Below are 72,089 nucleotides of genomic sequence, written 5' to 3'. Positions count from 1 at the left end.
CACTAGAGTATCAGCTGCTGTAGCTCTGCCAGTCTGCCTGTCCTTCCGCTTCTCCTCCACTGACCTGTCTGTTTGTGTAATGAAAACAGATTTAAAAAAACTTTAATCTACAGTTTTCCGGACGATTTGTACATTTGCATTACATACTGAATATGAATATCATCTTAGCTTAATAAATAAATGAAAAATGGTTACTTTTGAGTGATTGCCTTTAACAGTCTTTCTGAATTCACTGATAAAGACGAAAGGCGCAAGTATACTCAGAACTTGTCGGATGGTCAGATAGCTTTGGAAACACCAAAGGGGGGCTGTGTCTGACAGTTTCTGTAAGTTTGCGAATGTGACGATCCAACCTTCACACCCACTTCGCACCGGGATTGGCCAGTTGTGTGGGGTAAGCAAGGTGCCAGGATTTGTCTCTTTTCATGTGAACATCCTGCATCTCGCCCCTCTCTGTGATGGCTGGCTTTTCACCCTGCCTTCGAGTGTGGACGTATAAACACTTTGATTTCCTAAGTGGTCAGACAACACCGTGTTCAAACCAGTATTTTCAGAGCACAACCTAGGTGTCTGCAGCCATGGCAGACACTCTGTGAGGCTGTACTTGGTGCTACTTGAAAAGGTAAGGGATCATCGAAGTCAGTAGGACTCATCCTCAGGGATCCATGAATGTCTGTACCAAATTCTTTGCCAATCCATTGAGTATATGTTGAGATATTCCACTTTGACCTGGTGGATGCACTGGCAGAAAAGTCAGGTGATCACCAAAGCCAATAAGATTCGTCCTCTGGGGACAACGAGTGTCTGTACAGAATTTCATTGTAATACATCCAATAGCCGTTGAGATATTTCAGTGTGGACCGCAGTGGTGGGCTGACCATCTGACCAACTTTGCCATCCACTGCTACAATGATTTAAATCTGTGTATATCTATACGTTATTTTTTGCTAATGAAACTAAATGAAATTAAATATCGTCGATAATTTTGTGGATTTAGCAGGAAAAAAATACAAAATAAAAGCACCAAAAAACTGAATAAGCAGTAAAAATAACAAAACAGTTAAACCATGCTGAATATAGAGTGTACAGAAGGATTATAAAAATATATGTTGTTTAAAGATTTAAGGGATGTTGAAATATATATAGATTACAAATAAAAATGTTTGTACAAAGGTGGTGAAGGATGCATGGGCATTTATCTACGTGTCTCTGTGCTGGCATGTACTCTTGTTTCTCTGCCTGTTCTGTCAAACCACCAAGCCAGAACAAGCCAGGTGAACTGCAGAAAGAATTATTTATAGTCTTGTTATTCGTATCTCACTGCTGAGTTGCTCAATATTAATAGCCAATGTTTCCCTTCGCGGCTGCCTGTGAGAGAGAAGCAGGGACGGAATTATTACGTCTCAGTCAAATGTAAAATACAAATCAATAAAAATCCCCCCCAGGATCTTATCTGTGAACGACACAGATACGAAATAACAGAGAGGTGAGATGGATAAGAGTGAGTGGAGAGAGAAGAGCCTGCAGACTGTCCGGTTAAAGAAAGGAGGGGGAAATGCAGCTATGTAAGCAATGCTTTTCAAGATTGGTTGATTTCTGGAGTAAGTGTAAAAGCAGATCTGAGACTTCCTTTCTGTATTGGAGTCTGGCTTCACACAAGTGACAGAATGCGCTTTTTGTTTTTAGGTCAGCACTATCATTAGGGAAGGTGTCCTCAAACCAGTACAGAAACCCTGAAGTGCTTTTCACTCATGGCCTTTATCTATCTCGCCCTCTGTATAATGTCAGCTTTTCTCCTCTCATGCCTGTTCTCGTGGCAGCAGACGAGAGGAGACGCCTCTGTAAATGTTTACTGTATGAGAGTTTGTTAAAGATGTGACTGGAGAGTGATAAACATAAAACATCTGGACACAGACCCAACATCTGCTGCCTGGAGGGAGGTGGATGGATCGAGCAAGGCCATGAGAGAAACACTGAGGGGAACGAACAGAAAAGAAAACGAAAACAAAGTGGGAAAAGGAGGGAAAAGTTAGAACAGAGGACTGGAGCGCTGCAAAAATCAACTGATGCTATTCCCCTGACAATGTGACAAAAAACTTTACTGAAAATGGCAGCGTGAACATTTCTGTCTCTCCTTCACTCCGTCTATGTCTTCCTCTCTTTTTCGTAGACAAACAGCAGAAGAACTTGGGAGTCCAGCAACGAGTGCAAGGGTGGGCCATGTAGAGGAGGGAAAACAAAGCCAATGAGGAGCAGATGTTCAAAAACACACACACATAGACACACACTCACTCAATCACACACATTTGGAGCATAGTTGCTGAGACTATGACCACACCCCTTCCACACACACACACACACACACACACACACACACACACACACACACACACACACAAACTTAAGCTGATGTAAAAAAGAGAAGTTAGGGAACACATGAGACACAGGGAAGCATCCTCCCAGCAAGAAAAGGAAACAGCAACTTTGCAGAAACTTTACTACTCTTTCAGTAGCTTTTACATTTTCTTGCGGCCTTCCCAAAATCCCCAACATGTGTGCATATATGTGTCTCTGTGTGTGTGTGTGTGTGTGTGTGTGTGTGTGTGTGTGTGTGTGTGTGTGTGTGTGTGTGTGTGTGTGTGTGTGTGTGTGTGTGTGTGTGTGTGTGTGTGTGTTTCAATCTGATCCATAATCATCAGAGGAAACAGCTGCATGGGCCTGTGTGGGTTGAAAGGGGTGGGGTTTGCAGATAACCTCTGACTTCTCAGACAGGAAGCTTGGAGAGAACCTCAGGAAGTTGCTCTTAGGACTGATGTGCAAAACAGAGCTTGCATGTACTGCAGTGGGGAAAATAAACACAGCTTTCAGGTGCAAAAGCACAATGACGCGAGTGTCTGCTTCAGGGCCTTTCCTTACATGGCACGGTGCATGCGAAAAAAGTGCATTCGACATGTTTGTGGATTGGGAATATGGCAAAACGGCCGCATAATAACGTGGTGTGTTTTTAATATGTGCTAATGTAAGACCTGAACAGCTTTTGCAACACCTTGGCATACAAAGTCATCAATCAATCAGTCAACACCCCATCAAACTATTTGCTATGTATGTTCCCAAACTCTTGAGTGTTTCTCTATAAAAACCCCACCTCAGGCTAGAGGAGGTGGCACTATGCCTGCTTTTCAGAGCCTCTGCACAGAAAGGAAGCAGCCTGAGTAGTTTCATTGTAAGTCTTTCCTGCTGCTCTTGAAAGGCAGAACCCATATTCCACTGTGGCCTGTCCTTGTGTCAGGGATTTCTTTACATCAGTCACCTACAGCACATGTCCAACATGGCACAGTCACAGCTGGAAAATAGGAGTATGTTGGCAGAATGGCGCCCAAAACTGCCATACAGCTGTGAAATGCCACTATGATGATTTATTGTCCAAACAGGTTAACCTCCTGGGTAGCAGTGCATTCCTCGCATGCTTTATGTTCTTCATGTGCAACATCTAAATGTCACTGTCAATATATAATCCACAAACTTTAATCCAGGATGGTTGTAATTTCTGCTACGGGCGTGAGAGTGTAACTGTTGCCACAAAAATAAAGTGCCCTCTTCAACAGAAACAGCAGGCCCGTGAAGCAGATCTATGTGACATGGTGCTCCTTTGATCTGTGAATTTCGTGTTCTGGTTGATAGAGAGAGGATCGCACCATCTCTGAGGCTACACTGGTTTCATTTCTGTGCTCTGCAAAACCACACACATAAAAATTTTATCCCTTTGCGCAACCACATCGACACACAAATGCACACACACGTGGCTGAGGGCGGACGCACGTCAAAAGCAAACAGTGGAATCCAACTCCTCTATAACGTCACACGCCCACTGCTACCCATCATGGCACCCAGACAGATTAAGACACCGCGGCGTTTGTGATGAGCTGAATGAAAGTGTGTGAGTGTCTGAGTTGCTCCTACATCAACTGACAGTGACGTCTGTCCATTCTCTCCACCTCCTCTGTCTCTCAATTTTCTCCATCCCACACACTACACAGACAGAAAGAGCACAATGGGCAGGACATAAGCAGATGTACAGCTGAAATTTAAAACAAATATATAAAATAAATGGGAGAAGAAATAATAAAAAGGGAGTCATTCAGTTCCACTTTAATGACTCCCAGACCCAGAGGAATAAGGCACAGCTGTGTTATCATTGGTGTCTGTACCCAGCTTGTCAAAGACTCACATGCTCTGACACATACATGCACAATGGGTAATTACTGCCAGTTAGCCCACTCATTTATTGCCATTACGCCAAAATGACTTCCTTCACTGTCCGTTTGAATGCACATCAGTCTGGAAATACCATTTAGATATGTGGACTTGACACACTAGACACAATTTAGCAATTAAAGTAAATTTATCAATCGGTTGCATTGTACTTACCACTCGATTTAATTTGTTCACAAATAACAGCAGAGAGGTCCTGACACACGGGAATATGACCTTTATTACCCAAAACCTGCAAACTCTGACACGCAACAGCTCATTATAGTCTGTCCACAGCTGAACAGAAAAAGGTTTGGCATATACTGTGCAGATTTTGAGAACGTGTAAAAAAGTGTATTTAGTGTGCACAAAAGGTTTAAGAGAACTGATTACTGACAGCCTTTCATTGCAGGTCTTAGTTTAGCGGGATTAGTTTTCAATTTTCTTTTAATTTAAAGGAATAGTTTTACATTTTGGAAAATACGATTTTTCACTTTCTGGCGGAGAGTTAGAGGAGAACATCAATACCATTGTCATATCTGTTACCTCAAAAGCTCAGTAATTAAGACATCATATCTCGTTTGTTTAATCCAGCAAGTTAAAACAGCAAGTTTTATGGGGGATTATGTGCAGGACTATTTCTTGGCTGGGACCAGTATCTATAAATAGTCAGGCAGATGATGCTGCATTCACATCATATTGTTCAAACCATAATTACGAGCAACTCCAACTTGTAATTCACAGATGGAGATATCGGGAATTTCCGACACTGACAATATCTCCCACTTGGTGAAAAGAACTACAGACATGTCGACAAACTGTTGTTAGCATAACACAGTCCATGTTGACTGTGGCATTATTAGCATGCCTGAATTTTAAGTAAAGAATTTAGAATATCTTCAGAAATAAATGCAAATTAATTGTATAATCAGAATATCTAATAAAATTTCCAAAGTTACTGAATGACAACAACAACAAAAAAAATGCCTTCATATAGTGAAATTAAAAATACAGGCATAAAACTTACGCTTGACACAATTACTGTCATCCTTTTGATGAATTTGAAATCAGTTCCTCAAACAAAATACAAACCCAATAAGACTCACATGCTTAATTTTCAGTGTTTACATGACCTGAATTAAACAATGAATGATAGTTTTACTGCATAAAAAGGGGCTGATTGTTTCCAGTTTCTTTTTCACAATGGCGAAGACAAGAGCGCTTTCTGAGAGCATCAGAAAGGCTATTATCAAAAAACAACAATTCCAAAGGCTACAAGGCAGTTGCCAAAGAGCCTGAAATCCCTGTTTCAACAGTTTGTATTGTAATCAAGAAGTTTCACAGTCATAAAACTGTTAAGACGCTCCCAGGATGTGGTGCTAAGAAGGAACTCTGAGAGAAATTTGCGAGGGTGGATCCAGATTGTGGAAAAAACAACATGCAAGACATCTAAAGAGCTTCAGGCTGACCTGGAGCAATCTGGAGTGGTGGTTTCAGCTCGTACCATACGCCGCACACTAAACCAAGTAGGGCTCCATGGGCGAAGGCCATGGAGGACATCGCTATTGAAAGAAAAGCAGAAAAAGGCAAGACTGATGTTTGCAAAAACTTTCATAGATAAGCCACAGCCTTTCTGGGATAAGGTTCTAAGGACAGATGGAACCAAATTAGAGCTCTTTGGGAATGCAGTGCATCAGTTTGTTTATAGGCGACAAAATGAATCCAATAAGGAAAAGAACACCCTGCCTACAATAAAACATGGTGGAGGTTTTTATCATGCTGTGGGACTGCTTTGTTGCCTCTGGTACTGGTAAGGTAACACATTTTAGAGCGAAATGTGTTACCCTGTGTAAGAAAACTAGGTTCTGAGGCAAAGGTCTTTGGTCTTTCAGCAGGACAACGACCCAAAGCACACATCCAGCAGCACAAAAGAATGGTTGAAAAATATGGACTGTTTTAACCTGGCCAGAAATTAATCGTGACCTAAATCCCATTGAAAACCTTTGTAGAGAGCTGCCATTGCAAAAAGGACTCTCGCAAACTTAAAAAAGTTTGAATGGATAGTAATGGAAGAGTGGCAGAAAATACCAGCAGACAGGTGCAAGAAACTTCTAGATGGCTACAAGAAACATCTAGAGGCTGTCATCGTTGCCAAAGGTTCTGCAACCAAATATTAGTAAAGGGTATCAATAATTGTGTCTGGGGTACATTTTGTGTTTGTAGTATTTCACTATTATGCATGTATTGTTTTTTTAATTTTCTTTTGTTCAGTAAACGTGGACATTTTATTAAAATATTGTGATTATACAAAATTGGTTAATTTGCATTTATTACTGAAGATATTCTATATCACAATAAAATCGAATATGGACACTAAGCTCATTTGACACTGTATATATCTGGTTTCTTTTAGTATTGGACTGCTACGAATGCATAACACAGTAAAATTATATAATTCAGGCTGGTTATCTGGTGTGACTATAAGGTTAGCACTAGGGCTAACCACCTTAGAATAATGCATAAACATTCCCAAATCAGAATTATGGGAGTTTTTCATGTTCCTGCCATTCTGCGAATATTGCGGGAATGCAGCATAACTCCCTGTAAAACCACCACTTCTTTTTTTATGAAATAAACAATTGTTTGTATCCTTGAGGTCTAACCAACATGTTGCATACATTTCCTTTCTCATAAAACATTCACAAAGCAAATTTTGAAACCTGCCTTGTTCATATCTATTTTTACTTGCTAGCAGTCTGCTTCTTCTCTGCTTTTGCTGGTGCATTGCTGTGCGACTGCCATCCCCTAGATCAGTGGAATACTGTGAAACCAATGGTAGGAATGTGTACAGCATCACGCACATGCATGTGCATCTCCAATGTGCGCACACAAGATAAACAAAATAGTGACCTACTCGTAAAAAAACTGCTCCATAGTGCTACTAGTGGTCAAAAAACTCCATAGGGGACCTTTAAATAGGGGGCTTTAGAAGTGCTAGTAGGCAGAATGCATTACCTCTGGACTAGCTGTTTCCCCTGTTCCCAGTCTTTATGCTAAGCTAACTGGATGCTGGATCACATTTATTTTGCAGGCAGGAAAGTGGTGTTTATCTTCTCATCTAACTGTCAGCAAGAAAACAAACGAGGATATTTCCCAAAATGCCAAACTATTGCTTTAATGGTTTAAAGTGGCAGATGGAAACATCCCCTTAGACCATCAGGACACCAAAAAAAGTGAAAAATTTTATTTAAAAAGATTCACAGGGCAAAGATCTCCAAATGCTCATATACAGTTGAGGATGTCAGCACAATTACCTTTGCGTGCAGAAACCAGGGAGAAGACAGGGTTGTGCAGAACCACTAAAGGCATCTGTTACCCAAGATTTACATGGTTGTTGACCTAGATTCAAAGACAGAGAAACAAAAAGAGAGACACAGAGACTTCTGGACATTCATTATTAAAACAGCTTGCTAAAACACATGACAACACCTTCAAGAAAGACAGAAAAGAGTAGAAGAAATGGTACTGAAGAACAAAAGGAACAGTGAGAGGAGAAGTCAGATAGACTGGCTGCATGTTGTCCTCAGGTAACCTGAGCATGTAGGAGCTGCAGAATGTTTCCCACGACAACTTTCTAATGTCTGCCAACCACAGATACTGTATCTCTTAGTCTTGAGTGGAAACAGAGCTTTCATTATCTGGTATCTCAAAATGACTTGAGAGCTTTTTTTTTAATTAATAGTATTAGTATTAGTAATAGTATTGTAAGTAAATAGTAAGTTGGTTTTAGTAGTAGTAGCAGTATTGTTGTGTATTGGGCTTTCATTGGTTTCAAAAAGTTTACATTTTCATCTTTACATGACAATAGATGTCATTATAAATCAAACTTTGTCAATCAAAAGAACACACCTAGTAGCGTATTAACAAAATAATTTGTCATCACTCCCTTGTCATTGAATCAAACATGTTTGTACTTTAGTACAGTGACTTTATGTAAACCATTTGTCCATTTATTATGTAAAAGTGATGGTCCAATTATTTCACTGCTCAACAGCAGACATGGCTGCCAAAGGTAACAATGGTAGGTAGTAATAGCTGCCAGGTCATTGAGAAAAGCAGGATAGGCTTCCGGCCATGTGGGATGGATTCATATTTTAATGGATATCACCAGACTTTCTACAGCTGCTTTTAATCTCCTTGAAACAGGTAAGTGATCAAAGTGTTGCTCAAGGATACTTTGTGTAAAGGTGTAAAAGGTATAAAACCTGTGGCCTTCCAGGGTGGCCCAACTCTTCAACATTTCACCCTTCAGCAGCACAAAGACATACAAAACGGTCTTGGGAAGTGTCTTGAGAATCCCACAAACCCAATGGGAACCAATGAAGTGCACATCAACGTCCCACAGAGGTGATTCATCTGGCCTGCATACCTAATTCAGACACACAAATATATCTGGGCCTTCTGGCCAGACCACCTGACCTTCGACGCCATCATAATGGTCTGCCTGACAGAGCCAAAACACACAGCCTCAGCAGTCCCATGGGCCAGTCTGTGTTTTCTCAAATATGAACACACACACACACACACGTGCACAGGGTTATACAAACACACGCATACATGCACGCTAATGCATGTGCACACACACAGTCCCAGTATGTGATAAGAGTCGAGGCCCTTAACCTTCTGAGATAGAGGCAGGACTTTAAGTGCAGACGGGATTCCAACTGCTCACTCAATCTCTCGTGTGTGTGTGTGTGTGTGTGTGTGTGTGTGTGTGTGTGTGTGTGTGTGTGTGTGTGTGTGTGTTTGTATGTATGTGAAAAAAGACAGCATGTGCCTATAGGTGCATACACTGGAGTCAGTTTCGGCTGAGACATTTTTTCTCTATTCCTCTCTGACAAACCAGTCTGACTGCACACATATCCACTAAAAACACACAAAACCACAGACACACATGCAAGCATGCTGAAGTAGAGAGGTGATTTGGGAGAGATTTCTCACGGCCAGAGTGCCCCAAGCTACACTGAGTAAATACAGATTAATGATTGGCTTAAAAGCTGGAAGTGCATTCCGCAGAGTTAGCCACTGATCGCGGCCACCTCAAATTCAAATGATGTACATACACACAAATACACACCCTTACTACATGCTGTAAGATCACTATCTCTTCTGAGAACTTTGTAAGAAAATAATAGTTAGAGATTAAGTACTCTCACTGCATACTTACTGGTCTAGGCTGTACATGCTGATTGCTCAGAGACACACAGTCTATTGACTCCTACTGATTTAAGTGCATATAAAGGTCACCAAAATTACCGTGTACATAACATAAAACACGGATCACACACTAAATGATAAGAATCTGTAATACCATGCAAAAGCACCGATAGCAAGTCAGGAACTGTATATGAGCACTGATCTCAGAAATTCTCCTTCATGAGCAGTTACAGAATGCTAAAAAGCTGAGTTTATGACAACAGTCCCTGCTGTCTCTCTTGGTAATTTCAGACCGGGCTTCTTGTCTGTACAGTGATGAATGGAGCATTAGTCGTATGATATCAGAATATAAATTGTGCTGCATATTTAGGCAAGATTTATCTTCCTAGACACACTTTAAACCCCTAAGATGAATTGTATGAGATGGACTTGATGAGCTGAATGCCTCATAGAGCTTCACTACTCCTGGTTTCCATCAGCATGCAGAAGTGCTGCAGGACTGGACAGTACAACAGCTACACTGCTCCTGCATGCAAGGAGCACCTACTACAAACCGATCTGAGATTGCATGTGTGCACAGTATGTTTGTGCAAGCTTGCACATAAATCCTCAAGCAGGCACATTCCCAGTCACCACTTGTATATCACTTGTCAAAAAACTCAGCCTAGTCATAACTAATGGTCAACTGAGGATTCACTGATCACTGATTCAGATTCGCAAAGCACGAACAGGAAGGAAAACTTGAAATGAAATTGGTGTGGCATATCAATTAGGGGAACTCTCTTATCGCCTACTTCAGTCTGCTTCTACTAGCTTGCATTATTCCTGTGACAAGACAAGGGTGGACCCAACAGCGACATGTTGAATCTTTTTTATGTTCTGGTTTTTGATGAGGCTATGTCATAGACAGTGGTGGAAGAGGTATTTGAATCCTTCAATCAATTAATGTTACACTGTAAAAATACAAATAAAAGTCTTGCAAACAAATTTTCCCCAATTTACCCAAGTATAATAAGTAAAATATTATCCTCAAAATGCATTTGCATAACAAAAGTAAAAGTTCTCATCACGCAAAATGGTCCATCCAAGTGTTCTTTTATTCAAGTTCTATGATTGGTTGATTATTACGGATTAGTTAACTTTTGATGTTGTAATGTTAGCTGGTTGGAGGTGGAGATCATTTTAACTACTGTATATACTCTTGGGTAGTTAACTCCATGAGCCAATTTTATGTTTTGTACAATAACAAGTAACTACCTGTCAGATAATTGAAGTGCAGTTAAAAAAAATTACAATATTTGCACAGTATATAAGAGTAAGTAGTGTCTCAAAATTGTGCTTAAGTACAATACTTTTGTACTATCAAGCTATATTATGTATACAGAGTATATACAATACAGTAGTGGAGTAGCAATAATAGTTGCAGGAGATTTACGCATGTCGAAACTACATTTAGTCAGTTACAAAGAGAAAGCAGTTGCTATTCCAGATCTGCATTAGTGCCCAGTTACAGTGTGTGCTCCTGTTGTTAGACAGAACCACTTGTCCCAGCTACTGTTTTCAAGTGCATTTAACCAGGAGACAAAGAGTCCATTTATCTGGAGGGAGGGAGAAAAGAGGAAGGGAGACGCAGAAGGGTGACAGAGGACGAAAGAGAGAGAGAGATATAGGGTTGAAAGCTGGATGGAGAAGGAAGGAAGGAGGAGAAAAAGGCGACCGTTAGAAGAACTTTCCAAAACAGCAGATCCTGGAATGTTGGTGGAAGGTGCCACATAGCTCCAAATATTTGTTGCTCTGTCTGCGTGGCAACAGAACAACCACCATGTTTATTAGCAAATCCCTACAATGATACCAGAGAGTCACAGAAAGGAAACACCCAGAGCAGGAGAATGAGGACTGTGATCAGAGACAGAAATACCATTCAGAAAATAAGAGGGCTGTATAATAAAAAGGGCGAAAAATTCAAATGGGATGAGAGTGAGGGGGAAAAAGGTAAGGTGGTTTGTGAGTTGCATTGTTGACTTAACATTGTGAAATGGAGGTACATGTGCCATCAGAACTACACAAAAAAACACACACTCAAAAACTCAAAGACAGCTACAGGTAGACACAGCAGCAAGTGGGGTAATACTGGGAAACAGAACAAACTTCTGTCAGTCAACTATGTACTCCTGCTTCCTCCCCTCAGCCTCGCCCAATGTAGCCCAAAATAACCACACACACACACACACACACACACACACACACACACACACACACACACACACACACACACACACACACACACACAAGGAGAGTCTCATACAGGTTTCTGTTGAGGTTGCTGGTGTTGCTTTGCTGTCATTGCATACAGCAAAGTGTCCCAATTAGGAAAAATAATGGATGGTGTCCTGTCCACCAAGTCCAGTGTTTTCCTATATTGGGACACACCATGGCAACATACCAAAGCAAAAAAGAATCACAAAACAAAGTCATTTCAAGTTCTTTTGGCTGACGAAGTGAGTTCCTTTGATTGAACCAAAAGTTTGTTTAACCTTTGCTGAGTTTCAATTTTGCTCCTGTGGTTACAGGCGTTCTAACGAAGGCTACAGGCTCCCATGAACACTGAACAGTTAAAGTGAGTCTCTGTAACTTTAAAAGAGAAAATAACACACTCACGTCGAATTCATGAGTAATAAAACATACTGTCGTCTAAATTCAGTACACTCAGGGGTTTTGCTGCTACATTCTTACTCGGTCTTGTATGACCAGCAGCTTATGGTAAGCAAACTTGAGGTAGGTATTGCTGTGTAAATAATACTACTTGGTCAAGTTACTGACTTGATTACTCCTCTCTACATGTGCTACTGTTACAGTATTTATAAACATTTACCATTATGCTGTATTTGTCACTTGTGGCCACATTGGCCACTGTTTAGAAAAATTACTTTCCTGTACATGAAATAGCAATCTGATCTGATCAAGTTTTGAGGCGTCCTGGTATGTAATTTTAATGCGCATGTGTAAGCCACACAAAATGAAGTATTTTCCATGGTGTTACTAGAGTATAAAGTGGTATAAAATCCCTTGTTCAACAGGCAGACGAGTCTGAGCCCTTTTCCTTACAAACATAAAACCACTCAATATTGATCTGTGATCAGGTTTCATAGTTGCCTCAGAGGAGGGTGGTGAGGATGATCTCGGTGTGCGTGAGTGTACACATGCTTTGGTTTGCCCACGTGTCCATGACAGAGACAATGAAGAGAGGAGAAGAGAAGTCGGGAGATTTGCTTTTTGCAGTTGCATGTCTCTTGTTCAATAGGACTGCATTCTGCCAGATTAAGTTCACTTATACTTATCATATATCCAATAAAGCCTGAATATGATTTAAGCAAAAATATTTAGCACGTGCTGAGTCATGATTTATTTGTGAAAGCCTATCTCTCTCTCTCTGAGTCTTTCTGACAAGCCTGTATTTATGTACTCTGCTTTTCAGAAAGTGCAAAAGAACAAACTTCCATTCTTCCTTCTTTTGGTCTCTCTCAACCACAGACTGAAACTGCTGCTCAACTTAAAACAATCGGTCAGTCCTGTCACTCTCTTCCCCCTCCCTCCTCCTTTTCCTTCCCCCTCCTTCTTCTCTTTACTTTTTATTGCCTCTGAAAAGCAAGACTAGAATGACCAGCAAGTCCAAACACACACTGACAACCTCCCAGTCACGCTTACAAACACAACAACAACACACACACACACACACACAAACACACAAATGCAGCCCAGGAAATACTAAAAACAAAAACACACACACACACACACACACACACACACACACACACACACACACACACACACACACACACACACACACACACACACACACTTTGTGCGGTTGGTAAGGTTCCCCAGCTTGCAAAGGTAAATGGAGTGGAACAGGTTAGCTTTGCTGCCATATAGTGTCGCACCTGTACAAACACAGTGCTTGATCATGGCTAAACATACACATACACGCGCGCACGTACACACACACACACACACACACACACACACACACACACACACACACACACACACACACACACACACACACACACACACACACACACACACATACATACACACAAATAGTCCTCCATCTGGACTGAGGCACTGGTGGGCCTAATAGCTATCGATCATTCTCCCTGGTGACACACTCACACACTCACCTCCCTGTTACAGGCTGAACAGAGCCAGCTGAGGACTCATACAGGTCCTGGAGTACACACACACACACACATACACACACACACACACACACACACACACACAAACGTACACAAACACATACTCACACTGCACGTGTACACACAACCCAGTATGCAGTGTCAAAAAGGCCATTTACCTTGCCTGTATGTGTATGTGTGTATTAGTGCTTATGTGTGCCTCTGGGTGTTCAGTGGGTGTGTGTGTGTGTGTGAGTGTGTGTGAGAGAGAGAGAGAGAGAAAGTGAGAGCCCTGCTGTGGCTCACTCTTCCTTTCGTTTTAGATGAGGTTATTTAATTTACATAATGAGGCCCAGACTCACTCTCATAGATTAAATTACTCTGAGACAACAAATAAAAACACATGCAGACATGCAGCCCCACAAACATACAAGTCCCAGTCTATGTAACCCTTTAACTGAAGTTGTTCTCCTGCCATAGCCATGATTTTAAAAAGTATGCAGCGTGAAAAGGAAAAGTAAAGGCAGTGTGCCCACCCTTACCCAATGATGTCATTGTAAACTTGCCAGAGTGAGTTACGGTGAGCTGAAAGGGTCAAAAAGAGAGAGGGACAATCGATATTCCATATGATTCTGACCAATAAATCTAAGATGTGATTAGTCTGGGTAGTTAGCGACGATTAATTGTCAAAGCTAATAAAGTCTTTTTGTGGCTGAGGGTGCCAGAGAGGCTGCTGGGAATCATGGTTCATTTTATGGGCAAATTAATTAAAACAGCCCCTAAAAAAAAACCCTGTCGGGCATCAAACACTCATTCTGCACTTGGTGAAGGGCGGAACAATGAGACATCACTCAGGGACATTCATTGTGTGTGTGTGGCAGTGTGTGTGTAATAATAATAACACAATGATTCCTGCCTTTACACCACGTCGTAAATCCCAAAAGGAAAGAGGGACATTTTTCATTTAGCTGCGTCTTTCCTTTTTCATTATAAAAATGGCTGCCACAGTATCTTATTAATTTGTATGTGACGATGGGTGCGTGTGTGTTTGTGTGTGTTTGTGTCCACTGCACATGATGCAGTTAATGATGATAAAAAGGAGACATTGGGGAGAATGACAGATGTGGTGCAGGATAAGGACGAAGAGTATAACAAAAGAAGGAAGGAGATGCGGAATAATATACTGTTTCGACAGAAAAAACTGAAACTGTTATTGAAAGATCCATCGAATATCATTGTTTCTGTCTTGGAGGCTAAATCCAACTGCAGGCTACTTATAGTATTCTTCCATCTCTCTCCATCTCAAGTCTCAGTAGTGGTTCCCAACCTTTTGTCAGACCCCCCCACAGCCTTTTCAGATAAACTCCTGTGAAGTTATTGTAATTTCTAAGTGTGTTTATTTGAATTGATTTCAAAGTGGATATTATTTGATACTTCCCAGTAACTATATAAATGTGAATATTATAGTGGATGTTACAACACAAATATGAATATCTTTGGGTTGGTTTGGTTATGTTTTTATTCGTACTTCAATTACTTGGAGTAGCAGAGGCTGGATGTTTTTACCATTTATACATTAAGCTACTTAAGCTATCTATTTAGACCACATTACTTTTGGATATTTCCATCATTTATCCATTATTTTTAGCTAACTATCAGCCACTTATCAATTTTAGATATCTATTTCAACCACTTATCAGATACTTTTAGCTGTTTCAACCATATATCCATTATGTTTAGCTAACCAACAATAATTTATCAATTTTACCTATCTATTTTAAGCATTTATCCATTACATTTAGCTATCAACGATTTATTCATTACTTTTAGCGGTTTAGCCATTTCTTCATAACTTTGCATTTTTAGCCATCATATTTTAACAACTACTTTTAGCCATCTATTTCAACTATCTATCTCTTGCTTTTAGCTGCATCTTCCCTTCTGCTTGCTCGCTAGCTGGTTTTCACGTACTCTTAATCACAACATGTGGTGTTAAAGTGTTATATCTGACTCAAGATTTTAATATAATTATTAGTCAAATCATAATTTGTGTTTCATCAAATTTTTTGAGCTGCTCATATTCTTTGCATACACTCTTGGAATCCCCCTCTAAATATCGGTCCAGTGACGCGCTACCTTCTTTGTGCCCTAACACAATGACAAATACGTTTACAAAATTCATGCACTTACAGTAAGGGTAGACCCAGACGTGTAGAAAAATACATTGCCAAGTATGCAAGCTTACTTACAGGCCAGTCGAATGCACAATCTACACAGTCAGGCACTTTTTTTTCTTCACATAACAGCTGAAACAACAATTGTTCTCACAGGCTAAGACCATTGTGAGTGTGCACTGTCTCAAAAGCTTCAACAGTCTGTCTCCCTGTCTCTCACTCACCCTGCAAATCGCAAGGGATGTTCAGTTTGAAGTAAAGACCAAAAGTTTTTTTGTTTTTTTTTAAAGGTTTCATTGGCTTTAAACCTGTGCTTGCCCTTTGTACTGTGCTGGTTTAACTTTGAATGATACCAACACAAAAACAGAGAGCACTCTGAGATTTTACTGAAAAGAACCGCTGAAACAATACAGTTGAGCCACAGCCTGTTTCCATCACAGGGGAAATCCTGCTGCCTGGACAGCCGCTGATAGGAGTAAGATGAGAGGGAGAGGGGCGAGAGAGAGGTAGAGAGAGAGAGGGAATGGAGGAGGAGAAGGAGAGAGATAAGAGAAAGGCAAAAGTGTGTGGGGGGCGTAAGTGAAGGACATTTGGGATCAAGTCCAGAGGGGAAAATAGTGGAGAGCTAACATCAGCATTGAGGGAGTGAAAGAGGTCAAAGCCAGGAGAGAGGGGGAGGTAATGATAGAAAAGTTCATCGAGAAGCAGGGGTTGATGGGAGGAAAGGCTAAAGACTAGACAACTCAGAAGGCCCACTCTTACCACCTAAAGGTCAGGATGCAGCTGAGCAGGACACGGTGCTTTAAAACGTGTTTATTTGAAAGAGTGCATTGATTCATAATCCTGAAAAGAAAGAAACATGAGTTGCCACCATATGTATGGTATGAAAAATGTTACTATAAAGTCAAAATTGGGAGTTAGCAAGATTAATTCAGAACAAACACATTAACAAACATGGCAGCTTTAGATAACGGATATTTTGTCTCTGGATTAAATGTTACCATGACAATTTCACTTTTTGCAGTCTATTTACCTAAATGTGTTGGCCAACAATCTTTTTCTCAGATTTTTAGCAGTGCAAGCAGTATGGCTCTAGAGATGGCAATGTCAGTCTGTTGGTCAGTTGGTCCACTACTTAAGTCCAGACTAAGACATCTTAACATGAAAAGCTATGAAAATGCCATGGAATTTTTTTTACAGGCATTCATGGTCCCCAGAAGATGAATCCTAATGACTTTGGTGATTCTCTCACTTTTCATGAGCACCATCGTCAGTTCAAAATTTCAACTCATTACTTTGGTTTGTGTCCAGACACTTTCAAAACTAATGACATTCCCATCAGCCTCAGCTGTACCTTTTTTTTTTCTTGCTAATTACCAAATGTTAGCACGCTAACATACTAACTAGCATGGTAAACCTGGTTAATATTCTCCTTTTTTAATTCAACATGTCAGTATCGTCATTGTCAGCATGTTAGCACGCTGATGCTAGCAATTAGCACAAAGCACCGCTGTGCCTAAATACAGCCTCCCAGAGCTGCTAGCATGACTGTGGACTCTTAGTCTTGTTTACAAGTGAACATACTGGAAGTCTTATTAATTTAGTTTGGGCAGCTGCATTTATTTGGGATTCCGTAATATGATAATTCTCTTATATTTCTATACAATCATCTGCTAAGCCCCTTTACTAGTATTTTAGTTGGAGAATGGCATTGACCAAATGATGTAAAAAAGCAGCTGATTCAGCTTCTGAAGGGCAGAATAAGCTATATATTTATTATTGATTCTTGATTATCAATCGATGGAAAGTAGTAAATTACTATTACTGCTTCTATCCTGCTGTAGTTGGTTCTTTTTGCAGAACTGAAACTTCACTTCCAAAAGTCCTGAAAGCCAAGTTAGTTCCACTAATGGCGGTGGCAGTGAAACAGCTAAGGTCAGAAATATGAAATCTGGTCTGCTGCCTGATTTAGAATATGTAAATCAGTTGCATGAGATGAATAACTACAAAAATATTATATTAGAATTAAATTAATTGAATCACTATAAGATGGATGTGGCTACTTTTTGGCAACATTTCTCCACACTGTTACCAATTGCCTTCCCCCCTCCTAGGCTCTTGCCTCTTTCCTACAACATGCGAGGACAATACTGATTAAGTACCGTATGTGACCACAAGTGACCAAATGTCCAGGCTCTGAACCCGGGCGGCAGCAGGATATCCCAACCTCATGTTGAATAGTCACTTAAACAGTAGGGTTCCTCCATGCTAGTTTCCCCATACAGTTCTACACAGAAAATGACTTTGGCAAACTACCATGCTGCTGTTACCCCCTTATAACTTTATGCATGGCGACCAGGGAAGAAAAGCAGACCCAATTCATGCTACCCTCCAGTCATATTGAAACATTTAGGGAGTTCTGTATGAAACAGCATTTGAATGTATATAAAACAGAATTTACCAAGGTCTGACTTTTGCCATGGGATTTGACTCTGAAAGAGCTTTAATTTAAATTAGATGATAACTTTAACTGACATCATATGTTTTGCCTTAACTTCATTTGTCTATTTGGGACAATGGGTGAAGTCATACATGAGGATCCCTGCTGTCAGGTGGTGGGCACTAGACCACCTACTTATGATTCTTTCATGTGCTTTAATTCAGAAGAAAAGCAGTCATAAATAGATGAACGAGGCAAAGTGGATAAATATTTCATAATGTGCCAGTGGAACACTGAGTGTAAACAAGCAACTAAACAAATTGTCCTCATTCTGCTTCCTCTCATTTCAACCCCAGAGTGATTGTTATAAAACTACAAAAAAAGAAACTTATAGAAACTGTAACAATAAGAGTATAAGTTTATTGTATAAGACTCGCCTTAGCATTTCACTAGTGTGTGCATGACCATAAAGGAAAGCAGTCTTCTCTCAAGCATTTAACTAAAAAAAAACTGCACAAGATCAGTTAAGTCAACCAATTAGATCAGATTATATTCGACTTTATGGATTGCCACAGTTTGACATATACAACAGTACATAAAGACAACATTAGCAGCCATAAAAAGTCAGACTGTGGTGGTTTTTTATGATCCGGTTAATCCTCCTCAGGTGCCTTTCTGAGCCAGCGAGCGCCAGGGGACTGATTTACTTGTCACACAAGGGGGACATATTTAGAGATGGTGTGCAGGAGATAGTGGGCAGTAAAGCTGGCAGGGCAGAAGATGACCCAGACAGTGGGAGTGTGGAAGAATAGAGGAGAACACGTGAGAGACACCAGTTAACCTCCTCCCATTAAACCAGCGGTGATTTCTGACCAAGGGCCAGGGGACAATGGACTGCACTACACTAATTACAAACCCTGACATGGATAATAGGAAATGTACTTGCTCTTTATGAGGATGAATAGACAGTCTGTAGATCTATCTTTAACAATTTGTAATTGTAGCAGAAATAAAAAGGTCTTAAAAGTGGCTTTGCAGATGTGTGGTCTTTACAGTAGTGAAAGCAAAAGGCCCTATTAAATCAGTCTCCTAATGACTGAATTAACACTCAGAAAGTTTTAAATCTTAAGGAAAGATTGTTACCAGAGTACATGACTCAATAATATGGACTTGGCACTGCTCTTCAGGTAAATAACAGAGCTTTAATACATGTCTTGGTAAATATGTCTCTGTTTGTATTAAGCTGCCCAGGTGTCAAATTTTAACTACCTCAGCATACACTGTGTAGTCAAAACTACATGTGGAGAGTTTTTTTTTTTTTTTAATTTTGTCTTTATGTGCGCTATAAGGCAATTTATATGGGACCACCAACCAGAGACCACCATGGTACCCCAGGCCAAGAAGCAAAGTGACGATCAAATGAAGACTTTCCACCGTGAGCGCACATGCACATGGAAAAATATAGAATTTGTTTTCATGTAACGTTTTTCATTCACTCTCTCCAAGTTTGCATTCGTGCTCAACTTTTCCCAGTTCAAACCCTCCGAAATCAGATATTTGGCAGGGAATAGAACAGAATAAAGTTTGATTTTTATTTGTTACTTTTTTATGGCTGTTATAAACTCAGGTAATTTTATAAATATGTAGCAAGACAGAAGACAATAGTAGGAGCGTCATTTTCATTACTGTAAACAAAAGGATAAATAGAACGGAATGAAATTCAAAGGCTGTTAGTGATGTTTCAACAATACTTTAGAGAAGTTTTTTAAATGAAAAACCTCTTGTGCGCACAAAGTTTAAGAAAATAGAAAAAGTGTAGTGAATAAAGGTACTGCCGGCAATTAGCCTAAATATATATTATATTTGTTTCACAACATATAGAGAGAACCGAACAACGCGAGCTGTCCCGCCACTGACAGTAAAGCGGGTAACCAGATATTCAAAAACAATACGTCAGCCCACAATGCACCGCGCTTACGCTCTCCTTACAGCATTACCTCATCCCACAATCCACCGCGAGATTAAGAATCTTCTGGGTGGTCGCCTAGGCAAGGGGCCGGACCCTTATCTGAGGGCCGGGCCCCGCCCCGCGACACGCCCCCCAGCCAATGGCAGAGCACCGTCATGACATCATGGCTATTTTTAGAGAGGCGGCGGCAGCAGATAAGGTTTGCCTCCACGCTGCACCGCTCAGAGTATATACACATCCAGGCAGAGGAGGTACCACAGACAGCGCTGGTGCCCGACTAGAAACGTTAGAGCCACTCGGCACTTTTCATTCACTCAAAACAAGCCTGGGATACTTTGGCAAAAGCATTGTGAACTCGTACAACTGCAGCACTGAGCAGGCGACCGTCGCTGGCTGAAAGAAGTAAGTCCTGATTCCTGTGTCAAGAAAGTGCGCATTCAGAGTTTGGAAGTTTTTTACGCACAGAGAGGACGTTTGGAAACCAGTGTTTTTTTTCCTCACCCCTGATAAACCAGGAAGAAGAGAAGGGGGAACGAAAAGTTGTTTTGTAGAAGACTTTATAGCTACATTGGTTTTTGGTTTCTCTTCTATGTATACCAAGATGGAAACTACTTTCTATGACGACTCACTCAACGCTTTCTCCCAGCACGACAACGCCGGCTACGGATACAGCAACCCCAAAGCGCTGAAACACAACATGACACTGAACCTCTCCGACCCGACGGGCACACTGAAACCTCACCTCCGGGCCAAAGCCAGTGACATCCTCACCTCCCCCGACGTGGGCTTGCTGAAGCTGGCCTCCCCGGAGCTGGAGCGGCTCATCATCCAGTCCAGCAACGGGCTCATCACTACCACGCCGACCCCGACCCAGTTCCTGTGCCCCAAGAATGTCACCGACGAGCAGGAGGGCTTCGCGGAGGGGTTCGTCCGAGCCCTGGCCGAGCTCCACCACCAGCACATGCCGGGCCCGACTAATGTGAGTGTCACATCAGCTCCGCAGACCAGTGTCAACACTGCCCTCCCGCCTGTTTCATCTGTTGCTGGTGCCACCGTTTACAACACCAACGCCACCATGCGCTCCGACTCGCCGGTCTATGAGGACTTGAACACTTTCAACCCGGCCATCAGCACCGTCTCGGCTCCGAATTACACCACCTCAGCCCCGACCATGTCCTTCCCCGCTGCCGCGCCCCAGCTCCCCATCTACGGCCAGCCCTCCTCGGCCCAGCTCCCGCGGCTCACGGCGCTCAAAGAGGAGCCCCAAACCGTGCCTGAGATGCCGGGGGAGACACCTCCTCTCTCCCCGATCGACATGGAGAGCCAGGAGCGCATCAAGGCCGAGAGAAAGCGGATGAGGAACCGCATCGCTGCTTCCAAATGCCGGAAGAGGAAGCTGGAGCGGATCTCGAGGCTGGAGGAGAAAGTGAAGACTCTCAAGTCCCAGAATTCGGAGCTGGCGTCCACCGCCAACATGCTGCGCGAGCAGGTAGCCCAGCTGAAGCAGAAGGTGATGAATCACGTCAACAGCGGGTGCCAGCTCATGTTAACGCAGCAGCTCCAGACCTTCTGAGGTGGTGTCAATGGCGGCGGACAGAGAAAAGACTTTAGTTGAACGAAACGGACGCGTCCTGTGATAGTGAGTGGCCGTGTCTCCCGCAATCGTGACGGGATTTGGGATGATGCGGCGCGACACTGACGGGACCGGGGGTCGCACCAAAGTTCCTGAGTGCAGCGCGCTCCCCGGTGGCGCGTCCCAGAGAGGGGCTCGGGACAGTAACAGTAGCCATGAAACAGGGGGGCATGGCAACAAGCAGGATACCTTTCTGTTTCTGTTTCGTGCTGTTTTTACAGAACTGGACCGGACTGAAGTTTTCTTGATTTACACCCAGCTCTGCATGGACCTTCTCAAGACCATCGCGGGAGGAATTCAGTATTAGAGGATTTAAGAACCTGCAATAGAGACTTTTCTTGCTGTAGCCATAATGGCCTTAAACATGGGCGTGTTGGCCAACTCTAAACGGCTGAAAAGTTGTAACAAAAGCTGCCTGACTTCTGAGTTACAGTACAATGTACTTTTTTCTTAATTGTAAGAAATTGAGTTAGAAAAGCTTCAAGATTTACTTGTTTTTTTCTAAAGTTGTTTAATGGGGTTTCACTCATTGTTATATGTATATAAGATCAACTTGGAGTACTTATGTTTACCATTTGTAATAAGAATACTGTATAATTTTTTATGTTTTTGTTTTCTGAGCACTTCAGAAACTAATCAATATTTAAGAAAATAAACCAGATAAAATGAAGCAGCGTTGCCTCTGTGTTCTTGTAAGTGTTGGACAGAAAAAAAGTGGGTGTGCCATGTAAGAAGCTCAAACAATAAAACATGTTGCAACATGTTGCAAGAGCTGCTATTTCCCAGTACTTCAAGGTAAATTCCATTAATGCTGGTATTGATCCAGGTTAAGTGACTGTGTTGCAGCTGACAGACCAGACTCTCTTACTGATGGAGGCCAGTTCTGCAAATTAGGATGGGGAGCTTAGTTTCTCCACTTTATACACCAGCACACAGAGGTCTGCCTGAAGAGTATAATCATTACACAAAGATGCTCATTGTCCTCAGGTGTTAACACTATATGACACAAAGTATAACACTGTAAAGGTCTGTAACCTTAATCCTTTAACAAAGTTACAAAAGGGGTTTCAAAAAGCAAAAAATCTCAATGGGAGACACAATTTAAGGTATTGCTGATTTGATACATAGGAAAATCACACGCCATCCTCTGTGATGTTGCACCATCCAGTTATTCAACATTACTTCCTGTCCCGTTGTAAATAATGAAAACCCCAGCATGGGAAACAACACTGTCGAAACGAACTCAAAGTCTGAGGTAGGCCTGTGTTACACATGGACAGACGTACGCTACACTGTCGATAACACATCACTCGGTATTACCACATTAAATTGCTAAAGTACCACTGTGGTTCTGTGGGAGAGCATTCTGGACACATTGTACCCCACTGTCATATTCATCATATAGTGTGCTTTCAATGGGTATGCTGTCAACTCCTCAGGAAAAAATAGCTTAAAGGAAGAGAGAATTATCCAGATAAGATATGCCTCACCACCAAAGACAAAAGAATGGAACCTGCTATCTTTGTCAAAAACCCTGACAGGTCTTTAAATACATGGGTAGACACAAGACAGCTAATCTAGCTACTCTTTTTCTAATGCTGATAAAAGTTTATTTAAAACACAGATTGTAAGTATTACAATTGTAATTGTAAGTTTTACAATTTCAGAGATAAAATGCAGGCATCTTTCATCAAACTCTCCAATTATGTAAATACACCTCAGATTGATGAAGGGATTGGGGCTGTGTACGACTGAAAGTAAGCAAACTTTGATTCAATAACCCCAGTGAACCCAGCAGATGTTATAAGCCCAATTCAAACTACTGTATAGACAATAACAACAGCAGGTGACAGGTGGGGTACAGCACACAGGTTATAAAGAGTGTAACTTCAACACTTCTGAGCCACTAGTATGTATTGCTTATAATGCATCACTAGAGGGCGACACAGGCTGAGTTACCTGACTGATGAGACGCATCGACGCCCTCTCTAAGCCAACATTACACCACTGTAGCTTGGGCTGGCTCACCAGCTGTGTGCGTAAATGAATACAGGCCTACCTGCAATTAATTCCAAGCAAAGGAACAGAAGACTTTGTCAACTGTTTAGGCTTGAATACATTTTGTTTTTGTCTGACTATGATGCACAAAGCCTGAACGTGAAGCTAATGGTCATTATAGGCCTATTCTGTTTTAGTGGCTATACTATTTTACCATTTATTTTCCTCTCTTTTTTGTTTGTTTGCCTTTTCTTCTCTTTATATATGAAAGATTTCCATAGCATAGTTTGACGCATAAATTCAGCTAATTCAACTGTTTGTCTTTTTCTTTTTCTATCTCGAAAAGTTCGTAAACAAATGAAATTACACTGGACTAACTCAATATCCACAAAGATGAAAGGATAAACCTGTCATGAAAGGTAATGGTCAGGGAGTAGGTCCAAATAGACACCATCTAATATCATTCAATATGTTCAATTCTAGCAGGACTTCTACTTTTGACGTTGCACCTGCTTTTAACCTGCCCTGATTTCTCAAACTTGGGGCTGGATGACATCACTCCGGAAAGCGGCGTCCTTCCCTACCATATAAGGAGAGGGGACGCTCGGAAAGTCTGCGTCATGACGTTGGGGGCGTGTGTTACGGGAAGTCAGTCGACTCTCTAATCGCGACGTAATAAAGCGAGTCCTGAGAAGTTTATCCGAGGAGGATCCTGGATTTACTTTCCAAGGGCAAATCAATGAGAAGATTACAACGGCAACAAAACGAAGCCTCCTGGATGTTCCAAAAGAAAAAAAGACAATATATAGAGATTATACATTTATATGTATAATCTTTTTTTCTTTTGGAACATCCAATATAACACAGAGAGAGTCCACTCGCACTGAAAACCCAAAATCTGAATCTGAATTTATAGCCTATTATGAAATCTATGATGGGATGGTACAAGACACTAAATGCAGTGCTGGAGAGAAACTACGTGCGTTTACTTTACACAATTGCGAGGTGTTTGTACTTTAATACTTCCATTTTATGCTCATTTATAATTCTACTCCACTACATCTATTTGACAGTTAAAGTTCCTAGTTACTTTGCAGATTTAGATTATATATAGAAAAATGTATCTTGTAAAAAATTGTAAAATATGATTATAGATTAAACTACCAGCAGTATATCAAGTAGTTAGAATTATCTCTGCCTTAACTAGCTACATCATTAAAATGCTGCTTAATGTGTTAATTCATAAGTAATAATGATTAAATAATCAAACATATCATCATTTAACACTGACACAGGACATTCTGCTGGTCATTGACTACTTTTATTTTGCACAATTTGTCTGAGTCTGACCCCTTCTCTCTGCATGTGATACATTTTGACACGAAAATAACTTCAGAGGAAAATGTTGGGTAACCTCCATGGGGTTACCCATGGAGTGCACCTCTTCTGCACCCACACATGCTAAGTCATGCACATACATGGCTTTTCTCTCACTAACTCCTACACAAACGCACACACAGGAAAGCACAAGGTTATCCTGAGACAGCTCAATTTCAAAACCTGTTATGGAAGTACTGTCACTGTTTACAAAATTCAAATAATGTACAATAAGAATTTTACACTGATGAAGCGCAGAAGAAATAGTGTATCATCATTATTATTACTATTATTATTTCAATAACAAACTATAATAGCACCGTATGACTACTGTCATAACTACCGTGCTGCATCTAATGAATACTAACAAGGGCAGGTTGAGCTGAACACATCCGTGGGGTGAATGGCTTCTGCCCAAATTAACTTGCTAGTGTGAGGTATTTCACTTAGCAATAAGGGGATAAAACACACGCATACACACAGAGCCAGAACCACAACTTATAACAGTGACTTGATGAGAATGAAGGCTTAAGCACACCTTTATTTTCCTACTTTAGATTCCCGGTGTATTTATAATGTTCAGTATACTCAAGGGTTTTAATGATCAAGCAGCATCAAACTATATGAACCCGTATGCTGTGGATGTGACCCCGGCAAAGAGAAGTCATCTGGTTTATGGAATCTCACGAACTTTGGATCTACTGGATCTACTGGTCACAGAGGTCGTCATGACAGCAGCCAAGAGATCCATCATTTTGACCTTAAGGATTCGCAAAGATCAGAGTTCCAGGGTCCTAGACACCTTGGAGGCCAGAGGTGAGAGGGCATGTTGGAAGTTTTAAAATCCCTGTCTTATGCTGGCAGAGCTTGACCTTTATCAGCGAATCAAGATCTATGTGGGGCATGTGAACGAACATATTAGAGACACAAGGAGACAGCTGTTTGGATATTTGCTGGAGAGGAAATCAAGGGAATGGCGGGAATAGTCACTCAGACTCATAAGAAGTTTCATAGTTTATTTGCAATCAAAAAAACTAAAAGCTATTGCCCTAAGATTGAAGACAGCAGCCCTGTGCCACTTGAAAAATTAGGGGATAAAGCAACACAACTTAAACCAGAAAACCTCATTCACATTATTGCTACAGATGGGGAGCTGGTACTGCTGGAGGAGCTGTTAGAAGATGTTAATATTAACACTGTCTGTCTCTCCAACGAGACTCTATTACATGTAGTTGCTAAGCACAGGCATCTATCCATCACTGAGCTCTTGATCCGTAAAGGAGCCAGAGTGGACCCGCAGGATAGTAATGGTCACGCAGCTCTTCACAGTGCAGGCAGCAGGGGTCACACCTAGATAGCCAGGACCCTCATAAAGCCCCAAGCCCCCATCTACACCTCGGATCTCCACGGCAAAACTCCGAACCACCTGGCAGCAGAGAACAAGCACCTGGATTCTGTGAAAATGCTGGAGAAGGAGGAGGCCAAGCAGTCTGAGAGCCACACGCAGGATGTGTTTCTCCGCATGGCAGCGCTGGAAGACAACTGGAGACTGGCTGAGTTGCTGATGCAGAGCAGGTCCATTGTTGTTGCCAGAAACAACCATAAAAAAACGGCCCTGTTTTATGCAGTTGCCAGGAGCATTGAGAAAACTGTGACTGTCTATCTAAACACAGGAGCTAAAGTTGACTATGATGTTCGATGATGATGATTTACCAGACTATGACACGTATAGTAATTTTACTACACATTTTGAATTAATGCAGCATTACCATGCAGTAGAATTCTTTTAATTATACATAAATAAAGCATAAAGCTGCAAACGTACAAGCTCACACTAAGTTTTGTTAGAACCACAGCTAATGTCAGAGGAGCTCTGAGTGAAGAAGCGCTGGGTTCGGCTCTCTTGTCAGCTGACAGAACCATGAGGGCGAGGTAACTGCTCCGACAGACAGTGGAGCAAATGTGAACATGCGTGACAAACAGGGATACACTCCTGTCCTTTTGTCAGCTGAGCTGGGACACAGTGAAGTCTTCAGGTATCTGTCCTCCAACAGGAATTCAGTCCTGCTAAAAAACACTGACATGGCTCCTTTACACATTCAACCGCAGGGAATATGATAGCTGTGGAGTATTATCAGTGACTTGATTTAAAAAAAAAAAAAATTAATACATAAAGAGAAATTCCTCAATGAAAAATGTTTACACTTTTCTCTCTCATCTTCTCCCTCTAAAGTATCTCTTTCCAAGACAAATCAGAAAATTGATACATATTACAAAAAAGCTCCTCAGGAATAAGTTTCAGTCATGAAAGAGTGTTGTAGGAAATTATGCGGTTATTGTGCAGGATAATGAGTAGTCCTACAGAAGGTTTCCGTAACAGCCCTCGTGATCCCAATCCTGATCTAAACATCAAGTCCAAATATGAATTTAGAAAAGAAAAAGAAAAAAATGGACCACAAGAAAGGAAAGAAGAAAAAAGAACAAGTCAAAGATTAAAGGGTTACTGCACCAATTTATCACGTCAAGTCTGTTTATAGTGTGTGGAGAGAACTACTGCATATCTGAAAGTTGTATAAAGTCTTTTGTGGGTCCAGAGGGAGTTGACTTGACTTAGCTTGAGTTGGAGCTGAAGTTTGAAAATGATCAAATCTGGGGATGTGGAGTTACTTATTAGCATAACACAACTGAATCTCTGAACGGACTGTTTGTGGTTGAGTTGCTTTGTGTGAAATAAAAAATTTGATATCCCCCTTTCTGCTGCATCGATTTTTGATCCTTTTTTTAATTGTTATTCATGAGTCCAACAATGTTATAGGAGTGCAATGGGTATTATTGTGTTAATATATCAGTAGTTGTGACATTCCTCAAGAAAAAAAAGCCAAATATTCTTGTTGTTCTAACCCCTCAAGTGTAAGGATATGCTGCCTTTCGCTGTCCCATGACACTGACATATTTGATGTTAGAATTTAAAGCGTCTATCTGTGGAATTTGTGAATTTGGAAATTGGTGCAGTCATTGCAACCCTTTCAGCCCTCCATTTTTAGTGTTCCCCAGAGGTCATATCTGTAGATGGAGGGGTTATCTGCAGCATAAATAGTCCAATTTTACACGTGGTACCTTTAAATTTTTCTACTGTTGTGTTTTTCTGATTTTTGCAGACAGCAAGCAACAAACCATGACGTGTACAACACATCCAACACACACAGCACAAACACAGAGACAGAAATATGTGTGGTGTGGGGAGTATAATGTCCATGTCCTTCTTCCTATATCAACTCATATATTCTATTTGTCTGTTACTGTGGCTCTTTTTTCTTACTAATTATGTATGTTTTTATGCGTGTGACCTTTTTTCATTTCAGAGTGCTAGTGGCAAAAACACGCCGAACGGGATGCTACCTAATGCGACCTTTCCTCTGCCTTGCACCTGGCTGTTCACAGTGGCAGTGTGCCTGTAGTGCAGACACTGCCGGAAAACGGATTAGACCGCAAAAACACTGGACCTAAAGCCCAAACCACTTTACACCTGGCCGCTCAGTTTAATAGATCAGACTTAGTCGGTCTGTTGTTAAAAGCTGGAGCACAGGTAATTGTCAAACCAGTTGACTGGTGTCAATTTTTGCACATATTTACAGAATGTTTGTGGAGCCTGAGAGTTGTGTATCATTTCTTTAGGTAGATGCAGTAGCCCAGGATGGACTGACCCCCCTACATTTAGCCAGTCAGCAGGACCATGCAGATACAGTGATGCAGTTTCTTCAAGACAAGGCAGATCCAGGAGTCAAAGACAGGGTGGGGAGGGCAGCCGTCTACTGGGCAGCCTCTTCTCAGGGAGAGAGCAGTGTGGTGGACTTGCTGCTGTCAGCCAAAGCCAACCCAACCACCACTGACAACAGGAAAAAAAACTGCCCTCCACCTGGCTGCTATTGAGGGGAAATTAGACGCTGTGACTTCACTGTTGTCCCACGAGGCAAAGGGAGGGGTGAAAGACATGGGTGGCTCCACGCTTCTACATTATGCAGCAGCTGTTGGGCATGCCAGCGGGGTTTCAGCTCTACTGCAGTCACACAACGACAAGGGGATACAGGAGAGGAATGCATGGGGGAAACGCCGCTTCATGCCGCAGCTGAGAAGGGCCACGACAGGGTGGCTGTGCTGCTGCTGCTGGAGGCCGGGGCAAAGATCACAGTAAAGACACTCCTCTGCACTGTGCTGCCCGAGGTGGACACCAGGAGGTAGTGAAGACACTTGTAAATAGGGGCCATGCCGGGCAGATGGGACGGAAGAAAAAGGCGACACTGCAGGCTGCTAATAATATGGGGAAGACACTGCTGCTCTTGAACACACAACCAAATAAAATACCAGTTCTGAAACTGACCTCAATGAAGGGGTTCAGCGATAAAAGGAGAATTATCTCTTTTGGTCGATATCACATTCAAATATTTATATATATATATTTCAAATATATATATATATATATATTTATATATATAAAAATTTTATATATATATAAGTCAGAAAATATTTCCTCTTAATGTAAATTAGCCATAAATCTTACAGCAAAAGAATTAATCTGTATACTTTAATTTTAAAAAATGATATTCAGCGATTTAATTTTTAAGCTCAGTGTATTGGTCAGTCGGTCCACTACTTTGGTCCAGACTGAAGTATCTCAACAACTATTGGATGGATTGCCATGAAATTGTGTACATACTGTACATTCCTGGTCCTCAGATGATGAATTGTAATGTCTCTGGTGTTCCCCTGACTTTTCATCCTTTGCCATCATCAGGTCAAAATTTCACTTTGTCCAATACAGCCTCGCCTGTACTGTACTTAGTGCTAATTAATTAATGTTAACTTGCTAATGTGCTTTATTGAAAGATACGCCAAGGCGCCAGTAGCGCAGGATAATTATGCTCTGATGAAGCTAACAGCTAATGATGCACATCAGGAAGTGTTTCTTCCTGTTGGGTTGTTGAAAAAAAGATCAAAATAACAAGTGACTGACAGCAAATCCACTGGAGACCCGACACGGTCATGGTGGGATTTTTTTTTTTCCACTCTAGTTTTCTCACAATTAGCAACTTTTGTAGTTCTTTGTAATTCTCTAGCCTCGCCCACCTTTGCATCACTTTTCCATTCTATGAATCATCTTACATCAGAAAATGCTCTGTCACTGTAATGGGCTGACGCATTTTCACATTAAAACAGCCCAAACTATAATGACATTATGTAAAACGTGTTTGGAGGAATGTGAAAAATATTACAATGGAAAAGGTACCACATAAGTACTTCAGAGAAATTAACAACCTATGGAAACTTTAATGTAACAAAAAACCTGTTGTTATGTTTACATAATATTGCTATCAATCTATTGTATGGAAGCAGGTGAGTGTCACTGAAATACATTTTCAATAGTCAGTTATAAATTATTATTATCAAAACTATTTAAAATGTGATACTAATATTATTTGTAAATAAGTGTTACAGGATTAGAGATTATAAACCAATTCAATTATTCTGGCTTTTAATGATGCAACTATTTTAAAAATGAACCATTCTTTTTATCATTTAAAGACAGAATTTAAAGACAGAAATTTAAATGCCGATTGGATTAACGATTTGATTAATCAGTCTATGCATTGTTTATATATATGTGAGTGTTAAGTGGTAACAGGTAATTAAATAGGTCAAATTAAAAAAAAAAAAAAAAATTCTAGCAACCTCAGTATCAGGAACTTGTATTGCCTGCTCAGCCTCAGTTAGTTCAAGTTGGTGCCTTTTATTTATTATCAGTACATTTGAGTGACGGAGTTAATTAGTAATTTTTTTCCATAAAGATCATTCTCAAACAATCACTTAAAAATCCAGAAATTTGTTTAACAACACTTCAGTTCGAAGATATTTCCAGGATCCCTGCTATGTCCTTGCTTGTTTTATACAACACATGAAAAATAAGAGATCATAATTGTGTGTGAAAACAGAAACATATAGAAATTGATATTAATACAGACAAATATGACTGATGATAAAACTTTCTAAACTTTCTAAAGACTAGGTTTACATAGGACCAGTCATTCCTAAAACAATACGATACCCATATGTACACTGAAAAAATTATTGGTTGCTGTAATTGTTCCTGTGTTCCACACTGGTCCCTTGAGGATCTGAAGCTAATCTGAGGCTTCAGCTTTTGCAGTTAGTCTAATCAAGTGGGTAACTTCTTCTTGGAATAGGAAATAGAGTTGCAACTTTGGAAACAGGTGAAAAAGATTTTTATTTGTCCAGCAGACAGAATATGTTTTTATCCAGAAGTAGGGATGCAGTGATTTTTTTTCTTTTTTTTTTCCCCTGGTGCTGATTCTGGTACCTCAACTCAAGGTACCGAACAATGACCACTGCTCTATTTTTTCCCAAATTTGAAATCTGTATCTGTCCCTGCTTGGAAGTCATTTGAATCATTTTTAAGGTAAGGTAAAATGAAGCAAGGGATTGGTTTGGCACCAAATGTTAAGTCTGCAGCCCACTGTGCTGAATAAATGCAATGGATACCTAAAACTAATGACAGAGACAAAGAAACTGTATTTAAAGTGGATCGGTCGTGTCACGAGCACATATCTGGGCCTATCTGGCATAGCCGATCAGTGGACCTTCTAAACAGCTGTTAAACAACCCTCTTTGTTTTTATGTCTTGCCACCATGGTACATGGTATGCGGGACATTTGTCATCATGCTGGCATCTGTGACTCTGTGGACACATGAACAGGATAATGAGGAGAAAAGTCATGTGTTGCACCAAATCCCCTTAACTGGGGACAGTTTGCAAGGTCATAATATACAGCATCATATTAGTTTGAATATTTGAAATGCTTTACAACAATGTACTACATCAATGAAAATCACAGTTAATTTATTTTGTTTGTACATAAAAAAGGCTCAGCTGAACTCTTGAAAGCGAATTGTGAATATCAGAGAGAGAGAGAGAGAGAGAGGTTCCTCACTTGTGGCATGCTGAAAACGAAAATGTCTAGAACTAAAACATCTACAGCTTCCCATGACCTATATACAAGCAACTCATAGAGCTAGCATGCAGCCATGGTGAAACCACATTTGACCAGACTGTTCTCGTTGAGCCCACTGGCACAGCAGAGTATTTTTTTTCAACCACGCCATTAGGTTAACTGTTTTATAACACAAGGAGGAAAAATTACTTTTTGCCCTTTTAAAACAGCATTAATACTTCTTTATCCATAAGGTTAATCAGGATGTAAAGTCCTTTTTGTTGTTGTCGTATCAGTTTTTATGTAACTGCGGAGTATGGAGACAGTTGCAACATGATGTTGATAAACTAGACCAACATGTAACATGATGCTGCAACTGTCCCCACTCACACCAGCCATGATAAAACTCTGAATGCTAGCTTGGCACAATAACCTTGACACACCCTAGCTATGTCATTTAGAAGTAATCAAAAAAACAAACAAACAATGATTAAAATTATGTAAGATTTCATTTTTTTATGCAAACAATTAGGATGGTATAACTCTGATCCAGAAAATTTTACTTTCACAACTTCAAAACACCTTTTTGACGTTAAGTCCAGAGGGAACGGTCACGCTTAGCTGGCGTCTACCACCTGGGTGTACGGGTTGGGTCGGATTTTTCTTGTCATGATAATACATGAGCAATACACAATAGAAACTTTTTACTTACCCCAGAGGTACCCCACATGGAGCAGACGATCTGATTCGATTTTGGTGTGCGTCGATGCATACATTCGCATATTAATAAGGTAAAAGAGATTTTAAAAACAAAAACAAAACTTGTGCTAGTATTCTTGATTACAAACTACTAGTACAGTCATGGAGATCATGGCAGGACACAGGGAATTCCAAGCGCTTCTTGTTCAAATTTTTGTGTTTTATCTTTCAGAAAAACTGATCCTTAGCTCTGTAATGGTAATACAGGGGACACAAATTGGCGTGGCAACAAAATTCAATTTCTTTTTTATATTTATTTTATAATTTCTTATCTCTCAAAATAAAAAACAGGCTAGAGGAACAGAAACCCTTTCCAACCTTGCAAAAATGATGGTATTACAGGTAAATGCACATTTGATTGTTTTTTTTCCAAAAGACTTCATTGTTCAAAACGTTTTCCATTTTTTTCTCAGTTAAAGTATTAAACATTGTAAATGGAAGATACAATCAAACCTTCTGAAAGGAAATACAAAATAGAAAGGACATGGACAGTACGGACGAAAGAAAATAAAACGCAATGCACAAATAAGTCGCTCTCGCGGGATGTTGGTACCACGTGAGGGCTACCGTGTGTCACGTGACATTGTAGCCAGACTCTCTCGAGGGATGCTAAGATGGCGAGAAATGAGGAGAAGCAACAAGGGAGACTGAACAGACTGTGGCTTCAGAAGGAGAGAGAGGGTAAGCGGCTAGCAAGCACAACAAACACTGACATTTAAATAACAAATTTGCCGACAGAAACACCCCGCTGTGCAGACAGCGTTAACTGACAACGTTAACTGTTAGCTACAGTAGCGCTAAGCTACAGATAGATGTTCAGTAAATCTTCAGTACTTCCTTTACAGAGGGACGCCTCAGAGATGTACATGAGCGGAGACCTAAGCTGGTAATCAAGAAGTAATTGTCAGTTACCAAATTGTTAACACTTCACCTCAATTCACATGTACCTGGACCAATTGGTTTCAGCCAAGCCTTTTCTTCCGCAGTCCACTCTTCATTCAACTTCCTCTGTGAAGAAGTGGATCCCCAGCATCAAGAATGACATAGAGTATTATCTGCAGGTAAGTGAACCGTCTGCGATGTGTGAAATAGATCCCAATGTAACTATGAGTGGTTCCCGATGACTGAATTCTCCTGTTTTGCCCTCTTTCTGTCTATTCCCTCTCAGCAGTCCCAGCTTTCGCATTACCCAGAGAGGAAGATAGCCGAGTTCCAGCTGCACATCGAGGCTTTGGAAAAAGAGTACAAAAGCTTCATCGCCAAACTACGCGTACTTGACGCTTCCTGTGAACATAAGCCGTGGACTCCTCGAGCATACTGCAAAAGGAGAGCAGAGACGCAAGTCTCGCCGAGCATCGGTCAGTGTGTACACCTGCTGTAAAAGCTGTTGAGCAATAATATGATGCAGTGCCCAGACTATTCGTGTCATGTGTCGAGTACTTATAAATCCAGTATTTACCCTGTTAAATTGTAATTTCACCCCCCCCCCCCCCGCACCCTGCCTACAGTCAAAACAGCAGCACAATTACAGACCGTTACATCCCATGTTTGAACGCTGCCATGATGTGGCATTTGCACCTTTTCCCTTGTTTTAAGGTGTCACAAAACAGCTACCATTTTTTTTAATTCCTACTACAAGTTGCAAGTCAGTCTTACATTAGAAGGGCTTATTTCATTCTTTTCAAAGTAATCGGCCACACCCCCGTCTGAGTTGCGTGTCCTGCAGTAGCTTAAGTGGGGCCTAGAGGCTTCTCTGCGCGCAGCCGACTAGCGAGCGTCTACGGATAGTCCGTGTGTGAGGCGTTTAGGGGACATCTGTGAATTGTAGTGACAGAAAATAACCTGTGTTACACTCGCCCCCTCTAAACTGCATGAGTTTCCACGTGCATATCGGTCACGTGCCACAGCGCCCACCATCACAAGTAAATTCTCAACCTGTTGGAAACACTGGATAGGCCCGTTTTTATTTAACATAGGATATTTATTAAATGTTTTGCAGTTGTTTATTCTCAAACAGGGAAGGAAACCCTGTCTTTGCATTTGATTTTGATCGCAATCTGTATTAATAAAAGTGATTGTGACAACTCTCGTATGGCTTTGACTTACAACTGATCATTTAGCCCACACTGTAGAAAATATCAAGATATATATATATATATTTTGTTTTGCCATTCAGCCTAAAAACACAGAGATATGATTGTTGATCCATATTGCCCAGCACTATCTATCCCTTTCCAGTGGGAAAGTTGACATTTTCAAGGTGTAAATGAACGCAGCAAAACTCTTCTCTTGAGATAGCTATAGGGAACCAAGGGCCCGTCCTGTTTTTTGAAATGAGTAAATAAAAATATATACAGTATATTTTTGCATATAAAACCTTCATATTTATATTACATATTGGTGTGCGTGAGAATGTTGCTATTACTTGTCTAATCTGCTTTGAAAAATTTTCTGACAGATTTTTCATTCCTTTAAGATACCAGCGGCTGAGAGTCCTCTGACCTTTCATTTCTCCGTGTGTTGTCACTCCTGTTTACAGTTAAAATCCCCAGGCGCGGTGAGTCACATGAGGACAGTAGTCAGTGGAGTGGACTTGAGAGTGACTTGGCCAGCAGTTGGACAGGAAGTCACAAAACCTCAGCCACTGGGAGGCAGCGACCTCTCCGCTATTCGGAGACCAGATTTCAGACCCCTCTTCCCACCAACCTGATGTCAGAAACCTCAGAGGCAGTCTGTGCAGACCAGGACCAGCCCCTCTCCTTTGACCGGACACGGCTGGCAGTGGCCGCTGCTGCGTTCAGAGGGCTTTCAGTTCAGCTCGGATCCTCTCAAACGCAGAGCATCGCCAGGGTGCTGCAGTCTGGCCTGCCAAATCTCAATAATTCTCCATCAGGACAAATATTTTCATCGCAGAGCAAAGAGAGAGAGAAACATGAAGGGACAACAATGGGTTTGGTTGCTGGACAGAAAGATGCTGTCCAAGAATGTGAAGACGGTGAAGCAGCAGAGAGGATACCTGAAAAATCATCGAACACTAGCAAAACAGAGGAGAGGACTGGTCATATCCTGCGTCTAGACTGTTATTCTTCCTCTGATGAGGACTGTGACACTTGATATTTGTAGATCATGAAATATAATGGTCCACATTTTTCTATATTTTTCATTACAATCAATTATTTAATGAAACTTTATGTCCTGTGTTCATTCAAAAGCTTCATATCAATATGATAATTGTACCAGCATTTTTGAAAATTAAAGGGTTAAAAATAATGGTTTTGTTTTTTGTTTTTGTTTTTCTTTCTCACTTGTGAAATTTTTGAAAAATAGGCCTACATCTCAAGTATTTAAGATGTCATGCTGTGTGTTTTTCGTAAAAATTTTACTCACTCTTTTTATACATGAGGACTGTGTATTGCAGTAACTGAGTATGAGAATGTTAGGATACAATTAAATACAGAAAAAGATCAAATTAATTAATGAATTAACAAAAGATATGTTTTAATTTTTAATTAAAGCCCCCACTCACAAGACCTGCTGTAAAAGAGAGAGAGCTATGCTGAGTAATGTCATTCATTTTGGGTTGAGAAATTCATTGTCGTTTTCAGGCATTACTCTGTTTGCGTAATCAGTCATCATGACCACAATTATCTCCGTTATGCAGCAGAAGAGATGGAGACAGTTTGAGAAATGTAGAGTGATTGATAGAGATACTTGCTGATTCAGTGATTCATTTTAGTCTCCTTTCCTGGTTGTATTATCTGGAGCAGTAACTCTGAACACAACCTGGTTAGACCCCAAAACCCCACCCTCCCACCTAACCAACTGTGCCGCTGCTACTGCTGCCACTGCTGATATGAGGACCGCTTTCAGCATGACAGTTCTGGGAAACAGACACTGTGCAGTTTATGGTTAAGTCTGACGTAGTTACCCTTTAGGTTAAAGCTCTGTATGCACATTGCAAGGTGGGTTTCCCTTTGTCTCTGCAGGGGCATGGGAAAATGCAACACCACCTGTGGACAGAGCTTAGGCCTGAGAACTTCCTTTGCAGTTACCAAAAAACACCAAAAAAAATGGCTTAGTTTCACAGTTGATGAAAATCATAATGATAGAAGCCAAAGTTTCAGAGTAGGCCTGTGTGAGACAGGTTGCTGCAACTGCGATGAAAAAGCAGCATAATTGCCCTGTATCCTAGGAAACAAATCCGGAAGCGTCAGAGAGACCACAATGCTATTAACTCCTCACTGAGTGGAGAGGAAAGTGGTGCGTGTGTTCGGCCTTCCTGTAAGCTTATCTCTGAGGTATTAGTTTGGGTTCATTCTCACTTCTGTAAAGTATTGCTGTCTGTCTTGCAGCCAGCTTTTCATCAGCAGCCAGCATGAAAGCCAGCGCAGAGACATGTCCTTTTCATGTGGCAGCGTCTACCCACCAAGAATACGCTGTGTGCTACTGAAACTGCTATATCACTGTTTACTAACATACTGTGCCTCATAATAACTGATGTGCAAGAATAATACGTTTGAATTATAATGCTTTTTTTTGGTTTTTTGGTTTTTTTTATTAATTGCTGACTCCTAAAGATAAGATTCAGTACATGGTTCAGTGGTGAAAGAGCACTTTGATAACCCTGAAAAACCAGCACAGAGTGTGCAAAACAAATGAAACAAACCCTGTCTGTTAAAAATCATGCCACCTAGTCCACAAAACCTGTGACATATAAAATGCTGGTCAGGTTACTGTGTTTGTGGTTGCTAAATCTTTCCTTTTGTGGAATATATGGACAGGTTTCTTTCTGATGAGTTGGTGGTGGTTAGTGAAGTGGGGGTCAGAGGAAACCTGCCTTTCCATTCAGCCTTAGCTACAGTTGTGCACTGCACATTGCAAAGACAAAGTTGAACTGGTAAGCACATAAAAGACCCAACGTGTGGAATAAAGCTTAATAAAGTTCAGTGTTTATCAATAGTTCAGAAAAGCAACCCAGTGGAGAGGAATAGATTGTTCGCTTTGATTGGATGATAGTTTTTTGGCTTGTGTGCGTTTATGAAAAGTGATGTGCACGTGGGCGGGCTTTGTAGGTGGTGATTGCTTTGAAGGCTGAAGTTTGGTCTTTTAAGACAGAGGTGCTCAGAAAAAAGTACACACCTCCTTCATGCAGAAGAAATAGTTGACACTCAGTTTGTCTTACAGTAGGACCTGCACCATGAGCTGTGACCAGAGCTATCCGTTCCCACAGGTGTTCCTTGTGAATGGAGATGGCAGCCCGCAGCCCTCCACCCAGCCTCTGAGTCTTGTACCCTGCTGGTCTTTCCCACCTGCCCAGGAGAGGGTGAGGAGCCGTGGAAAGAGTCAGGGCTTCATGGGAGTCAGCCCCTGTCTGGCCTTGATCGTGCTGTTGCTGTTCCTGCTTGTGTTTGCAGCCCTAGGGTTTGAAGCCTATCAGATTTACAACCTGCAGACAGAACTGAGAGAGATGCGAGAGGTAAGGAGCCACTGGTTGTGATGGATACGGAAGCGAACATTGAAAAAGCCAGATAGGAGACATAAGAGAGTAGTTTGAAATCCTGTGAGTATTTACTGAATTAAGAAGCTAATGGTGACTACAGCAGATCCTAGAATATTAAAATATCAAGAAGTAGTGACCCTTTACAAAGTAAGTATTAAAGTAATTGTTGGGCAATGACAGAAATAATGTAAATATCAAAAGTATTCCTTTGTGTATAATATTTCTTCCTCTTTTTAATGGGGGGAAAGCTGCAAAAGATTAAAAGGTGTGATTTCTCTCAGCTTTGCATAGAGAGGGGGTGATAAAGGTGTAAGGTGGGAGCGTGGAAAACGTGGCTGGAAAGTCGACTCAGAGCTGCAAAGTTTAATAATTAATTCACATTTTACTTTGCCACCATTTGAAGAGTCACTATACTTCAGCTCGGCTCTAACATTTAAAAATCTGTGGTCACTGGTATAGTGAGACAGGATATACTCTTTAACTCACGTTCCAAGAGAACTTGTAGAAGAAAGCACTGAAGAAAAAAGTGTCTGTGTGATGTGGTATTGAGATTTCTCTGTATTTCTTTCATTTCACTGAAGACTACACCTGAGACAGAGTTTAATGCAGCTCAGAAGCAAATCGGTAAGCATAAACAAAGCTCACCAGAAATGACTTATCCCCAACAAAGTGAAAATGTTCCCAAATAAATGAAAAGAAGAGGTGTTGTGACTAATCTGAGGGTGGTTTCAGGTCTCTATGAATCTGAGCTGCATGGAGAAGACAAAGACAACAGACCTGCAGCACATGTGATAGGTAACATTTTTACTCAAATTTAAGCTGTACTCTGTGATTTTTAAAAAAAAATCTACACATTTGGTATCATCACGTCTCTCCTCTTGCAGGGCGGATTCAAAAAGAGGTGTTCCACAGGACATTGCGATGGGAGTCGAAGGTAGGTCAGGCGTTCATATCTGGAGGAGTGTCTTACCTGATTGAAGATGGCGGTCTGCAGGTCAACGAGAGCGGACTCTACCACATTTACTCACGTGTGGAGCTGATCTTTAAGAACTGTTCCCCCAAATCCTCGTTTGTCCACTCGGTGTTTGTGAGGAGAACAGGACATTCCCCACCTCTGACCCTGATGGAGGCCCACAGAGCAGGTTTCTGCTCTCAGCAGCCGGACCACGCCTGGACCACAGAGAGTTACCTCGGCTCTGCCGTAAAGTTGCAGAAATATGACAGAGTTTTTGTGAATGTATCGCACCCCGTTTATCTTAGTCATGCGCATTATGCCAACTTCTTTGGTCTCTACAAGATCTGAGGAGTTTGGAGTGATGGGCTTTGTGCTTTAATGTTTTCTCAAGTGAAAGAATGTTCCAGACAGGAGTGAATGATTCCTATGACATATAATAACTGCACTGAAAAACATAATATGATGTTAAAACCCAGGGGAAATATTGCACATTCTCTTTATTGCCAGCTTTTAAATTGGTGGTTAATGGAAGCGATTTCCACACCTATTTATAAACAAATATTGTGCCTTTTGTAAATGTTGAGAGAGTCAGTTAACACTAAGATGCTGATTTAGTTGTAGCATTTTGAAAATATTTATTGTGGTGGTTTTGGTTGGATCTGACATTTATGAAGTCTAAATGTGTGGTTATGAAACAGAAAAAGTATTTTATGATGTTTGTTTTGAAGTAAACAAAGAGATACTTGAAGTTTATTTCCATTCGGTGAAACAAGGAAGTGAAGTTTTTCTCATTGACATCTAAAGGGTGTCATGTCTGAGCAGTCTGTCATGTAATAAACGCCCACATGTGTTTTGTTCATGACCACTGGAAAGTATTTAGATAAAGACACCAACTCAGGCTTTACCCTTGATAATGAAAGTGATTTCCATATATTCCACTGAGGGACAACAGAGGTCTAAGACAGAGAAGTGGGTTTTTATTTTCAAACCTGCCAGTTAAAATATCTAAAGCAGCTGAGATGTGGATAACAGATATTTCTCTTGGTTAAATGACGGTTTAAATTTCAGCTTAAAGGTCACAGTGCAGTACACTTGCGTTGTTGCAAAGCTTCTTTTTTTTTCAGTTTAACACCCCTGTCGTGCTGTGTCTTTTTCAGTACACCACAAACACACATGTTAGTGGAGTGCAAGAAAATGCACAGGCAGGGCACAGATGAGGGGGGTAAACAGTGTCAAGTTTGGCTTGTTTCCTTCCTGTGTGAATATCTTGAGGGTCTTGCATGTTTGCAGGTTGATTTTTTGTGAAAGAGTTTCTGTTTCCTTTAATTCACATGGTAAACCTCTGAACTCATTTATAGTTATTTTTGTCTAAAGCCCCCTTAGCGCCGCACAATAAGAGCTGAATAATCCTTTAAACCTGAACAAACCTCTGTATTTTAGTCATTTCTGGCTGAACCAGAAATTACTCACAAACTCTTAGTGGTTACTCATCCAGGGAAACAAAAGTAGACACCTAACAGATTTGATTTGGTCAAGCGTGCATAACATATTTTGGTGTACGGTATTGGTTCCAATGAGTGTGTTAGTGCAACAATTTCATTTACGAGGGATGTTGTGTATAACTCAATTGGTGAATCTTGTCCATTCATTTTTCTTTGTTGCTGGGCTACAGAGGTCTTTCAGCACAGAACACGACATTTCAGAAAGCAAATGAGCAAAATAAAAAAAGCAGCCTTTCACAAAGCGAATGAGTTGTTAATTCGTTAAGTGTACATGTTCTGTTATGTTTCCAGAGGTCCACTCCACGATGCGGATTGACTACACAAGTTATCTAGGCAATTTTTTTGACTAATGCCACAGATTTGTAAGTGTTCACTGTCTAACTCAGCAGCATCATTAAAATAACTCAATCTGGATTACTATCACCCAGCCTGTGATCATGTCTGTACGCAGAAGATTTGTGGTTGCATCTTGTTCCAATAATCACTTTTTCCACATTACAATACTGACTGTTGAAAGTGATACCCTAGCCAAAATCTCTCTTTTGAGTGTAAAACATTCTGTAGACCTAAAAGTGGATTGTGCCTGTAAAAAAAAAAAAACCCACTATGGCCACTTCAGTTTACCATTTTGCAGTTACTTCTTCTTCCTTTCCATCCCTCCATCTGCTGAGCTTCATAGAGTAAATCCAAATATTAGCAATCTTTTGATGATCACACCTGCACACTGAAAATTTTTACTGAAATGTTTTATAATGTGTAAACTTTTAGACTTTACAAATAGACATTTGATACATAATTTTGCCTGATTTAAGCAGACCAGGTTATATGTGAAGGCTAGAGCAAATGTTGCAAGGCAGAGGAGTGTTTACTTCTGAGGTTTAAAACCGCCTAATGAGATCAAGCTAAGATAAATGCGAGAGGTGGTTCCATGGTAATTCAGTGCCTCCACAAGATATGCACTGGTGTTTTCTATACCACTGAACAGAAAGTAAAATATTTTGCAAAGCCAGTCACATAAAGCAACTGAATATGAAGTTAAAAGTTTGTTTACCACAGCCATGCAAATGCAGCATTTGCACAAAAGTTAATCCTGAAAGTTGGTTCGCTGGAAATGTCTGGGCCATGATTCATGTTAGAAATGCCCATTTGTATTGTAAGAATAAACATGTACTTGAAACACAGTTTGAAAAGGTAGGTTTACAAGTCTATCTTAAAAGAATACTGACAAGCCCGGTTCAAACGCTAATTTGATGGCATAACAGGGGAACTTTGTATTAAAAGACTGTAACTGTCTAATATACCCATTTGATTTGTCTAACCCAGACTGCTGAAGCCCCTTATTAGCTTTGGTTGAAATGTGGAATACATTTTCTCAACTGTAGACTGTAAACTTTCCCCCTGCTTCTTACACTGGGATTGCTTCAGAGAGAGATCTCTTCACGGTTAGTAATTACAGTGACCAAAGTCTGTTTCAATGTACATTTGGGCATGTGAGCATTCTTGTGAGACAGACTTGAAAATATTGAACATATTTTTTAAAGTTAATTGATTTGGAATGGTTATTTAACTGTGTGTACCACTACCGGTAGTGGCTAAAGTATGTGGACACCTTGTCTAGATACTTCATACTCTTGTTTTTGGCCAGTTTGTTAATTTCAATTAAAGCCCCTGAAAAAAAAAAATGGCATCAAATCTTAAGTACGTCTCTACAACAATAAATACTCGCGATGAAATAGACAACATCAAAGTTTTAAAAAAGACATCTTTGGGTATGATTTATTAAACGTTAAACATTCAAACAGGCAGTTACACTGCTCCATCAAGACTGTGTGGGTATGGTTTCATTGCATTTGATTGACAATGACTAAACAACTCCCTGTGAGAAATTCTGATTCAAATGTTGCTCAGATCCTGATTTGTGCAACAGCGTACGTTACACCACCTTTTTCCAACTCCACCCACTTGAAACCAATGAGAAGAGCCAAGAGAAAAAAAAAACAAATGGTAAATTTTTTCTAACTTTGGCCGAAAATAATGCGTTCTTGTAGGATACAATCACGTATGGTAAGAAGTTGATGGAAGAATAGGTTTTTAGGGTCTTTAAGGGAATCTTAATTTTACATCATACAGTGATATTTTAGACAAAAATACGCTGCCAAGTTCGGGGAAGACCCTCTTCTGTTCCGACATGACAATGCCACCGTGCACAAAGTGAGATCCATAACTGAAACGTGTTTCCAACTTTAGTGTAGAAAAAAAACCCCAACTGGCCTGCACGAAGCCAAGACCTCAACCACATCCAATACCTTTGGTATGAACTGACTGTGAGTCAGTTCTTACCACCCTCAGTGTTGGACCTCACTGATGCTCTTGTGGCTCCATCTACCAAATATTTCATGAACAACTGCATGTAAGCTGACAGCAAGGTGAAATAAGGAGGACAAGAAGAACAAAACATTTTTGTCCAAAAAAAACAAAAAACTGGGCAGTACTCCGTTATAACATCCAATACCCCCCCCCTTTTCACCATATTTGATTAGATGATTACATGTAATTAGTACTGGCCCAAAATTAACAAACTTATTTTTCTTCTGGTATTTTTGCAAGTTCAATACTAACCCAGTTTACACTGGTACATACTGCCTCAAGGAAACTGCCCTATTCTCATTCTCTGAAATGCAACACTGATAAAAACTTTCACTTTCTCCTGCCTAATCGACTTATTTATGTTAGCAACCTAGCTTCCGGTCACATAATTGAAAGCATTACAACCTTAACTAGTGTTACAAACTCATTCAGTACTGTGTGACAAAGTTCAGCTTTAGTCAGTTCAGGTGCTGACTGGCTGACATGTTTTCCCCTTGCGGCTAACCGTAGCTGTATGACCTGACTGCTGAGACCTTTAGTTAGTACTATGAACCCATACAAACCTGTATAGTTGACTCAACTGCTGCCGATACCAGCTCTGGTGCAACCTGTAGGCCAGGGGTCGCTGCGTGAGCCTCCACTTGACCCCCTTAAGCCACAGTGGGCCAATGGAGGACCATGACATCGCTGTTTGATCTAGGTCAAGGTTCATTAGAAAAGAAGATGGCATTTGAGCAATGGTGCAGCAGAAGCAACAGGTAGGTGATCACAGATTATTGTGACGAAAGCTGAACGTTTAATGTTATCGCACAAATTTGTAAAATTAAAAACATTAAAAAAAGAAAGGTTATTTATTGCAGCTGTTTAACGGTAGCTGTGTTAGATGCAGTATCAATGTTATTCTTGAAACAGCAGTAAGCTAATGTTAGCTTTGCCTGCCAGCATGGTGTGCATGTGAGAGAGAGGTTCTATGTATGATCATATTGTACAAATAGTAAACGTTATTCAGCGCAGGTCTGTGTTTGTGTGTGTGAGAGAGCGAGAAAGAGAGGATGGCTTGATATCATTATTTGAGTTAGTATGATCGTTAGTGAGTTGGGTACATTTTAAAGCAAAAGCGTTTTCTACCAAAATTGTGTTACATAGCTTTTTTCTCCCTTCCTCCTCACAGCCCCATATCTCTCTTTTACCTGAGAATTTGGCACCAGAATTCATTTTCTTTTTTTGCTGGAAGCAGGGACACTACTACATCCTAGTTCCTCATTTATAGGGCCACAAAAACAACGTAGTTAAACATGCAGGTAAAACATATGAATAAAATAAAACATATGAATGTGTTGCATACAAAACCTACAATGTAATCTAAAAAATGTAAGGTTTGGGTTCCCAAATAACCAATGGACTGAAAAAGGTGTGAAAAATGTATTTGGCATGGCCTCATGACTTTGGTGTATTGTACCACAAAAAACGGTTCAAATGGAAAGAAATAGGTCTCAGTTGTGTGTGTGAATATGTGTGTGTGTTACGGCAGAAACTAGCTAAGGTGTCAGAGCACGGAGTAAGCTCCTCTTACGTGGCTGAGACTCTTATTTTGAAGGTGGAGATTGTGTGTGTGTGTGTGTGTGTGTGTGTGTGTGTGTGTGTGTGTGTGTGTGTGTGTGTGTGTAATGTATGTTCCCCGACAATCAAGTTATCTAATTAAAATGTAAATATGAAATGAACTTCTCACTCATTTATACATTAAACATAGTTGTGTGGTGTGGGTTTTTCTATTTGACTTTTATTACGAAGCCACCAATATTTTTTTTTTTTTTATGTGACCCAAACGGGTATGAAAAGAATAATTTTTAAGATTGCAATAACCTTCAAGGTTAGAAAATTCAAAAAAATATTTATATAATTTATCTTTTGCACAGAAGTATATCGGCAGAGAAGTTGTTTCTGTGGAAAATGGCCAATAGATGGCAGAATCTGATTTTTCAACCTAACATTCACTTCATTAGTGTCTATAATGACACGTGACGGTCAAACTCTCCCTTTCACCATCCGAGTGGTAGCATCCGAACAAGAGGGCTCTCCCTCTTTCCAATGCCGCCAGGTGTGTCTGCAGGTCAAGTCTTATTTCTGCTACCGTCGTGATTCAACATAGATATGAGTTGGTAGACTTGGTTACTCACTGCAAAAATACAAACGTAGCATCAACGCTACTATCACAGTGAGTTAAGTAAAAACAGTTCTTGATTTCATAAGTTATCAACTTTGTATGACATCCAGCTTGATATTTTGGGGGTATAATGAAGCCTATTGTTTTACTTCCACTCCATACCAGCATGTCATATTTGTGTTTCCTGCACTCTTGTGGCCTGAAAGGTGCACAACACCAAATACTAGAAAATTCAAAATACTCGACACTTTCAGATGTCTGCCCCCAAACACTCCAGCATTGCATGTATCACACTGTTTATATACTGAAAGTCAATATGTGAACTTACCTTTTACAATTCAGTCATTGCAAACTTTACTAGACTGACACATTCCCAGAAAAATCATTAATTAAAACTCCTGTCACATTTGAATGTACCAATTCTAATGCAACAATGGGCACATTTTGGAATCAACAAAATCCTCTTAATAAATGTACAGATTTAAAATGGCCATTGTTAACCTCTATAATCAGCACTCTCAGTTGGCAGTAAAAGTAATTTATATCACAAGACCTGAACTTTCTCTGTTCGTGTATCTGTTCAGCTCCAATCATCTTATTAGATAATTGTTTGTTCTGTGTGTTTTGTGACATGCAGGAAATATAAGAAGACTTAAGTGAGTGCTGGATGCCAGGAGGGAAAAGTTTGTGTTTTTTCTACCCTAACAACCTGTCGTTTGATGAGGACAGACCTGAGAAAGTGTGTGGGTGCAACACAACTACTGAAGTTCAGTCGTGTCACAGTCTGCATAGTTAGATATAATTTCAGCCACTGATTTAATACCACACTCTGTCACCTGTTCGATCCCATACACCGGTTTGTGAAAGGCAGGTATTGGACACCAGGCATCAACTGCAAGGCTCAATCACTTCGGGTCACTACAGCCTCACCTTACATACTCCTTCCTCCTCTGAGATTTTGCATGGGGTATCCACCATCCAAAACCAGGGAGGAAAGACTGAGAGAGGACAGCGAGATCTGGATACAGATAAAGCCTGCACCAGTGCTGATTCTCATACATCACTTTTCCTAAACAGAAGCTCACAGAAGAATAGAGGAGAAATCATATTCACACTTAAAGCCATTAGATATTTCTAACTTTGGCGCCACTCACTGGTAGTTTCAAAACAGTCACCGTGGCAGGAAACCAGCCTGAGGCAACTTCAACATGAGGTGGATAGTATTTTGCTGAAAATTAGGAGATGTCACCGAACTTCATGTACTTACAAACAATGCAACAAAGTAAACTTTGTAACCATTTGTAAGTTAAAAAAAAAAAAAAAAAAAAGGGTGCAGTCGATACTCAGTATTTGGAAACTGTGCCTGCATTTACTGTATATCAATTCAAGTGTCTCCTCTTGCAGTTTATCTATACACCACCAGATGGCACCAAAATATCATCTATGCTAATGACACTCCTGTTCCTGCATCCCTACATTTAGCAAGTAGCAGTGGGTATATATTTAATATGACTCTAATTATTCTCAAAAAAATTACATTAAAATAGTTCTACTGTCGTCTGTCATTTATATATATTAACAGTCACATTTCTACCATTGGCACTGATAAATGCAAACGAGAAATTACAGGTAGTTAAGGTACGAATCAATGCTAAGTATATCTGGTGGCCACTCAGTGATGCTAATGACCGTAAATTTGGCTTTTATGCTAAGGGTTTCACAAACTCAAGTCCCATTCAGAGCTATTGTTAAGGTAAAGAGCTGCAAATGATTATACGATTTAATATTGTGTAAGCGGGAGGTATTAACTTGCTATTTTACTATCCTGTAGCATAAGCTGTTGGTCAACGTTCAGTTGTTACCTCGCTAGCTGCGAAGTAACTGCAGGTGCTGCAGGTTGCAACTTTACTTAACTGATGGCAACTGCTCTTAGTTTCGACTCTGGCTGCTATGCGGAGACTAGATAGAAATCAGGAGTTTTCTTAAATTACATTTAAAGCAGCAAAACCTGATCTTGAACTGTTATCTCGACAAACATTAGCCCAGTGGAATAACATAGAAATTATGTGAGAGTAAGCTTAACATTACATTTGTTATTTTAAAGAGGCCAAAAAGTAATACCACAACGAATAATACTGCGTTTATTTAGTTGCTACACACATGTGAACACACACGTGAACATGTTTGTGGGAAAGTTTCACATTGCCTGACTGTGCGTGGGTAGAAAAAAGGGATTATGTGAACTCGAAATTTTGAAGCCTAACACTGATAATCTCAGTTCTTTTTTTATGAATAAAAATAATGATTTCTAGCCGTAAAGCGTTTGAAAACATACCCATAATAAGCATGACTGTTTAGACTTTTTAAGAAAAGGTGCACACCTGTTGCTCAGAAAGCAATAACTGTGTAAGGCAAGATGCAGCTGTATCTAGACAGAACACATGAAACAAGCACAGTATGGTGAAAGCTTTGCAAGGTTGGGTATTGTGGCCTATAAGATAAAGATAAAAAAATAAACTCAATATGACAACTGATCTGAACATAAACAATTCACTGGTTTTGGTCTTTTCTTCACAGTTATATTGTTAGTTCAGTACACTTTGGTCTGAAAGTCCAGTTCTACTGGAGCTTCAAGCCTAATGCAGTGTTACCCTTTGGAATATGATAAAGTATTGCAGGGTTGATATGGGAGAAAATCAGGAACAGAGCTATCTGTATGTAAAGTTATGAAGGCAGGGACTGTTAATTTGCTTTTGATTCTCCAAGGGGGAAAATTACTTTTTTTTTTTTTTTAATCTTTACCTACTAAGAATTGTGAGTCCTTTTGGTAATAGATGACCCTCACCTGCAGTTAAAGTAATCCATCCAACCCAGAGACGGAAGCTCAGCAATGAACACACAGCACTTAAACTGACAGAAGATAAGAAGGCCATCAGCGTGAATGAAAAGAGCATAAAGCCACAGTGCAGAAAACCAGCAATGTTCCTCATACTTATTTAATGGTGTACTATGTGTAGGATATTATATTATTTTGTTTTTAAAATTTATTATTGTGTTAATTGTTTTTTTTTCTCATATCCTTTTCTGTGCAGTAACCAGTATTTCACACAGGGGTCACTGAACCTCAGTCGTGTAATCTAATGTTATTTAATCTGATTCCTTCAAACTCTGCTTCATTTATTATCAAGATAACATTCACAGACTGAGTTGAACTGCTTATTTGAAACTGAGACCAACATTCTCCCAAAGAAAAGGCGCAGAGCAGCATCCAGTTGTTGTGGGGACTGTACCTTTTTTTTGACAGCGTACCAATAACAACACTAAGGGGGTCCACCAGTATTTATTATTTTAGTCAGCAAAAGGGTTCCTGGAATTGTACAGTATATATTAAACTTCTATAAATTGCTCACAAATGCCTATAACATGTCAATGAAGCTTAATGTAGTTGGAGAAGTTCACAGATACTGGCAGAGAGCTGCAGCGGGGATTCCCCATGCCATGTTGAACCTCTGTATGTCTGTTTAGGGAAGGTGACACTAAACACAGCAAGTGATCGACAAACAGCTTTGACAAAAACCCACTCATGATGCAAGATAAAGCCTGTCGCCCAGCGTGGAAGTGGGACGAATAAGCCCCACCGTAGTTTTGCCTGGGGGACTCCCCTGTCCATATATTGGGAAATCTATCTCTCTCTTTGTCTCTGATTCTGTCTTTCTCTCCGTGTCTTTCTGTTCCTCTCTCTGTCTGTGCTTCTTCCTCCCCTCTCCCTTTCTTTCTCTCTCAATTTCGATCTGTGCCTATATGGTGGCATCCTCTCATGGTTTCATCTCACCCTTGCCACATGCACACAACACTTTTTGATTTTCCATAGAAAGGTGCGATATGTTTATCTAGGTCTCTTTCTCTCTCTCTCTCTCTCCCTCTATCTATCTCTCTCTCTCTCCCTCCGTCAGTGTCCCTCTGACACTGTCCTCTCTGATGCATACATGGGTTCATAATGACTCAGCCAGCAGCAGAAACCTGTTCCACACTGCTCTCCACTCCCCACAGCCATCACACTTGCTGTTTTGGGAACACAGTACCAAAAAGTGTGGGTGTATTGTCCAAGAAATGTGCCCATCTTCTCCTTGTGTGAATGAAATGGAAAGTATGAATTTACCAGAAATGTAGGTTGCAGATCATTAGATTATATAAACAATCTTTTTATGCAAATAACTAAACGGTTTTTACGTTTGCTCAAGCTCATTGCAAAGCATGATCACTGTAAAATTCCAATGTGATATCAAAGAAATATGGACATTAAGTTTTGTTTTGTTTTTTTAAGGTGTCATGCCACATGCAGCATGTCAACATCAAAAGGCCACAACCAGACAATGTTGATACTGTGGTATAATAACCATAACAACCCAACCACACCAAGCACGATGTATTTCTTATCATGTAAAGCGAAACATGAAGAGACTGTTGCTCTTCAAGTGCAGATGGAGTGTCTGGGAAAAAGAAATAACATCAGAAAATAGGCTGTCGGACAAGAAGCAATGCTGTCTTTGCAACACGATGTAACAGGTTTTATGAATTTACCGCTGGTGTGATATAGCCGCTCTCCAATTTTTAAAACTGCAATTTAGCTACTTTGTGCTGAAACAAGTAGTGAACATAACATTAACATATCATCACTGTAAGTTGATATGGTGAACTTGTTAGCAGTTTCCTATCTATATATTCAGCAGTTAACTGAACAATATAATCATTTATTTGGAGTTGTGTTTTTTGGCCACTTGGCGAATGAGTCCAATATTCACTCACTTATACCTCTGTTTTTGGCCTCTACCACCTCCTGAGGGAAATTACTGGCTCTTTAGCTGCTAAATTCACCAGCTGACAGCTTTGTCTATCTGTGTCTTTGGTGCTGAGCAGGTACTGTACACTGGGTTTTAAGACCCACCTGCCACCTGCGGCCAAATCATCACTATGAGAGTGGCAAGTGAAGGGGAACAGTAAAGTTGTGGACTGTGCAGTGGGGTGAAACTAAGTACAACACTCCATAAAGCTGGGAGGAGCTGCAGATTCGGGTGATAATCCTCTGTAGGTTCATCACTACGAACAATGCCTTTCACATTATCACATTGTTTTCACATTTTCATTTGATACATTGTATCCTCTGCCAAGGAGGTTATGTTTTCACCTGTGTCTGTTTGTTGGTTTGTTTGTTTTTTATTTGTCAGCAGGATTACGTGACTTTTTTGTCAATAATTGGCGTCTGTGGAGGTATGCGCTCTACTGAGTGACATTCTAGCTATAAAAGTATTGATATTGCCTCACGTTCCCACCCCACGGTCACTCAAGTCACGACCCAACTCTGCAGCTTTTTGCAATTTTTGCTCATTGCTTTGGTTTAGTTAAAAGAGCTGAAAGCTGGGCTGATATTTAATATGTATTTAATAGGTGGCCAGAAAGAAGAATAATGGGTTGTTCATGTTCGACTGTGCTGAATGTCTAAGCGACAATAGGTAACATTTGCTAGTATGTTAAATGCCCTGAGTTAAAGCCTAGAAAAAGGGTGATGTCACATACTCCTGTGTACCATCAGAATTAAGCAACATTTTATTTACAACGTGATGGCAGCTATAATGTTCTTTGATTGATTTGCCAGGACTGTCAGTCCAATTTGCTCAACCCACAGAGTCCTATTGAAAAAGGGTATATGAGTTCTTTTAAGGTTTTTTTTTTTTTTTTAACTTTGATTATTTTTTATTTAGTCTTGAATATTCTGCAAGTTGGAGTTCAGTGTGACTGGAAAAGTTAGTAGCTGCATGTACAGTACATATGCAGATTTTTTTTCTTAATGCCTTTAAAGAACATTTTTGCTCCATCTACTTCATGTTTCCTATATGTACAGACAAATTAAAGGAAAAAACAACATAAAGTGTCTGAGTAAGGTGTTGGGCCACCACATGCTGCCAGAACGGCTTCAATGATCCTTGGCATTGATTCTACAAGTCTCTGGAGCTCTACTGGAGGGATGGACACGTCTTCCAAAAGATATTCCCTCATTTGGTGTTTAGATAATGGTGGTAGAGAGCGCTGTCTAACATGTCAGCCTAAAATCTCCCATAGGGGTTCAGTTGGGTTGAGATCCGGTGACTGCGAAGGCCAAAGAGAATATGATTCACATCGTTTTTGTACTAACAAACCCTGCAGTGACCCCTTGTGACCTATGGGTGGGGGCAGTGTCATCTTGTTTATCCACTGTTTTTTGGGGGTTTTCCTTTAATTTGTCACCCATCTGTATGTATCAGTGATGCCAGCAGTTGTTACTTACAGCATGATTTAAATACTGTTTTGAAGAAAGTTTCTCTGACCCATATAATTAATCTGACAGGAAGCAACGCTTCCTTTCTATTTGTCGTATCCTGGTCTTGTTTGTATCTCTGAAAGTAAAGCAATCAATCAAATCGGAAAATGGTGATTTTTAAATGGAAAAGTGTGTTGACCTGTTCAGTAAAATGTACAGCTAGCCTACTTATAGGGTAAATACTCTATTATATCATAAAAGAATTGTTGTAAAGTCACTCCTCTCAATTTACAGTTTGACAACCAAAATGACATATGGTATAAAACTCAACCACAGTAAGGCATGTTTTTGAGGATCCATATCAGATAGCTTTTGAAGATTGAATCTTCCAGATTTTCATGAAACTTAATTAAAACTTTTTTACAGACAGAGGTGGGAGGTACTATGAAGAAGCCCCTGCAGAGTCTCTGGGACTCCCCCATCCATATTTTATCACACTGTCTTTTCTATGAAATGAGACCGTGTCCTGTCATTAAAAGCAGTCAATGTCGTACGTGGCCTAACCTTGAGATGCTGAATTATAATCTCAGGTCAACTGCATGTATACATAAAGTGTGTGTACTGCACTCGTAGAATATGTACCTAGAACATGTAGAACATGTACCTGAGCAAGTAAAGATTTAGTTAGTACTGATGATGATGATTGAACAACAAAGACAACCTCTGCCTGTTTGGCCATCACATTGACATTATTAATAACTTTTACTTAGAATTCGGTCACACTGTAGATATTTAGGTATTATATCAAAAATATTATCAGCAGTTGCATTCACACATGCCACTCATTTGTTGGTTCTGTTTTCTATAGAGAGAGCACTTGGATGAGCATGATACTCTCCCAGTCCAAATATCAGGATTAATAATTCCCAACAACAGTGAACAACACATTGGTTCTTGGAAAGGATGTCAAAGGTGTAAGACTGTGTACATTTAAAAGTTACAAAAGAAGTCAACTACAACTCCCAAAGAGCACTGTGATTAGGACAATACAATCCGCAAGTGTAAAATTCTGTTAGGCACTAGAAGGTAAGTATTGGTATTGGTAAGTATAGCAGATTTTACTGCTGTTGCTGTGTCTGTGTGCTTTTCCCACGGGCACTCTGAATCTGTTGGGCCCACATTTAAAGTGACCTTTAATGAGCAACTGCTACAGAATTGAACTGCTCAGCGTTTGTGTGAACCCAAAAATATTCCTGGTGACACAAAACCTCATACAGGAAACTCATTGACCCTTTTGAGTTGCCGATTCCAAAATGTTGAACATGTGTACACCAGCATTGATGATACAATATTATGTTTTGTGTATTTTGCTTTGTATGAAAAGAGGCCAGTAGCCAACCCTCTGACTGTATTTCTTTGTACTTGCCTTTGCCACTGCAGTTACAGTGTTTGTTGTAATGTGATGAAGCAATCACATATGGGTGCCATGTGTGGATCTCTGTATACAATGATTGGAAGGGAGAAGCAATGATTGTAAAGAGGCAAGGGAAATTGTCCAGTAAACTGTGTAGGTGTTTTACTATAACCAACATGTTACACTGAATCATCCCTCATCCCAGTCAGTGGAACCGAATCGTATGCAGAATGTCTCATCGTTGCACGGTAGTATAGGTGTGTCGTTACCGGTTTAATCGTCTGTGATGTGACACTGAAGAATGTTTGCGTGGGTGAACTAACAGTGTTTAAATGGACAGTTTGTTTACCTGCCCTCAGCACCAGGCAGTTACACGGGAAGTCAGCTGACCTGTGTGGTTTGATCTCTGCAGTCATGAAGGGGATGTTTATGTGTCACAGCGGAAAGGCAGGCCAGTGATATTGGTAGACAATGGTAGAAATTGTGTTCCAACTTCACCTCCCCCGATAGATTAAAGTAGAGGAAATGGATGATGGTGGAGAGACTGTAGGCGATATCTGCATATGCAACACACACAGACACAGCGGGTAGATATGTAAAGCTGATCAGTTGGGCAACCTGATGGACTGTGGTATAGATGGAAAAATAAATGTTTTTTTGACGTAAGGTAGCACACCACAGACTTTCCCAAATACACATGAAGGGAAAAATGAACTCCTTACTCCTACATCTTTATATATTCTTGTATCGGACTATGCTTTGATTGAACTTAAGAAGTGGTTGTTAATGTGTGCACCCAGCAGAACTCAAATGTCATGTCAGGTATAATCTAAATCGCTATCTTCACTCAGGGTCTATTAGGTAGTAAATTAGAATCTTAATCACAGAGTAAAATCATGAAGGCATACAAGATCCATTAGATTTTTAGTGTCATAACGTCAGATTTTATTCATACAATAAAATTTATATATACTGCAAAATAGTCAAGCTTATACTCGCAACTTTTCACAAGTATTTTCATGTGCTCGTTATGAATCATAATGATCCAGTCTTATGAAATGGCCTCTAGAGACCTTGCGTAACAGTAATGAAAGCAGACAAGGAATCCAAAAACATTTTTTTAAAAACACCTTTCTTTGAATTTGTTTTACTGGTATATAGTGCACATTTACTGCAATCAGTTCGCCAATGGCCTCACCGATCATTTCTTAGTAGTGTTTTACTTGAGACCAGATTTGGGACAGACTCTGATTTTGAGTCCAAATACAGTATTTGTGGTTTCTGTCACATCTCTCCTTTCGCAGTTTTTCTTTTGAAGTGTTGATTCATGGAAAAATAAAGTTTTATTAAGAATTGACTAGGGGATCAGTTTCCGTCTTAAAGTTCAGCCAAATTAAAGCATTCTGAATGGAAACAAGTGGGGATGGTTGAGAGGTTTTTATGTGGGTTGGGGCATGAGGGGAGATTGGCGGGGCACCTTCCACAATTGTAATCATTTGAATTATGTAGCTTTCTTATGCTCGTATTCACTTTTATTGCCAATCTATGTTGGAAACAAATATACACTGGGTTGAATGGAAAATCAATAAAAGCTGCTAAACTAAAAAAATAATAAATTTGCATTATTGTTGGTGCTACTGGTGCGTTATAATGTAATATAATCCTCATTCATTAGAATGGGGGAAGTGTGCTGATGCAGCTGGGGGAGGAATTGAGGGGGGTTACGCGAAATGACGTATTTTAGTAATGTGATGTTAAACCACGAGCCACCAGAACCTCTTAAAGGCACACTAGAAACCTTTTGAAGGACTGGTGGGATCCCTTTTAAAGGACCACTAAAACCTCCAAGGCTCCTTGAACCATCTGAAGGACCTCTACTTCCTACCCAATGACTGCTAAAACTTCTTAACGACTGCTAAAAACATCGAAACTACTCATGGAACCTCCTCAATGACTACTAGAACATTCTCAAAGATCTCAGTGATCCTTAAAAGTGCTAAAGGAAACGATCCCGAGAACCTCCTCTATTACCACTAGAACCTCATTAAAGACCCCTGGAACCTTCTTTAGATGAAGTAAACAATGTACTGATGTGGTGAATGAAATTAAAGTAAACCCAACATAAAGTTTGTTTGTAAGCCTCAAACCAGGTTTTTCCTTTAATTTGTCACATGTGTGTACATGTAAGCAGGCATTCCAGGTGAATTACTTTGTAATGTGAATGCCGTATTTATGCTGTTTAGCCCATGATCATCGCGCCACGGATAAAACAGCTTCTATGATAGCTTTCCATAGTTGTAAAATCCTATCTATGAGTATTACAAACAACCTTGCTGTGTTTCGGCATCTAATAAGCTTTTGAACACATGAATACATACCATTGATAACATTATTTAATTTCCATTTGGTGCTGAGCTGGTAGTGTTCAGTGGGTTTTTAGAGCTTGTCACTGAAAACATCGCTATGAGAGTGATGAGTGTGAACCAAAACAGTAAAGTTCTGCTGCACGGCTAAACAATGAACTGAAACTCACTGGAAAGCTGTGTAAAGTGAGGCATGCTGCAAATTCAGGTGATCATATAATCTGACATAAAAATATCGATTATAGCCACTTATACATCAAAAGTGAAATCAAATGCATTTATGAGACATTTCTGCTTTACAGAGTAACAGCAATAAAAGTGAAATGAATAAGTTAATAAATAAATTAAGTTATCTAAAGCAAAAGTATCTTGAAATGCACGTGTTTGTGTGTGTTATGGAAAAATACTGTGGCTATTAGGAAATTATTTCCTCCTGGAAACTGAATCATCTTAATTTATGTTTTCTTGGGAGGAGTTTTACAAGTACACCATCTGATTAGACTGGAAATCAGAGTCTGATGTCATTCCTTCACCTACCACACATGACCACAAATGTCAAAATGTCAGCTAAACATAGTTGGGGTGGGTGGGGGTGGGGTGTGGGAGTCGTTGGGGGGTCGGATGGGGGGGGGGGGGGTTGAAGGGTTGTTTGATATTCCACATGATTATTTTCTCACACCTCTGACGTTGTACTAGAACAAACCCCAGGAGTACCTGTTGCAGGGGAAAAAGGCCTACACTATCGATCGACATCAATAGATAAACACTTAATACTATGAAAAAAATTGTAAGTGACGCAAAAGCTGAAAAGCCCCTTCAACAAAAATGGAAAGAAAGATGAATACCTTGTCGGACAGGAGATAAGATCTACTGACTAAATTAATTTGCTTATGAGTCTGAACTCATATACTCAGCAGCTTGTTGGTAATGTAATCTTTATGATTTATGGCTGCCGAAACCAGATAATCTACCAAGCTGATTAGTGAGAGCCTCTTATTTGGCTACATCACTGTCACTGTATGGTTGGGGAGCGGATGTGCTAACAACTGCTAACCTCTGCAGAGGGTGCTAAGAACTGGCAGACAGGTCTCAGCCATTCAGGACACTTAACACACACATTGTCTGATAGTCAATACCACATTATAGTCAATACATCCTGCTGTCATCTAGCACACAGTACCACAGTGAGAATTTTGATTTCCAGGCCATCAGGCTCCTTAACACTTGAGTCATGCGCTCTGTTAACCTAGACAAGTTGACTTCACTTGAAAAATTTCAAGCAAGTGATTGCCTTAAAAAAATTTAAGTAATCGATAATGGAGAAAGTGATGTGTCTGAGTGAAATTTACTTCAATGCTATTAGATTGGAAGTAACAATTTCAGTGTTCAAGTTCAGTATGCTTTGTTGAAAAACTATTGAACTCAGCATTTTAAGTTGCGATTACTAGTTTTTCCAGTTTAATGTAGTGTTCTTGATTATTCATTTAAGTCAACTTAACTCAAAATATAATATTACATAACAGACATAATATTGCCAGTTAATATTTGTAAGTTGTACTCCCATTTTACTGGCGAGCCATGAGTTCTAAATCACTGAGCGGTAACGGTATAAATATAAAATTAAAAAAAAATTTAAATCAAAAAAAGTTACTCACAGAGCTACGCTTGAGGAAGTTAGAGGCACCTGACAGGAAAATGACAGGAACCCACGAATGAGACAGGGAAGCAGATTTCTGTTGGCACAATAATATACAAGTCAGAGAAAAGAGGACTCCACACACTCTCCACCCCAACAATACGAAAAATATACCCACCTTGGTCTGTCACAGCAAGTAGGCTAACAATTGACCAATGAAACCTTTCGTCTTATAAGCATGGACAGAAAATATATAAAAAAAATTTCAAAACCAGTCAAGTTTGGATAAACACCAGTTGAAAGCGGCTAATTTTAATTATGTTACTTAAATATGTTGATATTAATTGTGAAATGCCTTTTAGTAGCATTAAAATTCGAACTTAACCTTAAGTAATTTTGAAACAGTCTGCTAGTTAGGCTGGAACTTGCCAAATTTCACAATATGAAAAAACGATGAAGGGAGCAAATAGCGTAGCCTCCTTAACTTCTTTGCATTTAGTGGTCAAAGCGGTCCATATTCATTTGATCACAGTGAAAAATTTTGAACAGAAAAATGGCAGTGTTTTGAATTGTTTTTAGGTCTGTACAAATCAAAGATGTTATTGAAAACAGTGATCCCTTCATAATAGTATAATATACTAAGATTGGTTAAATTATGAAATTGAACTCAATATTTTTAAGTAATATTTACTTACATTGTTTAGGTAGGAACAAAGTGTGACATTGAGTAGCTGCTACTTACAGTATGTGGTACTTTTATGCTGCTCCCATTATGTCAATATACCACATGCAATTACTGTTAATATAAATGTACTATTGATGTCATGTGCAAATACAGTTTCCTGCAGTGATTTACAATATTACTTGTTGATCTGTACAATATTGGTTTTCATATATATGTATTCATGTTTCTATTTTTATACTTAGAGGTTCTTTATCCTTTTTTTTACTTTATTTTCTTTTTTTTTAAATTCCCTTCAGTTGGATTTGTATTTATATATTCTTATAAAGTGTGACATGTTTTTGTTGTCTTTATTGCTAGTAGTTTCTGGTTTAGTCTTTTCCCAAGAATTAACCTTTACTCTAAGCAGATGACAAATAAAGATTTTTGACCATTGAGAGAAGCAGCTGGACTGTTCCACTTCCAGGCGCAGAGGCCATTACTAAACTTTGAACAGATGATACTGAATAAAATTCTGTCTAATTGAGAAATAAGAAAAATGTAGCAAATTACATTGACACATAGATGGACATGCATAAACATATACTGTATGTAAAATCAGCTAATACTTACACCCACTGATCACTTTATTGGGAGCACATGTACACCTACTTATTCTTGAAATTATTCATGAAATTATCCAATCAGCCAATCATGTGGCAGCAGTGCAATGCATCAAATCATGTAGATAAAGGTCAGGAGCTTCCGTTAATGTTTAGATCTAATTGAGATTGAGGAAAAAAATTGATCTTAGCGATTTTGACTGTGGCAGGATTGTTGGTGCCAGATGGGCTGATTTGAGTATCTGTGAAACTGCTGATCTCCTGGGGTTTTCATACACAACAGTCTCTGACAGAGGTCAGAGGAGAATAACCAGACTAGTTGGAGCTGACAGAAAGGCTATGCTAACTCTGATTACTCCGCTTTACAACTGTGGTGAGCAGAGAAGCATCTCAGAATGCACAAGACGTTGAGCCTTGAGGCAGATGGGCTAAAACAGCAGAAGACCACATCAGGTTCCACTCCTGTCAGCCATGAACAGAAATCTGAGGCTGCAGACAAAGGCTCACCAAAACTGAAGAGTGGAAGACTGGAAAAACGTTAGCCTGGTCTGATGAATCTGGATTTCTGCTGTGGAACGGAGATGGTACGGCCAGAATTTGCCATCAACAGCATGACTCCATGGACCCAACCTGCCTCGTGTCAACAGTCTAGGCTGGTGGTGGTGGTGGTGTAATGGTGTGGGAATGTTTTCTTGGCCCCTTGATACCAATCACTCATGGTTTGAATGCAACAGCCTGTCTGAGTATTGTTGCTGAACATGTGCATCCATTTATAGCCAAAATTTGCAAGCTTCTAATGGCTTCTTCCAGCATGATAATGTCTCAAAGCAAAAGTAATCTTAAACTGGTTTTATGAACATGGGTATACAAATAAGTGAATCAATGTCTACACATGTATATATGGTGGAATAATCAGTAATGAACTGTTTTTACCACATTTGATATTATTTTAAAAAAGAAACCTGTGATACTGTGCTTTAGTCTAAAATATCTGAAATAGGCATATTTTGGCCCTCGTTGTTCAAAATACTGTATAATTACTCTGTGACACTTAATATTAAGTTTGCCTAGGGAAAGAACATTATAGGACACTATTATGTTATACAGCCACAGACAATGATCCAGTGATCCACTGTCTGTGGCTGTTTCTGAAACGTAGGGCAATGCTGCTTAACCCAATGGATCTGGAACTTGCTTAAAGCTGCTATAATCAATATTTTTATATTAACAATGGATCAAATGACATTAGGTATGTTCAGACAGAAGACCCACCTTGCAACATTTGTGCAAATTTCACCACTGGGCCATTTTAGTTTACTCGCCCCAAAACGAGATTGTACTATCTATAGCCATTAGCTATTAGCTGTAAGCTAGCTAGCAAGTGAGCGTGTGCTGATCATGTCAGTGGGAGTTTGTCCATGCGTTTGTGTTCTGACTGAACTCAGAGCTCTCCCAAAACCCCAGTTCTTTCTGTTATTTCGTTCCAGTCTCTTCCCTTTTCCATCTCATGTATGTCAGTTTATGAGGTAAATTCATAAAGCCCCAGCATACGTGCAAAACTATTGCTTATATGACAAATTTGCGTCTAATCACATCTCTCCTTTGACTTTGTATGCAATTGTACGTCCATATTCTTGTGAAAGGGGTTGCTCGTAGTGATGAAACCAAAGATAATTCTCAACTCTGAAGTTCCCCTCAGCTCTACAGAGAATTTCATCATCTTTCAGCTCATTGTTTTCATTTTTCAGCCTGAAATTGTTCTGTTTTGGTTCACTCTCACTGCTCTCATAATTTCATTAACTTATTTCCAGCCACAGCCAGAAGCCAAAAAACTCCAAAAACCCCACTGTACACTGCCTGCCCAGCATCGAACAGCAGACATCAGTTAGTAAGTAGGTGGTGAACATAGTGGAGCATTAAGCAGAAGTTGTTGGAGAGCAAACCAGAGCTAAAAGTTTGATGGTGAGGTTATTATTTAACTGATATTCAGAAGGTGACCAGACAGAAAGCTCCAAATAAATGCTGTCTGCTCAATGTGTGAATAAACCACTTTTGACAACATTACAACACTTAGAAAGTCCCTGTGCAAAAGTAAATTTTCCCCAAATTAATACATGGTAGATCTCACATGTGTTTGTCTAAATGCTTTGGATAATCTCAAACTATCAGCTCTCTCCACCTACACAATGACTTTTCTTGATGGCTACAAACCAAAGAACTGTTTCATTGTGGCTACATTTTCTGTATTTTTTAAATCTGTCTTACTGATACTCCCTTAGTTGCATCACCTCCTCTGTTTTTATTTTAACATCTCAGCGGTTCAGCATCTCTCCGCTAGTCACTGCTGGGTTTCCTGCCATAAGCTGACCTCATTACTTCCCTACCCGGCCTCTTCCTATTACTCATTAGCCTCATTAGCCTCAGTGTAAATTGTGGTTTTTGACATTCAACAGCAAATGTAACAAGAACAAACTTAAAGATTGTTTGTACTCCATTTGCACTGCCCCAAGTACTACACACAGTGAAAACATCTCTACTTCTAAGTTACAGATAATAATATGAGAAAAGTGAGAGTTAGACAAAAACTGTTTTTATTGCAAGATAACATGTATTTCTGATTCTCATAAAAAAATAAGGCAAAGGAAAATATATTTCAGTAAATAATAAGACAGATCCTTCCAGCAAATAGTTATGATTTTGTATTTTTTTGTTTCTGTTTTTTTCTCTGAGCAGCCTGAGCAGTATCTTCTTTTCAACAGCCACAATATGTGTGGGTGCATATGGTAGGGCCCAACTCATCATCTACTTATCATATACCGTAACATTAAATCAGTATGGTAATGTCTCTATTTATAGTTTCAACTTATTCACTGGGGCAGTTAGCGTCACATAATGGCGCAAAGACCTTTCTCACAGCACTTGTCGAATACAGGTGTAACTAATAACATTCATAATGGCTGCGAACCATTTATGTGTACCACTTCCAGGGTCCAGCTATTGAGCATAATGGCTAAAGATTTAAACATGCATCTCCAGGCTGGATGTATTCTAACGTGCATGGTGCTCATTCAGAGAGTTTGTATTGCTTTGTTTGTTTTTTTCCTTTTCTTTTTTTTTTAAATATCTGCATGGATTTTGAGTCATATACGTTTTTTTTTTTAAATTTCTATCTCAAAATTTTAAAATGGTAGATCTTATAAATTTGCCATGAGAACAGACTACAGCATGTTTATTCAGTACTTCATTTTCAATTTAAGAATAAAAAGAAGCAGCTGAAGGAGTATTGTTAGCTTGAAAGTCAGCTCATGTGAGAAATTAGAAGCACATTAGAAGTATTAATAGAAGAAATATATTATGTATGTTATGTATAATAAATTATATTATACATTATTAAGCTAACAAGCTTCTGATAGATTTTCCTTTTTCCCAAACATGTCAGTTTCTTATTCATCTGACGTCTTGTCACCATGAAAATGTAATGTATCCATCACTTTTTTACAGAGGGTCACTTACTGTACATTGAAAAGCTGTTTAGAACAAGAATTGTGCCCAGGATCCACGTTTCAGACGTCTGTTCAACCCAGAAGGCAAGGCACAACTCTGACATAAAACTTGGGATTTAGTGCGAGTGGTTGTTAGCACAGTGTAGCAGGAATATGCAGGTCATGGTTGAACATTGTCTGTATATGTTTCGCAGCTATAATTAAGAGTAAAAACATTTGTTTTTTGTTTTTTTTACATAATTATTCCCATTATCCAACATGCTTGGTCCCAGTACTTTTTTCTCACTGTCTTTTACTATGATAAGTCTCTGTTTAAGCTGCACTAATCAATATTTTTATATTTACAGTGGCTCAAATGACACTGGTATGTGAAAGGTGTTTCTCATAGTGACAGACAGAAAGAGAATTATCAACTGACTCTGCAGTTCCCCTCAGCTCAACAGCAGCAGGTTTTCAAAAAAGCTCTGATAACCCTGATGAAAAAAACAGCATAGACCAGCTTAAGTTGGTTGCTGGTTTTGGCTGGCCTCAGCTGGTGTTAGGCGGATTTAGTTGGTTAACCAAGCTAGAAAAGCTAGTTTGCTGGTCTTGCTGCTTTGTCAGTATAGCTTTGCAGCCTGGTGTGACTGGTTATCCAGTCAAAAACCCAATGTACACTACCTGCCCAGCACCACACGACAGACAGACAAAGTTAGCAACTAGCTGGTGATCATAGTGGAGAATTTAGAACCAGGAATTAATGGGGCCCAAACAATAAAGCTAAAAGGAGAGTGAATCTTGGACATAAGTTAACCATATTAGCACAAACACGACCCCAAATTAATGCTCATGTCCCTATGTGTCTGCTGGATGTGTAAATAGGCAGCTCTTGCCTAGCCTGTATTCAAAACATTTGAAATAAGCTGGTGATGAGAGGATATAGCTTTTTTAGCTAGGCTAAAATACAGAGAGTTACAGTTGTCAGCGCAAGAAGAAATGAGGGCGAGGATGACTTTCTTTACTGAAGTAGCAAGAATTCGTAGCGGCCAATTTAGGAAATATTTAATGCTGCTCATGTTTTACAACTGGATCTGTCTCAGGCTACCATTTCAGTAGGCTATTGGTTCCAACTACAGATCTCCAGATCTCCAAGCTTCCTTTGTTCAGAAGGGTGTTATTGTTCAGCTATCAAGCATTAAATAAAGCAATATTTCTGCCAAACAGAAAATTTGATCTTGTGGTGAATTATATTTCTGCACCAACAGTTAATGTAAGATGTGACACAAACCATAAAATTTACCGTAACAATGATATAAATTTGCTGACATTACACAGCTCTCACAGACATTTGTCTTTCAATTTCAATAAAAAAAATGATACATTTGCTTGAACTTGTTTGGCTCACTCTCACAAAATATTAAACCAAATAAATCATTTTAAGATTAACCTTTGTCTCTTGTCTGTAAAACCACTTGCTACTGATAATGTTTTTGGGCCAAGAAACAGCAAGAACATTGGCTGAAGAAGGTGACTGGTGCTTTTTTCTGCCTTCCAGTAACTTCCCAAACCAAAGAGAAGCCAGATGAGAGCCAGATGAGAATGTTTGGAAGGCATCTCAGAACACATTTGTTTTACATCTAAAGGCCTGGTACACTGAAATTGGTCAATCAGTTCTGACAAAAAGTCTAGTCATTTCTCTGATTCAAGGCCTCTTTTTGCAATTTAATAAACATTGTGATTTCTGCTTGGTTTTGGCTGGATGAAGCAATGCTATTGTATGGTCAGATCGCATCACGAGGATGTCACATGGCCTCAATGTTCTTACTGACTACTTGCATGTAAACTTTCACTTCCTCTTGAACAAGATTTACAGCGCACCAAAGCAGTCTGGAGGAAGTTTGCCGAGGATGTGGGCGTGGAACAGTGAAGCGTAATGCCGAAACAGGTGACTGTTTGGTACCCGAGAGCAGGGTAGCTTTTCAACTGAATTATTATTTGCAATTTCCAAACTTGCACATTTGATCTGGGTTATTAAAAATACTATAAATGTAACAAAAATTGCTTTGCGGCTTTCTTTATAGATCTTATAACATGTTAATATAAAAGATTAAAAATGTATTACTGTTTTAAATTCCTTTGCAATAGGAAATTAAGAGGAAATATAAAAACAACACATATGTACTGTATATAGCAATACTAACACTTCCCTCTTAAAAAGGCTATAAACATATTACTTTGCCATTGCACTAGAGTCATCCATTTTTCAAGTCTAGAGTGTTTGGGTGGACCAGGGCTTTGTGACTGACATAAAAATAATGGAACAAATGTATTTCAGTACACAAACGTAATATGTCAACTGAATCAATGAAAACAGAATCAGTAATGTAGCTGCAAGAAGCCACAAAAGGGGTTTGAACCCAGAATGGGCAGAAGGGCCTTTGAAGTTACCAGGTGTGGCGACTTATGCAGTGAACAAACTGAAACTGAAAAAGCTATAAAGAAAAGACAGCCAATAATATTGATAATATCCGGATTTATTTGGATGAGCTACAATGGAATTTCTAATCTAGCACAGCTATATCACTCAACTGCTCTGTGTGACTTCTCCATGGAGTGAGTGATAAAGTTACACCAATGGCGCGCTGGTTAGGCCGCGAGTGCGAGGTAAGGCTTTCCCTCCGCAGGCACACCTCTCTATGAATCTCTTTCAATTGACTGCACGGCAGCAGCAGCTGACAAAGAAATGAACGAGCTTCTAACTTTCTCTTTGAGTAATTTTACGGTAAATATAGCCGAAATCACGGCACAGCCGTTGTCTTCAACATATGTGTATGGTGATTTTGTCAGACGACGTCATGGTAATAAAATCAGGATTTGAGCAGTGCAGAGCAACAGTTTGGAAATGGCCTGGAAGTGACTGCTGGTTGACATGTAGTCTTAAATGGGCCACATTTCAGTTGCTATTTCATAATTGTTCCTGACAAGAGAAACAGAATAACATCTTAAATGAAAACAGCTTTACTGGGAATTCGGCTGCATTAAATTACTGAATATGTAAGTGCAGACAGTAGGAGAGAAGCAAACAGATAATCCAGCCACATACTAGGTTTTGACCTAGTCTTGTTTAAGTGACACTTAAGAAATATGGTATGTAAACCTGGCTGCCAGACACCGTCCTGGACAATGTTGCCAAATTTGATATTGATAGAAAAAAGGAGATCAACAGACAATTGGTTTCATGGGTACTACAGTATAACACCACTCCAGTCAGGAACAAATTAACAAAATGCACGCATAAAACATGGCCCCAGACCATGTGTCCCCAATTTGTGGTGACCCCAGTTCATTGTTGTAAAAGGCCAATGTGGGCTCACTCAGTTGTCTCTTCTGATGAAACACACCACGTTTTGCTTTGCTTGGACAATAGGTAATAATGGCTGCTTACTGCTGCGCAACACACATAGCAAAATGGGTTTGCTGATGGCAGAAAATAAGCTAATTTCAACTTTGAAATTCAGCTACTAAATGTATCTGAGCTTTATGTATTAAGTTTAAATTGTGCCAATCGGTCAATCATAATAATTAGATATGTGATATATATACACGTGTGTGTGTGTGTGTATTAGTGTGTGTGTGTGTGTGTGTGTGTGTGTGTGTGTGTGTGTGTGTGTGTGTGTGTGTGTGTGTGTGTGTGTGTGTAATTAGTGAAATTATAGAGTACTATCCAGAGTACCACGTTTCACAAAAAATGACCAATAGTCATTAAAATGCTTTACCACTTTTGGTATAAAGGATACATTTTATAGTAGTTGTTTCTCTAGTCCATACTGACCATAAAGAGATCACCTCTAATTTCAGTTTGAGAGATGGGGGCCAAAATCTACAGTCATCATTTTGTGTAAATATACATTGAAAAGTTTTTTTCAATGTATATTAAAAAAGTTTTTTTTAATATATATATATGTGTGTGTACAGAGTAAGGCAGGTCCTGAAAAGTCCGCTGAATGGGAAGAAAAAGATACGGGCCATCAACACGTACGCCCTGCCAGTCATCAGACACCCCACTGGTACAATCAGCTGGCCAAAGAAGGAGATAGAGGCCACTGATATCAAGACAAGAAAGCTCCTCACAATGCATGGAGGGTTACACCCCAAGTCCAGCACCCTGAGAATGTACACTAAGTGGAACGAGGGAGGCCGAGGACTGGTGAGCATCACAGCCACTGTCCGGGATGAAACAACCAACATCCAGGAATAAATCAGGAAGATGGCACCAAAAGATGAACTGCTAAGTGAACACCTCAGGCAGCAGAAACCCAATGATGCAGAGGAGGAAGAGGAACCATCATGGAGGGACAAGCCCCTAGACTGCATGTACCACCGACAGATAAAAGAAGTGGCTGATATCAAGAAATCCTACCAGTAGCTGGAAAAGGCTGGACTTAAAGACAACAAGGAAGCACTAATCATGGCAGCACAAGCACAGGCACTCAGTACAAGATCAATCGAGGCGGGGATCTACCACACCAAACAGGAACCCAGGTGCAGGCTGTGCAAAGATGCTCCTGAGACAGTTCAGCACATAGTAGCCGGGTGTAAGATGCAGGCAGGAACAGCGTACATGGAACGCCATAACCAAGTGGCTGGCTTAGTGTACAGCAACATCTGCAATGAGTATGGGTTGGAGGTCCCAAGGTCACAATGGAAGACATCTCCTAAGGTGGTTGAGAATGACCAAGCCAAGATCCTGTGGGACTTCCAGATCCAGACTGACATACTGGTGATGGCTAACCAACCGGACATCGTGTTGATTGACAAACAACAGAAGAAAGCAGTAGTGATAGACGTAGCGATCCCAAGTGACAGCAACATCAAGAAGAAGGAACACGAGAAGATCGAAAAATACCAAGGGCTGAAAGAGGAGCTAGAAAAGATGTGGGGAGTAAAGGCAACAGTGGTGCCAGTGGTAACTGGAGCACTGGGGGCTTTGACCCACAAACTGGGAGAATGGCTCCAGCAGATTCCGGGTACAACATCTGAGGTCTCTGTCCAGAAGAGCGCAGTCCTAGGAACAGCTAAGATACTGCGCAGAACCCTCAAACTCCCAGGCCTCTGGTAGAGGACCCGAGCTTGAGGAAGAAACACCAACACCCCCCATGGGGGGGGGTTTGTGTGTGTGTGTGTGTGTGTGTGTGTGTGTGTGTGTGTGTGTGTGTGTGTGTGTTACATATGTGTCAAGTCAATTTTATTTAAAGCGTATGGCCAAAAAAAAAAAAAAAATCACAAATAAGACCCTCCATTCTTAGACTAATACCAATATTGCATCCCTGGAGTAAAAATCACTGGCTCATATAAAACAAAAATTGAACACAAAGAATTTAATAGTTCAATACATTATTCACAGAAAACAAAGTGGTAAAAGGTCTTCAGGGAGAATCTTTTTGACTTTTACAGGATTTTTAAAGTGTTAAAGCCTACCGCCTCTGTAAACCTTTAATATAATAACCAGTAAGTTGGTTGGATCATGAAAACACAAATGAAACATGTGGTTTCTGTGTGGTTGGTCATCCTCACAGGTAAAAGTAGTCAATCAGAGAAATGAAAATGACTAGGAACAACAGAAACTTTTTCTTGTGAAAGTGAGATTAACACTATTTGTTTGGTATGATTTCTTACAGAATGATTAATGGCAAGAATGTAAAGCGCATCATGAGTTACCATTAAAGTTATGAGACACCTTTGGGCTGGTCGCAATTTCTTGTCAAAATATATAATTAATATTAAATGAGCAGCTCCACCTTATGGGGCTTTCTACTTTAATTTAAGCAGTCATTATGAAAAAGGATATTTCTACTACTACAACTACAGTTTCCCTGTCAACACTCCTCCAACTTCAACTTTGGTTGTTGCTCACGTCTGGAGGAAAATCATATCCATCCATGTGTAACTTCAAAGGGAACACACCCACTCCTTCCAGCGCAAACACAACACAGCCATGAAACCGTTTCACTATTTTACTATTCATGAAACTTCTGTTTGATGAAGAACACATGTGTATCCAAAATAACTGCATAACATCCAGAGCAACGGGTTTTGACAGCTCAATACACTAGTGTGCCCAGTATTAACATGAAGCCTTAAAAGCAGTTTTTGTTGTTTACACACAGACAGTCTGATTTCAGCCTGGTCAGAGTTCATAGACATGGAACAAACTGTCTGTGTAGGCAGACTTAAAATAAATAATTATGCTGATGTTATTTGCCAGGTAGACCTTATCGAAAAAGGAGATCTCTCTCTTGCCCTCCTCCTTCTTCTTTTGGATGGTTCTTTTATTTTCATTCAACTTTTGCATGAGAACAATCTCCTCACTGGTGATGTCTGTGAGCTTCACCCATCCGTAGATTAAGTAGGTTGCAGTTTTATCCACAGTGAAGATTTCATATGTCCACTGTTGATCACTCTCTATAGAAGAAATGGAAATGTTTTCCATCAGCACACTGAGACATTAACATCTGACTACAACACATGCTGGAATCTATTAAAATAGAAGTAAGGCTTACTTTTCAGGTTACAGGTTATGTTGACTTTTGCTGCATCACTCAGTGGTGGAGCATCCTGTAGAAAGACGGAATGATTATAAATAGACATGTATGGATAAATAGAGAAGAGAAAATAATGATATTTGCTTTCTATCAATGCTAATACGTGTTTCTCACCTGGTTGCATGATGGTGTGAACATAAAATGATGCACGATAAAGCCTGCCACCAGAGCAACAATAACCAACCCCATCACTGTTGCCAAAGCAACCATACACTTGAAGCAGCCACGGTGGTCCACAGGTGAACCTCTGGGCTGAGGCACGACTTCCAAAGGGACCTCCACCAGTTTCTCCCCCTGTCCTACCTGGTGTCTCTCCATAATGCAGTACACAATACTTGTTGTGGAGATCGACTCTTAACACCTTAATATAGTCTGTCTTCCCACACAGCGACAGAGAAAGTGGAAACCCCAAGTTAGCTCATACCCCGTGCAATAAAAAGCAAAACAAAAAGGAACAAGGGAATCCCTCTGTACCAATGCAACAAGACCGGTTTAATAATTACACTGCATTTGCTGCTTTATTTGAGTCTCTGCCAAACCTTATCAGAATCTGAAAATCATCTGATATATATATCTCTATCTCATGAAACTGGACTAGAAAATATATGTAGAAAGACATGTTGTTGCCATTCTTGTAGGCACTGTATAATGAGTATGACCTTCCTTCTGACTCTGAAACACTGACGTTGCTGATTGCATTTAAAGTGGATTCGTAAAACCTATTAGAACTCTTAAGCTGTCTTCGTAGATATATTTAATAGGTGCTGCTGGGCTGCTGTCTGTAAATCAGTGTCCCGGTATGTGAAGGATTACATCTGCACTATGCCCTCTCTTTTTACCATTCATCCACACTCCAGGAGTGGATCGTGGGAGCTAGACTAATGATTAAACAATCATTCATTATTACACATCACATGCCTACACTCATTGGCACACATATCTGAAAAGCGACTTTGTGATAACCTGCCTGCTGTACATGCACAGACCAGCATGGTACTACAGCAAACCTCTTTTTCTTCCAAGAAATATGTTTGCTTTCCGTTAAATCAAAGGAATTGTCAAGCTGGCGGTCATGAATGAACACCTGATGCCACTGAACTGTCATCTCTGGATCTCTGGTGTGTGGTATGATTTGCAGCTTTTTTCATTCATCCCACTCAGTGTTATCAACACGGTAGCATAAGTGATGTTGCAAAATCTCTTACATAGTAAGACTTGGCCAGGACATGTAGCACGCCCTGCTTTCACATGTCCAACTTTGTGTTTCACTCAAATGCAGAGGGTTGCAAAACTCTGGATTGGCTAAAACACGGATGCACAATGAAATACGAAAGTGTTATTCTAAATAACCTCTCTCTCTCTCAGTCTCAGTGTTTCAGTTTACCCGTTTACCTTGACCCATTTAGCAGGAAATTCCTCCACATGAGAAACTGCATGTGGTTACATCACTGTTATTGTCCCGCCCACACTTACAGAGCCAACAGCCCTTGCATCACCGTTTTTGTTCTATATCCGTCTTGGCTTTGGTCCCGTCTGCTGGTAAGGTTTGATGACACGTTTATAACTTTATTGAAAACAAGCACACACACACTCACACAAACACCAGTATGAGCTGACAATGAGCTGAGAAACACTTTACTTTTAAACTAGTTAAATAGCTAGTATTTCAGGTTTCAATAAGAAAAAAATAGATTTCTTCAGGAAGTCACCTTTTCACCCTTAATTAACATTCTGTTTTGAAATTGCATTGAAAGTCCCATTGAAATCATGCAGGGCTTGGCAAACACATGACTACTCTTACAACGGTGCTTTGGGAAACTTGCTCCAGGTAACAAGCTGTTAATTGAACTAATGACTGATAGCCACTAGGAAACAAGTTAGACAATTACAGATTAATTCCTCTTCCGTTTTATTTGTGCCTACTATCCATGAAACCACACAGGTGGGACATCAGGCAGAATTTTAATCAAAAGCCAAAGTAAAATTTGCCTCTTCAACCTGAGGCGTGGACACTTAATCCAGAAGTCTAACTATCTAACCAGAAAGACATGCTGGATTTCTGGTCACATGTACAATACCCAATCTCTATTTTGAACTGCAGTATTTTCAAGAAAACACAATACATAAAATACAATATCTGTCCATTCATGTGAAATTCAATTGCAGCATCTTAAATATTTCTTGGGCCTAGAAACAAACACAGGAACAGTTTTACATGTTGTGCAAGATCTTGCATCATCTGCTGGAAACTTACTCAGATTGACTCAGAGTTACCAAAATTAGCCGGCTATAAAGAACCTTAAGGGGGTATAGCATTAATATTTTGGGTTTGGATTTTGGGATGCTATGGGCTAATGCTCATGTCTTATTCTGGCCAAGCTTCCAAACTGCAATTTTTAGACTGGGCTCTCTTGACTGTGACACATCAGACAATTAATTTGAAATAGAATTAATATTAATAGAAGTCCACAGCCAATCACAATAAAAGCAAGCATCCATAATTCAGATATCAAAACAGATGTGCGGTCCCACTGATGGTCACCATGCAATTTTAGCTATTAGATACAGCTACAGAACATGACTGTCTTTCATCATGCAAGCTAACTATACGGATGCCTGTTATGATTGAAATTGCCGTTAACCTGAAACCACAGTGGAGTTATTACTCAAAACCAGGGATTTACCCTGAACACTCACTAAAGGTCCCATTTCAACCACACCGTCAACAGGTTTAATTATTTCAATAACAGTATCTGCAAGGAGCCTTCTATATGTTACCTAAGGTTTTAAAACAAAAGATATCTCTGCAGAGCTCCGCACATATACATGGTTCGACCTAAAAGGTTTTAATGAGGTTCTACCCAAATACCTTTACTATTACTGTATCTCAGTCCATTTGCACGTGCTTCTAACTGTGTTCTTTTTTTTTACTTAAACAGCAACCTTAAGCGCTTTTGTTTCCACTGAGGTTCCTCTCTGAAAGCTCTCCAGCTTACATGTCCTTAAGATTTTTTTCAGGATCCCATTTTACTGTACTTTTGTATATTAAAGGCGTGATTAGCAACAACGCAGAAAAAAACCAATCAGTTTTGCTTGAGGAATCTGTTTTGTAATGAATGTGCGTCCAGAGAAATAGAAATGGTGAGATAATGAGTTACACTGTCAATGTACTGGAAACGTGTGACAGTCATCACCCTCATGCTGAATTTAAAGCCTAACCAGGCTGTCCTCATCTAGCTGCTACATGTGCTTCATGCTGCCTGTGATGGTTGGTGGATGCACATCACAGGCAGACTAACAAGACTAAGATTGTACAGCCATGTGTAGTTTATTAGATGGTGTTGATGATGTGAAGAGGATGAAGAAGACTCCACTGACACCGTCTTGATTTCATATAAAGGTTTATTACAAAGAAGTACAGCGTCAAAACAAGCATCTGCACATCTGCTCCTGAGAGGGTGTGAAGCCAATCAACCACTCTGAAGAAGAAGTTCTGGTTTGGAGCTTTAGCACAGTATCCTGTCT

General features: G+C 40.0%; 3 protein-coding genes across 5 annotated transcripts; all 3 read left to right on the top strand.

Moving 5' to 3' along the window:
- The first annotated feature begins 20,440 nt into the window (after nt 1–20,440).
- Nucleotides 20,441–22,945, top strand: jun (Jun proto-oncogene, AP-1 transcription factor subunit). 2 transcript variants are annotated; one of them, XM_040129648.1, is made up of 2 exons: nt 20,441–20,631; nt 20,876–22,945. In XM_040129648.1, the coding sequence occupies exon 2, from the start codon at nt 20,927–20,929 to the stop codon at nt 21,800–21,802; it is 876 nt and encodes a 291-aa protein (XP_039985582.1). In that variant the 5' UTR covers nt 20,441–20,631; nt 20,876–20,926; the 3' UTR covers nt 21,803–22,945. The 2 variants fall into 2 exon arrangements, with proteins under 2 accessions (XP_039985582.1, XP_039985581.1); XM_040129647.1 differs by having other exon boundaries at nt 20,441–22,945.
- A 10,585-nt stretch (nt 22,946–33,530) lies between these two features.
- On the top strand, nt 33,531–36,270 carry si:dkey-86e18.1 (uncharacterized protein LOC557342 homolog). Of its 2 annotated transcripts, none has more exons than XM_040128850.1 (5): nt 33,531–33,681; nt 33,846–33,886; nt 33,987–34,061; nt 34,172–34,358; nt 35,540–36,270. In XM_040128850.1, the coding sequence occupies exons 1-5, from the start codon at nt 33,615–33,617 to the stop codon at nt 36,112–36,114; spliced, it is 945 nt and encodes a 314-aa protein (XP_039984784.1). In that variant the 5' UTR covers nt 33,531–33,614; the 3' UTR covers nt 36,115–36,270. The 2 variants fall into 2 exon arrangements, with proteins under 2 accessions (XP_039984784.1, XP_039984783.1); XM_040128849.1 differs by having other exon boundaries at nt 33,533–33,681; nt 34,169–34,358.
- A 1,884-nt stretch (nt 36,271–38,154) lies between these two features.
- Nucleotides 38,155–41,366, top strand: faslg (Fas ligand (TNF superfamily, member 6)). The gene is made up of 4 exons (XM_040128947.1): nt 38,155–38,476; nt 39,082–39,124; nt 39,233–39,295; nt 39,385–41,366. The coding sequence occupies exons 1-4, from the start codon at nt 38,198–38,200 to the stop codon at nt 39,801–39,803; spliced, it is 804 nt and encodes a 267-aa protein (XP_039984881.1). The 5' UTR covers nt 38,155–38,197; the 3' UTR covers nt 39,804–41,366.
- The last annotated feature ends 30,723 nt before the right edge of the window (nt 41,367–72,089 follow it).

The sequence above is a fragment of the Xiphias gladius genome, chromosome 6 (assembly GCF_016859285.1).
Source record: "Xiphias gladius isolate SHS-SW01 ecotype Sanya breed wild chromosome 6, ASM1685928v1, whole genome shotgun sequence".
In the NCBI taxonomy this organism is placed as follows: domain Eukaryota; kingdom Metazoa; phylum Chordata; class Actinopteri; order Istiophoriformes; family Xiphiidae; genus Xiphias; species Xiphias gladius.
Note: the sequence above shows the minus strand (reverse complement) of the source record. Positions and strands in the feature narration are given on the sequence as shown.

Coding starts and splice junctions, on each gene's coding strand:
- jun (XM_040129647.1), top strand. CDS start 20,819: ATGTATACCAAGATGGAAACTACTTTCTATGACGACTCACTCAACGCT.
- si:dkey-86e18.1 (XM_040128849.1), top strand. CDS start 33,615: ATGGCGAGAAATGAGGAGAAGCAACAAGGGAGACTGAACAGACTGTGG. Junction 33,682..33,845: donor GCTTCAGAAGGAGAGAGAGG/GTAAGCGGCTAG, acceptor CTTCCTTTACAG/AGGGACGCCTCAGAGATGTA. Junction 34,062..34,168: donor ACATAGAGTATTATCTGCAG/GTAAGTGAACCG, acceptor ATTCCCTCTCAG/CAGTCCCAGCTTTCGCATTA.
- faslg (XM_040128947.1), top strand. CDS start 38,198: ATGAGCTGTGACCAGAGCTATCCGTTCCCACAGGTGTTCCTTGTGAAT. Junction 38,477..39,081: donor AACTGAGAGAGATGCGAGAG/GTAAGGAGCCAC, acceptor ATTTCACTGAAG/ACTACACCTGAGACAGAGTT. Junction 39,296..39,384: donor ACCTGCAGCACATGTGATAG/GTAACATTTTTA, acceptor CTCCTCTTGCAG/GGCGGATTCAAAAAGAGGTG.